This window comes from Zosterops lateralis (assembly GCF_965231275.1).
Source record: "Zosterops lateralis genome assembly, chromosome: 18".
NCBI classification, from domain to species: domain Eukaryota; kingdom Metazoa; phylum Chordata; class Aves; order Passeriformes; family Zosteropidae; genus Zosterops; species Zosterops lateralis.
The window spans coordinates 4,925,015-4,996,239 of record NC_139778.1 but is presented as its reverse complement, the minus strand read 5'-3'; the positions used below and the strand labels follow the sequence as shown (position 1 = coordinate 4,996,239).

The 71,225-nt window shown below is 49.1% G+C and overlaps 1 protein-coding gene across 1 annotated transcript; it reads left to right on the top strand.

Annotated features, from left to right (window-relative positions):
* Positions 1 to 20,796: 20,796 nt before the first annotated feature.
* LOC310916897 (heparan sulfate glucosamine 3-O-sulfotransferase 3A1-like) lies at positions 20,797 to 52,101 on the top strand (the record flags this gene model as incomplete). Its single annotated transcript, XM_083874781.1, has 2 exons — positions 20,797 to 21,365; positions 51,019 to 52,101. 2 exons carry the CDS (start codon positions 20,797 to 20,799, stop codon positions 51,635 to 51,637), a joined length of 1,188 nt encoding a protein of 395 aa, XP_083730907.1. The 3' UTR covers positions 51,638 to 52,101.
* Between the last annotated feature and the right edge of the window lie 19,124 nt (positions 52,102 to 71,225).

Below are 71,225 nucleotides of genomic sequence, written 5' to 3'. Positions count from 1 at the left end.
GAAGATCCTGGGCTTTACATTGCCAGAGGAAATTGCCCTGGATGGTTCTGTGTGCCCTGGGTGTGCAGGGCTGCCCTCACTGAAGGTCTCCAGAGCTGTTCTCAGTCCTGGCTCTGACACCAACTCACCTGGTCGCCCTTGGCATGTCCCTGCTGTGCCACCCCCACCTCTACCTCATCCACCTCCATCATCCTGGGGTCTGCAGGGACCTGCAGGAAAGCATCTCCCCGAGATGTGGTGGTGACAGGGTTAACTGATGACAAGCCAACACCTCCCTCAGAGCCTCACCAGCACATCACTTCTGTCATTTATATACTGGCAGCTCCAGCAGGACCTCAGAGGAGGTTTGAGGTTTGCTGGAAGATCGAAGGGTGTGGATGGGGGGTCAGGAGAAGGTGCTCTGGGGAATGGGCTGCCCTCACACCCATGATATCATATAAATGTAATGACTCTGATGTTCCTGTGCCAACTGCAGCTTCAGCCCAGCCTCTGTTTCCTCCTCACAGAGGGAAGGGTGGAATTTGGGGGATTTGCCAGGGTTTCACCCATCCATGTGCCCAGCCATCCTCCCTGCTGGGCAGCCCTTTAGTCCTGTGAGCTCTTGGAGAACTCATCCTGCTCCTCCAGCCTCCTCACTGCCCTCCTTCCCTCCCTGAAGCACAGCTGAGGTCGGGGCAGGGCTGTGGGGGGATCCTTCCAGCACAGCTCTGGCCCAAACTGGGCACCAGCCACATATCCCCTGCTGGACAGGCCACCAAAGCCTGTGGGGAACCTTTGAACTGACATCAAGTCTCTAACATCAACAGATTATTTGGATCCTGTTACAGTTTTGGTTTCTTTTTTCTCTGTCAAGGTCAGGATTAAGACACAGGAAATGTAGATGTTGAGTTCAGGCTTGGTTGTTTATTATTTCTTATCTATTTACAGACTCAAACTTATTTACTCTTATCTATTTACTTGCTAGTTAGAGCTGTGAGCTCTAACTAACAAGATAGAGAAATGAGGTAAAATGGAGAGCTTCTAGCTCTTTCCAAGGTTATTTAAGTGCTAATTACCCAATAATGAGGTGACACCTCTATTATTTATATTTCTGACCCAATAATGAGCACCCAAAGCCCACAATGGGACCTTTTTCACCCAATTACGGAAAACTGCCTAAACCTATGAAGAAGAAGGACAAGAAGAAGGACTCAGACAATGCCCAAAGCTCTCTATCCTCATTTACATGTATTACTACATACTAAAACCCCAAAATCTAAGTTTCCAGAGTTTTGACAGGATCGTGCTCAGCATTGCTGGGGTTTGTGGTGCCCTGGGAATGTTTTTGGGAAGCACATCTCCCCAGAGAGGAACAGACATATCTAAAATGTACACCCTGTCTCAGGCACACTGTTAGCAAATGAGCAAATTGCAAATTGCTCAGTGCAGGCAGCAGAGGAAGGCCAGGACCGTGAATGCCTATTTAGGGACCTCAGTTGAGTGCTTAAAACAAGGTGAGCTGAATCCTCTGTGACTGATAGTTCTCAGACCACCACGATGACATTTTGGGGACACTGGAGGATTTCAAGGCATTTTGTGATTTGCTGTGGAGTCTTTCACTCTGTGGCCAGTCCAGTGACGTGGCTGAGCTCAGTAGAGGGGTCCTGTCCTCTCCACAGCCCCCTTTGCACAGCCTGTGCTGTTCCAGACCCAGCAATGGGTCCAGCTCGTACAGTCACAGGATCCAAACACCCCTGCCCTTCCCAGGTCACCATCCATGGGAGCATGGGGCACATATTTGTGCCAGCAGCAAAACTCTCTCCTGCCACAAAAAACTTCAGTGCTTGGCCATAATATTTCACTGTTTTACCCAAGCCTCATGTAGCTCATCCTTCCAATATTTGCCTCTTGGGTACAGTTCCCCCTCCTCCTGGGACCATCTGATGAAGAGAGCCAGTACAAAGCAGGTTTTTGTGAAGGAAACCAGCCCCAGGTTCAGCTGAAACCTTGGCAAACCCAGTACTGGGACCATCTGATGAAGAGGGACAGTATAAAACAGGTTTCTGGGAAGGAAACCAGCCCAGGTTCACCTGAAACTTTGGCAAACCCAGTGCTGCTTCCTTAGCCTCAGACTCCTCATCCTGGGTGATGCTTCTCATGTGTCTGGACCAGTCCAGGGCCACAGCTGGGACTTGCTCGAGGATGGGGCAGGTTTTTTTTATTTTCCTGCTTTGTTTTCTTTTCTTGCTGACCCACGCAGTGAGTGCTCCCGTGATGCTCCCACCACCAGCATGTGCTCCCCAGGTCAGCCACTCACTGGGAACATCAGCAGCAAAATAGCAAACAGATGTCATCCAAGATCATTCATAAATATTTTATAGCAGCCTGTGAGCCCTTTGGTGAAAGACAGAGACCTCAGCCCTGCTCCAAGCTAATTACTGAATGCCGACAAATGCTTCTAATTGGGTCGGTGGCAGCGACATTGTTATTGACAGCAACAGAGAGAGCAGCCTGCTGGTGTTTGTTTGCTTTGCTGTGGATACCCGTGGTAATAAAATGGAAATTGAGGGTGATGCATAAGACTTGGTGGAGAGCTTCTGTTCTGTCTTATTGAATTAACACAGAGACCTAAGGGAAGAGGGAGAGGTGAGGGCATGCAAGGGAGCTGCTGAGAGGACACAGGCAGTGACAGAGTCACTTTGCATTTGGTGTTTTCAGCCAGCTGAACCCAAGCAGGAGCCATGGAGTGAGGAAAGGGATCTTTTCCAGGGATCTAACCTGTTTGCTGTCAGATTGAACACCCTGGAACCACCATGCTGCACATGGACACTGCAAACAGGCCATTTTCCAAAAAAAAAAAGGATCCTGCTGCAATCAGAGTAAAAATCCTATTTTCTCAACTCTTTCCCAGTGACAGAGATGTCAGCAAATAAGAGATATGGAATGAAGGGGGAGAGGGTTCAGGATTCAAAGAGGCTTCTGTTGCTGGGCTGCCATGTATTTGCCACACACCACTCATTTCTCAGAGGCTGCAGCGCTGTCCCCATGTCACCAGGGATGATGTGACACTCGATTTGTTGCTGTTTCCAGAGCATTTTGAGGTCTTTGTTTGAAAGGAGCTTTTATTAAACTTCCTGCTTGCTAAGAACTGCCTGGAACTAATAAACAGGGTTTAAGGAAAGTGATTTGGGGACATGACAGGAGCTTGGTCCTGTGTGCTCTTGGGTGTGTAATCATGTGTATGTGTCTGTACAAGTGCCTGTAGCTCACAAATTCTCTTGAGAACCCCCTCCTTTTGGAAGCAAAAGACTCCCACAGGAACATAAGTCTTGAAATGGCAATATTTTATATGCCGGCATTAATCCCCTCTTGGAGCAGCCCGTTTATTAAAGCTCGGCAAGTTTGGGTTTTGAAGCCAGTTTCTCAAGATGTCATTATCCTCCTGCTGCAGCAGATTAGCGGATTGCTGGGAGGATGCAATTTGAGCTCAATTAATTCTGCTTCAAGTCCCAATTCAGTGTTGCTAAATAGCTCTCAAGCCCTCTCATCAGACTCTCCAGCACTCCAGTGCTTCAGGAATGCTGCCTTGGGACTGGGTTTCTACCCCATGCCAGGCACTGGTGCTGTTTGCACCATCACTCCCTCTTTTCTAGAGGACTTCTGCAGGATTTTCTGCTTAGTTTCTCAACCTTGCATCCAGGGAGCAAACACTGAGCTGGTCTTGCAAAATACCAGCCTCAGCATTCAGTTTTTCCTTTTTTTTTTTTTTTTTTTTTTTGTATCACTTCCCTTAAGTCAGTTAAACTGTTGGCTCAGTCATTTCCATGTCTGCTCGGATACAGAGGTGAGAGGGAATGGCAGAGCTAAGCAGATAAACTATAAAGCAGTGAAGTAAAAATAAAAGTAGTCACTTCACAAGCAGGGTTTGGTTTGGTTTTCATCCCTTGGGTAAGACTTTTCGTGACTGACATAAGGAGGATTAAACCAGAGCGTTGACTTAACCTGCCGTGCGCAGAGCCTGTGAATCCTGTTGGTTTTGTGAGAGTAGAAACTGGGGTGAAGACTGTGTAAATCACAGCTCATTCTTCCAGGCAGGAATTGTCATTTCTTCTTTTCAAAACCTGTAAAACTGGGCCTGGAGCCAAGACTACCCAAACCATTATTAATCTTGACCTAGTTTACAAACAGGTATCAAGTCCATTTCCTTTGCTCCTGACCTTCCTCTCTCCCCCTTCCTTGCTCTCCCTCTTGTGCTCACAAATACATACTGCACATCCTCTCTGCTGCTTCCAGCCAGCAGCTCTCACAATGAGCCCACCTTATTTATTTGTTTAATATGAATTCAGACCTTACCAGGATATCCAGCAGCCTCCCAGTCTGACCTATCTATTTTCACTGGATACTTGAGGGAGGAGAGTTTGGGTACCAGAAGACCATTTAAAGCATCACCATCAGCATGAATATGGAGTAGGTGACTCTTGTAGCTGCTTTATTTTTGAACAGGGAGGATTTCTGTCATGCAGGCCATCCAAAGGGGAAAGGACTGGGGCAGGTGGGGTGGATGGAGCTGTTTTCAGACATGCAGTGCACAGGGTGTTTCCAGCAGTTGTGCAGAGAGAGGTGAGGACCCGTGGCAGCTGCAGACTCATCACCCTCAGCCTCCTCTCTCCAAATGCCCTAAGTGCATCGTGACAAACTCAGAGTGGCAAAACACTGGCATTGAACGCCTGGAGAAGCAGTGGCTGCCCCATTGCTGGAAGTGTCCAAGGCCAGGTTGGACTTAGAGCAACCTGGTGTAAAGGACGGTGTCCCTGCCCATGGCAGGGGGTGGCACTGGATGATCTTTAAAAGTTCTCTTTCAATTCAGACTGTTCTGTGATTGGATAAACTCTGAATTGTCATGTGGGACCACACAGCCCAAACAACAAAAGTACTTGCCTTGAGCTCAAAGGCAGCAGTTGAAATGCCTGTGTTGCTCTCTTCTCCCTTGCAGTCTTCTGGGTGTCTCAGGGCTTTGCTTCTCTGCTCCCACACACCTGCCATGTCCAGTGACATCACAAAATCCTGTGGCAGGCACAAAGATGCAGATGCTGACACTTCCATGCCCTGAGCTTGATGCTGTCATTGAGGACTGTGCCCACAAACCTTTAGAGCTGGTAACATTTTGCACATGAGCCAAGGACTGTTATTAACAAGATTAGATATCAAATGTTTTCACACAGAGCGTGGTCAGGGACTGGGACAGGCTCCTCAGGGCAGTAGTCACAACACCATGCCTGACAGAGTTCAGAAACATTTGGACAACAATCTCGGGCACATGGTGTGTCCTGCATAGGGCCAGGAGTTTGATTTGGTTCCAGCTCAGCATTTTCTGTGAATCTGTGATTCTGTGCCTGTTCAAAGCACTGGTGCTGCACATGAGCCTTTCTGAACACCTCTCCAGTGAAAGGGAGAAAATGCAGCTCAATGAGAAAGTCAGCTTCAAAGGGATTCCCCTGGCACATTCCAGACCTTTAGCCTACCAGACAGCAGCCTGAAAAAATATTTGGTCCCTAAAGGTCAGCACTTGTCACAGCAGTGGCCCAGCTGGAGAGTGAAGGGCACAGCTGAGGGATGTGACAGTAGTCACAGGTGCCACAAACCAGCAGTCTCCCAAAACACCTCTGCTGCCTCATTGTCTTCTGTTTTCACTCCCCTTTCACAGAATTCACAGAATTCACAGAATCACCAGGTTGGAAGAGACCTTCAAGATCATCAAGTCCAACCCAGCCCTGACACCTCAACTAAACCCTGGCACCCAGTGCCACATCCAGTCTTGTTTAAACGCATCCAGGGATGGTGACTCCACCACCTACCCAGGCAGATCATTCCAGTACTTTTATTATTCTTTCTGTGAAAAACTTTTTCCTAATACCCAACCTGTATTTCCCTTGGTGCAGCTTGAGGCTGTGTCCTCTCCTTCTGTCAGTGCTGCCTGAAGAAAGAGACCAACCCCACCTGAGCAGAGCCACCTTTCAGGGGGTTGTAAAGAGTGAAAAGGTCACCCTGAGGTGTGACCCTGGGGTTGTGCTTGAGCTGGGACAGAAAGCCTTGTCCTTGTCCCTGCTGCACATCCACATCTGCCAGTGAGACCCAGCCTGTGGAGCAGAGTGAGGGAGTGCTGGTGGCAGTGGGACCTTGGTCCCTGTGAGGCACAGGGTGACCCTGGGGGAGATGCCACTGCCTTCGTGGTGGGTGTCTGGGTGTCATGGACCTGCTGTCCTGGACCTTGAGGACCACAGCCAAGCACTGTCTACACTCGATGTGCCCTGGCTGTGACAGGGAGGTGACCCTGAGCTGTCCCCTCTCACTTGCACAGCCAGCAGCACATCCTCTCTCCTGGAATTTTCTCATTCCCTACATCAAACTTTGTGCAGTCAGTGCCAATTGCCAATTGCCTGTCCTACATCCTGCAGCTGAGCACACATGAGGATTGCTTGGCTTTCCCCATGCTGTCTCTCCGGCATGGGGTGTTAAAGGGTGTCAGTGCTCACAGAGATGTGCTCTCACTCCCCAGGGGTTTGCTCTGACCCATTTTTTGCACTGTGCCCTATGGAGGTGATATCAAGCAGGAAATCTGCACCACCCGTGTCCTGCAGCACATCCTGGGTGGGTCTGTGCAGTGCTGGGCTGGGCAGCTCTGCCTGATGGCAGGAAAGCTGAGCTTGTGTTCCATCTTCTCTGCCCAGCCCCAGCTCTGCTGGTGGAGACACTCCAGGGGTGCTGAGGGCACCCCTCTCTGCTGCCAGCTCCCCTAAGCTGGCAGGGACTAGGGCTGTGCTCTGTTCACTGCCCTGCCTCAGGGCATCACCCAGGACTGCAGGTGAGGGCAGAGCTGGGGGAGCAGCACAAGGCCAGCCCTTCAGCTGCTCTTTGTTCTGTCCCTGGAGTGCAGAGGGGACAAACAAGGCTGAGGTGTGTTGTGGTGCATTTTGGGCTTACCAAATTTCTGTGTGCTTCTGTTTTTTGTTTTATAATGGTTTGTCCCATACCCCCATGTTAAACTCCTTTTTGGTTATTTCCAGATCATGGGTCCTGTTCATCACTCTGCAGCCCTGCCCAAAAGCCTGGAAGATTCTTGGAAGGCTGTGAGTTATTTGGCAGGTTCTCGATCCCCCAGTCCCCTTTTTATGCATGGAATTGTTCTGCTGTCTGTCCCTTGTGTTCTGGGACACCCCCCACCCTGGGATTGGTTCTAGGCTGTCCCTTAACCCTTTCCCCACCCCTGGACTTAAAGTGAGACCCAGAGGGAAAAACTCACTTTTCATGGGCTAACCTCTGGGTGAAATAAAACCCAGCTGAAACCCACTGAAGTCCTCCTTTCTTCCTCGCCATTGCCATGCTTCTGCCTGAGGCCAAGACCCACAGGATCAGAAAGGTACCAAGCTGTAGCCTCAAATGCAAGCTTAGTGCCAGAGCCAGCCAGAAAATGGGATGTTAGTTCCCTGAAAGCAGCACAGAACCCCTGCAGAGGTGGGCACAGAGTGGGCTCAGCCAGGCCAGCTGCACTCAGGCCACCCTGGTGGGGTGAATTACCACCCAGCTTGTGGCTCACGGTGTCTCCTGGGGCTTTGCTGCCTCTCTAAGGCAGCTGCAGCCCAGCCCAGCTCCTTTCCATGCCACTGATCAGTCCCCTCTGCCTGCAAGGCTCTGGCCATGGCTGGGCTGGTTTGTGGCCATCAACTGAAGGGGCTGGATCAATACACAATCTGTCTCGCCTTTGTGGCTGGGAATCCTTCAAAAAATCAGTTAAATGCTTGGACAGGCCCAAAGGAGGATGTTGCAGCTGGGGTTCATGACCCTGGCAGATGCCTGCTCCTGTGAGGCCATCCTGCCTTTCCCGAATAACCCCACGGGGTGATTCCCAGCTCGTGGGAAGGATTGAAGGGCACAGGAGGGGCTGGGATGCCAGCACAGGGATATCAGCTTTCCTTCCTGAGGCAAGACAGCCCTGTGTACAGAGCCAGCAGCTACCACCTGGAATAACCTTCATTTTGCAGTGCAATCCCAACCTCAGGCCTTCCAGGTGCACCCAGGAGAGATGAAAGAACCAAGGTATCCAACATCCTCCATGCCAGGCTGCTTGGAGGTCAGAACCATAGCCTCTAATCCGAGAGGCTCTGTGGTCCATGATGCTTTTTAAAATGTTTCTTTATAGATTAATCTTCCTAGGAGTACCCTGTGGCCTGGAAAGTTCATAAGAGCATCCACTAAACAGGGAGGTGAATGGCACAGATGGGTTTCAGTACTTCCTGCTGGAATTTCCAAGGCATTTTGGTCAGCTTATGTTCGACAGCTTAAGTCTTTCAGCCATTCCTGTGTGTCAGTCAACCTGCAGCTCATAATGTCCAGCCTGAATGGAAAGAGAAGAAGCAAGTTCCAAAAATTGCAGCTCTGAGTCTCACTGCCAGCTAGGTGCAAAGGCAGGAGCTGAAGAGACTCAGAGAAAAGGCAGGGTGTAGGATACAGGGGAAGAGCAGCTGGGGAGGAAGATGTTTTTGGCAAGGGGAAAAAGAGCAGAATCATGGCATTTTTTCCATGGTTATCTGAGGTTTTGTGTTTTTTTCAAATGGGAACTCCCTGTGAAACATGGGCACAACTCCTCCAGGATCTTTCCCAGTTGTGCCAATATCACTGGGGATGCTCTACCATTAGAATGATCCATTATTGATCTTCTAAACAAAACACAGCCTTGCCTCAAGCCTGGCTGGTGCACCAACCTTCCCTTCATGATGCTGATGCTGGAAAAGCAAAACACCATCAAACCCCTTAAATGGGAGGTTCCAAAGTCTTGACCCAAGGGTGAGGATCAGCTGCACAGCACCATCCAGAAAGAAAAATTACCTGCCATACCTCTAGACCCCAAAAAGGAAGTGGTTTCCTGATGCTGTGGGCCTGTCTGTTTTGTGCAGAGCTCAGACATCTGGCAGAAGCCTGAGGGGCCAGTGGTGGCCAGCTCTGTCCCCATTGCTGGCCAGTGAGCTGTGCTCATTGAAACACTGGCCATGATTCTCATGCAAATGCCCGGGCTGAGAGAACAGATGTGAAACGTTTGTTTCTCTTCTTGCTGGCTTGTAAAGAAATAATGCAACTGGAATGGGGTTAAAAAGGGGGCCAAGCAGGGTGTGGGGGAGAAAGTTTATAACAATGGCTCTCCCTTGGTGGCCCAAAGTGATGGAGTTTATGTCAGGCTGTGCCAAATTCCCATCTCTAAGTGAATTGGACCAGCCCAGTCAGGCTTTGAGGTAGGGGCAACACACAAATATTATAAATATAGGGAAGTGTAGAAGCTGTGTCATGTCCAGTGTGGAGGCATCAATCACCCCCTTCCCGTCCTCAGTTTATAAAGTGGTTTTTGATGGTGCTCAGGCAGTTTACGCCGGCTGTGTGGACGGGCTGGAAAAGCTGACTGCATGCTCCAAGTATGTTCGTGTCTGCTCTTGGGGAGCAGCAGTGATGAGGTGCCCTGGCAGGTTTTGTTGATCTTAGCAGTCAGAAAGGAGTAAAACCTATTGGAGCAAAGGGACAGGGAAGTGGAAAGCACAGCTGACCTGATGGCACGGGGTGCCCATCACCTCCCTCTCCACTGCATTGTTCAGTGCAGGGGATGGGGAAACCAGGATGGCAGGGGAAAAAATCCCAGAGTGACACAGTGTGTGATGATGCTCCGTCTTCTCTGAGACATTCTTCATCATGGCTCTGGAGCTGCAGTCACTGGGATGCCCATTCAGATATAAGTGTGTTTTAAATGAGTGTGAGGCCCTTTTTCTGGGAACATCCATGCAGAGAAACCCTTGAAGGAACAGAGCCCTCAGTGAGAACATGCCTGACGTGCAGCTGCTCAGAGCTTACACAGTACAGCCACGTGGGTGTCCCCCACAGCAAAACACACACCCACACCTCTGCCTGTGCTCCTGAGTGCACTGGAACACAAATATTTACACACAGACAGGAGCATCCCTTGGCAGCACACACATGGGATCCTGGGCTTCACTTTTCCCTTCTGTGTCTGTGTGGATCCCTGTGAGCTGAGACACAAGCTCAGACTGTGAAGGGGGACCTCAAAGCTGAGGTTTTCCCACCCTCAGTAGTGCCTGAGCCCTCCCACCATACTTCTGCAGGTGCCTCTGACAGCTCCCAGGAGGGAGAGAAGGGCTCCTGGGTAAATGTAGAGGGCAGGAAGGGAATAAAGAGAGTGGGAAGGGGAAGCCTGTGACTGGGGGTGGGGCAAAGAGGGCACTTCTAATTAGTGCATGGCAGATGCCAAGCCCCTGAATCACAGAATTCACAGGATGAACTAGGTTGGAACAGATCTTTGAGATCATCAAGTTCAAGCTATGACCTAACCTAACACCTCCTCATCAGCTAAACCACAGCACTCAGTGCCATGTCCAGTCTTTTCTTTAAACATGTCCAGGGAGGGTGACTCCAGCACCTCCCTGGGCAGATTCCAGTGCCCAACCACTCTTTCAGTGAAGAATTTTTTTCTGACAGCTTAACCTAAACTTCCCCTGGCGCAGCCCAAGACTGTGTCCTCTGGAGAGACACCTCTGGATAACAACAGGTCTGAGCTAACCTGTGCTCAGTCTCACAGACTGTGACTTCTGGCTAACAAAGTAAAGAATGGCCTCTATCTCTTTCTCTACAAGGCTTTTTAAGCATAAACTGTCCAATTATGAAATGACACCTAAATTATTTTTACTTTTAACCCAATAACCAAACACCCATGGTCTGCAATGAGGATTTTTTTATTCAGTTACAAAATACCACCCAGACCCATGAAGAGGAAGGACTGAACTACACCCTAAACCCTCCATCTTGCTTTATATATATTCCTATATTCTAAACCCTTAAACTCTAAATTTTCCACCGTGTGATATCACACACTTCTATTCAAACTACACACCCACAATCCCAGTGATGTTACTCTATTTTGGGAGCCTCTGGTCGAATGGAGTGTTTTCTTGGAGGTCAGCGCCTGTCAGCACAGAAAGTCTGAAATTCTCAATTCCCAGGGTTCCAACACTCTTCCCCCAGTGGAGGAGGTGACCACATCTCCCTGGGTTTGTCCAGCTGAGGCTGCTTGGGAGGACCTGTGCAACCTCCCCCCAGCTCCACTGCTTCCCTCATCCAAAGCCCAGCTGTGCTGAGGAGACACATCTGCTGGTGCCCCGTGCAGCACTAAAGATGATGTTTGGAAACAGCCGAGCTGAGCTGACTGCTGCTGGTGCAGCTCAGTAATTACACACCCAGTGCCGTGCTGAACATGCAAATCAGGCCTCAATGAACACAGCCAGGATGTTGTGTCCCTAAGCTGAGAAATGCTCAGTCCCAGGACTGCCTCCAGCACCTGGGACAAGCTGAAATTGGCTCACAGGATCACGAGTTGCACCTTGCTCTGTGTGGTTTAGTTTAAGTGTAGGTTAAGTATTGCTCTTTCAAGTGATGTTATTTTAAGTTCTGTTAAATTTGGGTCCTGTTACTTTTAAATTTTGATAAGTTTTATAAAGTTTATATGATATTAAGTCCATATCCTATTAATTTAAGGTTTTAGTGCACGTAAGTTTTATTAAGTTTGTATAATTTAAAAATTCTTTCATATAATTTAAAATGCTTTCTGCCAAAATTTGTTCATATTAAGTATTGTTTGATTTTAAAATTACCCTAAGTTTTGTTAAAATATCTTAACTAAAATGCTTAACTAACATGCTTATCTAACCTGCAAAATTTCTTAGAAATCTTATTTCTAAGGAAAAATAACCTAGATAACATAGAAATTAATCTTAATATTGACAGAATACTAAAATGTAACAACTCAGATGTAAATATAGTAAATGACTCGTATGCAGACCCATCCTGGTGGGGCTCACACACTCATTGGTGTGCAGGAGTCAATCCCCAGCAGATGGATGAGGACACACTGCCAAGCACACAGCAGGGCAGTTTTCCCCTCCCTGGGGTTTTTTAGGTGTGTTGAGCATGGCCCTTGCCACTGTTCAGCCGGGTTCAGCCTCAGTGAGTTCTCCAGGTGTGATTTCCCCTCTGCTGAAGCCCAAGCAGGGCAGACAGTGGCTTTTGGCCTTGCCCCACTGGGCTGTCTGAGGGTGGGGTGCACACAGGATCCAGCCCAAACCCTCAGGGTGATGCAAGAAGTCCAAATTTCCCATACAAGGCAGGGCTGTGCATCTCTTCTTCCCCCCTTCCAGCAAGAACTGTGCTGTGCTGCTGCTGCTTTGCTTCCTTTTAAAGTGCTCTGCTCAGCTCAGCAAAGCCCCTCAGCAGAGCTGTCACCAGCTCAGGGGGTGGAACAGAGGGAGCAGCAGTTCTGCAAAGAGGGGACACCCAGGGGTTTGCCAGCTCTGCTGCTGGGGGGGCATCACTGCCCCTCTCTCTGTGCTCACCCCACAGGGGCTTGGTGTTTGCTGGGGGTTTTCTGGGGTTTTGGGCTCCAGTTGTTTCCAGCTGTGGTTTCATCCTTCCTGAGGGGAGTGGGGTGTTCCAAAGGTATTGCAGGAGAAGAGCAAGGCTCTTTACATGTGTCTCCATGTTCAACCTCCACAGGTACCATTGCTGTAGAAAGGGCAAATTGTCCCTAAAACCTGCTGTGAAGGGTTTTACTCCCAGGCCCTCATCAGTGTGCCTCTGGCTGGTTTTTCCAGCCTTTTGGGAGGCTGACTGAGCCCTCAGTGCTCTCCAGGAATTGCCTGATACCCAGTTAAGCCCATTAAAACACTGCCCATAACCTCAGAGCTGCTTGGTTGAGCCCTCGCAGAGAGACAAGGCATTTTATGGGGGAGCAAAGTGAAGCTGGAAGTGGGCAGCTCTCACCCCCATGTAGGGCACACCTGGTCCCCAGTCCAGTTGTTGGCATCACTTTTTCCAGCTGGAGTGTCCATCCTGGACTGGGAAAACCTTACCAAGTATGTACATCTTCATCATAGCCAACCCTACTCCACAAAACACACCACTGTCCCCAGAAGCACATTTTTAACACAACCAAAACATTTTATCCACAGTTAGTAGCCAGCCTTCCCTGTGTGTTTAATGTAGAAACATAAATGCAGATTTAGGGTTTAATTTTCCCTGTATTGTTTCCATTGCCTGACTTGGTTTTTTTTCTATCTAATGGAGAATAATATTAAAAAGCACAAAAGGCCTGGAAGGTATTTATTGTTGTTCCAACCCATAGCCACTCTCAGCTGTACCAAACTCAGCACAAGGAAGCACGCAGCGCACAAATAAAACCAGACACAAACAAAGGTAATAAAAGAGACAAGTATCTGTTTCAAAAGCACTGGAAGAGCAGCAGGAGTGTAACTACTTCATGTTCCAGATAATATAGCTGTCTGGAGTGATCCTCAGGAAGCTATACCAGGGAGCAGTTTATAGGTTCCCCTTGGAGAGCTCGTGTAAATATTTGCCTGCAGCCGCTGAGGGCTGTTGGGAACATCCCAGGCTGCCAAGCCCAACAACAACCCCACAGCTTGGGGTGTCCAGAGGGCACCCTCAGCACCCTGTGGGCATGGATGTGGCACCACAGGCCATCTCAGGATGTGCTGATTTATTCCAGGATGTTGGAACCCTGGAGGCTGAAAATTTCAGGCTTTCTGTGTTAAAAGGCTCTGACCCTCCAGCAAGCATCACATTTGACTTAAGGCTGTGGAACAGCTCCTGAGATTGAGTGATGGCACTGGGGTTGTGGGTGTGTGGTTTGAACAGTATTGTGTGATCTCACAGGATGAAAAACTTAGATTTAAGATTTTAGTATACAGTAATATATGTGAGTCAAGATGGAGGATTTAGGGTGTTGTCTGTCCTTCTTCTTCACCTTCTTCTTTATGGGTTTGGGTGGTTTTCTGTAATTGGGTGAAAAAGGTCCCATTGCAGGCCTTGGATGGTCATTATTGGATCAGAAATATAAATAATACAGGTGTCACCTCGTTATTGGGTGATTATCACTTAAATAACCTTGGAAAGAGTTAGAGGTACTCCATTTTACTTCATTTCTCTACCTTGCTAGTTAGAGCTCACGGCTTGTGAGTCTGTAAAGAGATAAGAAATAATAACCAAGTGCAGAGACGAAACCCAAGTCCCATGTATTAATCCCAACCTTGGCAGAGAAAAAGAAGCCAGAACTGTAACACCAGGAGTGGGGTTTCCACAGATAAGAGCTGCTGATGCACAAGCACTGGGGTGTAACAGGGTGTTTCAGGTGTGAGGCTCCCCTGTGTGTGGCTTTGTGCTCAGCACAGTGTCCCCATCCCTGCTGCCTGTCCTGGCTCTCCAGCTGGTAATCCATTGTTTCCCACAGCCCAGGGAGGGGTGGATGTCATTCCAGACAACACAGGGTGCATTTCCCCATCCCATTTCCAAAACAGGAAATTGAGGTGTTTCCATTAGAGGTCCAGCAAGGCCTCCTTAGGCACAGAACCTGCTCAGAGTGCTCAGGGCAGCAGCAGAGCCATGAGGGCACTGGGAATAGGAGCTGCATCCCCATGGAGCATCAAGAGTCCAAGCAGATGAGACAGGTGATGGAGACCTGATCATCAACTCCAGTCCTGGTAGTTTTGTTGAAAATGTAAAAGCCAAGATGAATCACAGAATCACCAGGTTGGAAGAGACCGTCAAGTTCATCGAGTCCAACCCAGCCCCAACACCTCAACTAAACCCTGGCACCAAGTGCCACATCCAGTCTTGTTTAAACATATCCAGGAATGGTGACTCCACCACCTCCCCTGACAGACCATTCAAGTACTTTATCACTCTTTCTGTGAAAAACTTTTTCCTAATATCCAACCTGTATTTTCCTTGGTGCAGCCTGAGGCTGTGTCCTCTCCTTCTGTCAGTGCTGTCTGGAGAAAGAGACCAACCCCACCTGAGCACAGCCAGCTTTAAGGAAGAAGAGTTGGACTCAGATCCCACAGTGTGTTCTCCTTGACCTCTCAGTGTAGTTCTGAGCACAAGGACACCTCAGTGGATCACCCAGCTCCCATTCCCAGCAGCTCCAGATCTTCCCATGCAGTTGTTCTTCAGGCTTCCAACCCTTTGCAGCCAAGCAACTCCCAGCACTGCCTATGGAACCAGCTTGGAAAGTTCCTCACCTACTCCTGGGGTGCACAGGGGGACATTCATGGTGCAGAAAGCCTTTCCCAAGGGTGGGTGCTTGTTTGACTGTGGGATATGTTGAGCCAACTACCTTGTGTGTTTCAGCTGGGCTGAGGCGTCTCACAGATGTGGTGCCAGTCCCCTGAGGTCACTGCCTGCAGTAAGTGCCACTGCCTGAGGTCCATGGGCTGCTCTTCCTCTGGCCCTGCCTCTGACTGGGCACCAGTGTTGGGCTGGCTGCCCTGGAGAGGTCCCTGGTCACTCAGTGGGCTGCAGAAGGTCCCTGGTCACTCGGTGGGCTGCAGAAGGAGCTGGGCTGAGCAGGCACCAGCTGAGTATCACAGCCATGTACCAAGGCTGCCCTGCCTGGCTCTGCCACCTGCCAGCTTGTCCCACCATCACAGCAGCCTGAAGCAGTGATGGGCCACCAAAACCACAGCTGGGAACTGTGGCTTCAGTCAAGAGGGGAGAAGCAGCATCCTGCTGACCCACCAGGAGTCTGTAGCCCACTCCAGCCTTTGGGAAACACTACTGGCATGTCAGACTGAGCCATCAATGAGCTGACACCAGGCTGGGCCCTCCTGCATGGCAAAGACACCCCCTTGAATGAGAATCCCATCCCTCCCCCTTGGGAAGGGCAGGCCCAGGGGTCAGGACCACATTTACAGCAGCCAGGCACCGTGGCTGGCAGCATGGAGCTCCTGTCATGGCTCTGAGTCCAATTCATTCTCCTCCTCTTGCTGGTTCTTATTAATTCATGCTCCTGATCTGAGGCCTCCCAGATGTCCCCATGCCTTGTGCCAGCTCTGTCTAATCAAGCTGGCCCAATCCCAGCTGGGCAGGAGGTATCAGAAACAAGGTGTATTCACTCCGTGCCATGGCCAGGCATCAGGTACAGAGATCTGTGGCCTCCAGCCCCAGCCGAAGCAGGACTCACATTTCACCAGCTTTCTGCTCACAGCTCTGCTTGCTTTTGGGCACAGGCATTGGAAATTATACAGTCCAAGTAATTTTGTCAGGTTAAGAGAGTGCAGAGTGTAAATAGTCTCTCAAAACTTTTCTTTTTTCTTTTTTTGCCTGGTCTACATGGTATTTCCTGTGGATACTTTTGTCCTTCCAAAAAAAAAAAAAAAAAATTAAAAACCAAAGCAAAACTCCCATCCCTACATTTTTAGTGTCTCCAGCTCAATATTTCAAGACCTTTCAATACCTTTTCAATAGAACTATCAGGACTGGAGTTGATGATCAGATCTCCAACACCTCTCCATCACCTGTCTCATCTGCTTGGACTCTTGATGCTCCATGGGGATGCAGCTCCTATTCCCAGCGCCCTCATGGCTCTGCTGCTGCCCTGAGCACCCTGAGCAGGTTCTGTGCCTAAGGAGGCCTTGCTGGCCCCCTAATAAAAGACCACCTTTTTTTTTTTTTTTTTTTTTTTTTTTTTTTTTTTTTTTTTTTTTTTTTTTAAATAATTTAACAGCATTTGACTCTGCCAGGCTCTGGGCATCCACACATACTCTGCCCCAAAAATCTCAGTGGATTTAGAAGCCCTTTGGGAGGCAGTGAGTGCTGGGACAAGGGTGCTCCTGGCAGCACTGCCAGCCCAGGGCTGGGGACATGGCAGGGCACAGCGGCAGCTCATCCCTGCTCCCTCAGCCTGCTCCAGGGCACTTCCCATCAGCCTGCCCCTCCCCAGCACACCTCAGTGGCTCTTGAGAACAATGAGTGTTCCTACAATCCAAAGGCAAAAAGTCCTTGAACTTTCTGTCTGATTTCAAGGGGGGGAAAGCCCAGGAGATTATTGAGATCAATAGAGGATTTGGGCGGAACAGGAGCTGCCGCTGCCTCCTCCCTCTCCCCTGGCTCTCAGATCCTTGGCCACTGCTGGCCTGTCCCCATTAGCCATTGTTCCTATTCATTTTAGATGAAGGGGCTTTTGTTGTAGGAGCCGATGTGGGGTCACATCACCCCTCGGTTATCAATCTGTTTCACTCTGCTCTGTCCCATACTCCATCTCCCCAGTACAATGGGATGTTTTCTTCAGCAGCAGCTTCCTGACAGGCAGGGGTTCCCTTTCCCTTCAGACCTTATAATCACTTGTTAAGTTGTGCTAGCCTCGGGCTCCCGGTCCCTTTTCCACCATACTCCCAGTTTAACCCCTGATCCCATCTGTGCCACGGGTCACTGGGAAAGGGGAAAAAATACAACCAATGCCAGTGGGGCCAGCACGGGCTGTGCACTCACAAAACACCCGAGGTGAAGCCTTCCCCTTTCCCAGCTGTGTGAAAGCACCTGGGAATATCAGATGGTGGAAGCAAAGCCTTCAGCTCTTAGTTTTGCCAAGGGGGCAGAAGATTTTGGTTGCCCAGTTTCAGCTTCTGCAAACTCACATGCCAAAAGTCTCTCCAGGTAAGCAGGTCTGTTTCTTCAGTGCCCCCGTGAAGGACGTCCCAAATCAGCCCATGTGGAGCACAAAACCTTGCTCCTATTGCTGCTGCAGCTGAAAGGAGGATTTTGGCACCAGTGGAGCCCCACTCACCCTCAACACCCAAAATGAGCAGGGGAGCATTTCTGGGGGGAGGCAGGAGTGCAGCCAGCAATAAAACCGTAAATAGATAAAAGGAGAAAGGAAGGGAGCAAAGTCAGGAGCAAGTGCAAACAGGAGCACAGAGCAGAGCCTGCCAGCACCATCCCAGGGCTGAGCCCACGCCAGCAGCAAGGCTGGTGCCAGGAAACTGAGTCACAGCCATGGTGCACAGCCCTGGGGGTGGCCATGCTCCCCTCCACCCTGCCAGCACAAAGGGACAGTGTCCATGGGCCCAGCACGATGTGCAGAGCTGCCCTGGGCCTCCAGGGATCCAAACACCCCTGGCAGGCTTTGGGAGAACCACGCTGGCTCTGTGATGGGTGTGCTGAAAGGCTCTGAGATGGGCACACAGAAATTTAAAGGGGAAAGAAAGAGGCTGCACTGAAAATGTTAAGTCAGTTGTGCAATAAGAGACTGAGTAAAATGAAAAGCAACTTTTTCTCCAAGCTCTAAGTCGTTAAAAACCCCTTTAGCTATCCCTGAGAAGGGTTATTTTTGCAGCAGGGCTAAAATAGATAAGACGAGTTAAGTTCTCAGCACTTGGTGTCATGATGTCAACCACAAAATTTTTCTGGCTTTATAATGCAGCTTTCATCAAATGGTCTCTGTAGCAAGAAAAACTCATCCAAAAATAAGGTCCAAGCCAGTCTGCTGCTAATAAAGAATCTCAGATTTGCAGCTGTACTAACAGAGTCCACAGAAATACGGGTGAAACGATTTCCCTGTATTGCCCTTTCTAAAGCATTAAGACACCTTCCTTCTTGAAGAGCTGCTCCTGGCTGCAGAATTACTGGTGCCTTCAGCCCCAGGAGGCAGAAACCATGAGTCAGGGTCTGTAAAAATATCACAAGTTTGCCTTAAATATCGTAGAGCTCTTTTAAATATAGATATATTTAGCTTATTGCTTTCTAGACACCGAAACTTTTTATACGGGCTCTGGTCATATTTTCCCTAGTCAGCTAGTGACTCTTTAAAGGCAAGGTGAGATTCACACAAATATTTCCAGGAAAAAATGCTGCAAACATAAGTCTTGCAATACAATCCCAGCAGATATACTCTCTATGCTCTTTCACACTGATTTCACTTTTCTGTTTTGCTCCATTTGAAATGAGCTTTTTTTTTTTTTTTTTTTTTTTCAAACAAAAAGTGTAGCACTGATCTAAGTGTCTAGGAAAAAAAGCATCATAATGAGAATAATAAGAAGTCAAACCACTTTTGCCCTTCTGCAGGGCCCAGTCCAAAGCCCATTGATGTCAGCAAAGTCTTTTCATTGACTTCAATGAGCTGGATCAGAGGACAGATTTATAAAGGCATTTGGGTTCCTAATGATGTAAGTAGTTGCCTAGAGGTGTTGGGGGCCTAACCTGCTTAGAGCATTTTGTAAATCTACTTATATGTTGGAGCATTGAAATACCTGAAAAGCTACAGTATCCTAAAGTCACCAAACACACCCAGATCTAGTAGAGTAACCCATTGCAAATAGCATTTGTTATTAATTTTGCTCTGTTTACTATTTGGAAACACATTTTTATTAGCCAGCCAGCTCTGCAGATGTCTGATTATAACTCAACACAATTTTTCTCCCCTCTTTTCATTGCATAATTTGTGGATACACCAGTTTTATTTCCAAGTCGTCGAAGTTCAAGTCCTCAGCTAGCTCCACACCAAATAGAAGGGGGAAAAAAAAATAAAAATCTAAGTCAAGTGTTTCATGTGCAAGTTTGTTTGAAAATTCTGTAATCTATGACAAACATTTCAAATTAAGAGGGCATTCCCACAGGCAATGAAATAACGAAGCCCATCGAATGAGGCAGCCGAGCCATGAAGCTGAGAGCTATTTCCACATTTTATGTGCTCTCAAAGGAGAAGAGCAAATTCCAAGAGCAATACCGTGTTGTGTTTGTAGATATTTCATTTACCAACGGCGGGCCAGATCCTTCAGCCAGCCGAGGGGCAGCCTGTGCAAGTTAGAGGGGAAAAATTCTGATTTCGGGTGTTTCTGTGCTGTGTTCAGCTCAGTGGAACTGCTGCTTGTGACACTGTGAGTGTGTTCTACACCCCTGCCAGCGGCTCCGCTGGGCTTGAGGGGAGCTCCTCTTCCATGCAAAGGGATTTGTGTCTGGGTTATTGGGCATGTCAGGAATTTGATCTCAGGTCCGCAGGGATGCGGGGTGGTGAGTTCAAAAAACCTGAGTGGACGGACAGAGCGGTCAGACAGACACCAGGGGCTCATCTCACAGAACGTGCCGGACAGGAAAGTCCTGCGGAGTTCGGCTGCCAAAAGAGGCTGCCCGCGGGCTGCAGGATGTCCCACTGGGGCTGGAGAGCTCTCAGCACCCAGAGAAAAGCCAGAAAAGTGTTCCCAGATCTCCTCCCTACCCTACGGGATAGACTCAGGGCATCCCTGCAGCCTCCGCCACAGCTTCTGGGGCACCCCGGCACCTCCCGGCACAGCCTCCGGGGCATTCCTGCATCCGTCTGCCTCCGGAACAACCTCCTGGTCACCCACCCACGCATCCCCCGGGGGCTTCCCGCACCCCTCGAGCATCCCCGGGGTGTTCCCGCATCCCCCGAGCATCCCCGGGGTGTTCCCGCATCCCCCGAGCATCCCCGGGGTGTTCCCGCATCCCCCCGAGCATCCCCGCGCGCCCCGGCACATCCCGCGGCGCATCCCCGCATCCTCCGGGACCCCTTCCCGGACAGCCCGGCTCCCCCCGATAGGGCTCCCAGCGCCTTCCCGGCGGGGTCCGCCCGCTCCGGGGGCGGCTTTGCCCCCCGCCCCCGCCGCGCCATTGGCCCCGCCGCCGGCAGCGCTCCGCCCCGCGCCCGGTGATGCCTCGGCCGAAGTTTTCCGCGGCGGGTTCCGCACGTGGGAGCCCCGCGTCGAGCCCCGGCACCGCATCCCCGCCGAGCCCGGGGCGGCTCCGCGCTGCCCCCGAAGCCTCCCGCGCCGTGCCCCGCGGGGGACGCCCCGCTGATGCGGCGGCGCGCAGCCCCCCGGCCCCGCGGAGCGCAGCGCGGAGGGGCCGCGCCGGGGGGCGGCCGCGGAGCATGGCCAGGGCCCCCGGCCGCCCTCTCGGGGTAGCATGGCCGTGAGCGCGGCGGCCGCCCCCGCCGCCGAGCCGCTGCCCCGCAGCATCTTCAAGAAGTTCCTGGTGATGCTCTGCTCCCTCCTCATGTCCCTCTACGTCTTTTACTGCCTGGCCGACCGCTGCCAGACGCTGCCCGGACCCATCATCGCCGCCGGCGCCGCATCCGAGGAGGACGAGGGCGGCGGCGGGGAGTTCCTGGGCGGCTCTGCCGAGCTGCCCCCCTGGCAGGCGGCGGCGGCGCGGCGCAAGCGGCTCCTGCAGCGGCTCAAGCAGCGGCGGCGGCGGCAGGAGGCGGCGCCGGGCGCGGAGGTGCCGGCCGGGGGCGGCGGGAGCCGGGCCGGCGGCTCGGGCGGCGGGGGCGGCTCGGCGGGCACGGCCGGCACCCTGGCTCTGCTGCTGGGCGAGGGCACCAAGAGGCTGCCGCAGGCCATCATCATCGGCGTGAAGAAAGGGGGGACGCGGGCGCTGCTGGAGTTCCTGCGGGTGCACCCCGACGTGCGCGCCGTCGGCGCCGAGCCCCACTTCTTCGACCGTAACTACGAGCGGGGACTCGCCTGGTACAGGTACGGGACGGGCGGCGGGACGCAGCCGGGGATGGGGATGATGGGGATGGGGATGGAGCGGTGGCCGAGCCGCCAGTGCCCCCCGCTGGCCGCAGCTCCCGGCAGCCCCGTCCTCGCTCCCCAAACCACCCGGGGATCCTTTTCTCACCCGCCTCGCCAGCCCGCCAGCCCCTGCCTTCGTTCCTCCGTTCATCCAGCGCTCTTCCTTCTCCCCAGTCCCTCGCTCCACCCGTTCTTCCGTCCCTGCTCGCAAATCCTCCGGCCCTCTCTCCCTATTGCTGGGTCCCTCCCGTCCCCCGGCGCTGCCGGGTCCCCCCGCCGGCCCCGCTGCCGCCCGGGTGTCGCCTGCGGGGCGGGTGACACACACAAAGGGAGAAGCGGTGGGTGCCCCGCTGGCCTGAGGACTGAGGCAGAGCTCAACCCTGCCATGAGAAGCAGAGGCCCCCCAAATCTTCATACTCCCCCAGCTCTTTGCAAAACCTGTGGCTTGGCCGCTGACTCTCAGCAGAGCCGCCCCGCAGCCCCGGCTGCCTCCCCACGGCACCATCGCCTCCCGCAGCTCCCAGCCCGGCGCTGCAGCCGCTTTTCCCGTAGTCAGCGTGGACAAAACCCCCCGATTTCCTACGGAAATGTTTCAGCATCCCGGTAACGACTAACCAAAAATGTCACTTGCAGGAGCATACCCCACATGGTCACCTTGCCCAAGAAACACCACAAAAGGTTGATCGGGTGGTTCTTTCAATTAATTTATGTTTTGTTAAGCCAGAAAACGTTAAAGCCGAGAGGGTTCTCACTGAAGTTGTTCAGGTCTTTTTTTGTGGTGTGTTTTAAAGTTAGCAGAGGAACGTTTTTCGGGCAGATTCCTATGGGAGGGTGAGAGTGAAACTGCTGTCTCCTGTTTGTGGCTTTCTTGAATGAACAAGCAAACAGGAGAGGGTTTGGGGGACCCCTGGAGCTTGTTTTACTTTCACCTATTAGCAGACAGAAGAGGGTTTTGGCTCAGCTTGTGGTGACTGTATTGAAATGTGGAGTAGGGTAGTACTGACGGTCCGAGTGTTTGTGTAAAAGTCTTAACACGTGGAAGGGATGAGCTTCCCTGTGTATCTGCCAGTGTCAGAAACACGCTGGGTTTCTGCAGGCTGCAAACTGTGGGTTCTCTTGAGAAGGAAGATTTCCTTTTGTGTGGGCTGAAGCTGTCTACAAAATGATATTTTTAGTCTGCGCTTATCCAATTTCCACATGCTGACCCTGTAGCAGAAAGGAAACGTTAAAAATGAATCTGAAAAACCTCAAGAACTCTAATCAAGTCTTGACTTTGAAAAATAAACACGCGGCTGCGGGGTGGCACCTACTGAAATTTATGGTGGATATGCAGAAAAGCTCATTTATCAAAGATGCTCTCGGAGCTTTGAGGAGCAGATGGCAGTGGGATAGACCTGCTTCTGGAAGCAGTCCCTAAGCGAGGAGTGCAGACCTAGACAGAGGAGGAGCCACAGGCATTTAGGGCATAGTGCAGTCCTCGGTGTCAGGGATATAATTTTCCAGAGGTTTGGTCTTGATCTTGCAGCTCTTATTCCTCGGCCGTGCTGCCCCGTGCGCTGTTTGTGTAATCGCTCTGTTTTAGCAGTTGGCACATGAGCTCTCCTATTAATTGCTGCAGTTTGTTTACTCTGGTATTTGATGTACTGAGTCAAGTTTCAATTTTTTTTATTTCCTCTTCTTTTTTTTTTTTTTTTTTTTTTTTTTAATTTTTATTAGCCCTGTGGAGGCTGAGGTACAGTGAATTCTTTGTATGGGATTATTCCTTTGAGACCTAATCTTGCTGGCTTTGCTTGTGTGAGTAATCTTTGCTAACACACGGAGTCCCGGCGCGATGGCAGAGCTCACCAGCTACCAGCCCGCTACAAATACTCATTTAAAAAAAAAAAAAAAAACAAAAAAACAAAAAAACAACAAAAAAAAAACAACCCTACCTGTCTCTCTGCACGCTTTGTTGTAGTTCTTTGATGAGGGTTCAGTGCCGGGGAAATGGCCAGATGTTTGCCAGAGGTCCCCATTCCTTATCTTTGGCATCAGAGGCTTAGGTTTCATGCACGCTGCTGTTTCCCAGCAGTCAGACTAAACAGCGTCATTACAAGGTATAAACACTTGGGTTTGTTTTCAGCAGGAAGCCGGCACAGGCAGCCGGTGCCCTGGCCCGGGGAACAAAAAAAGCTGGTGGCTGTTGCAGAATTGAAGAGCCAGCCAGCCTTTGTAGCTGATGCTGCCGTCACTGGAGCACGGAGGTGGGGCTGTCACAGGGACAGGGTGACTGTGGGCTTTGGGGCATGAGGAGAACCCTGGTTCCCCCTGGAAACAAAAGAGCTGCTCTCCTGTGAGCATGGGGGGTCCAGCTGAGCTGTGGCTGCAGCAGTGGGGTGATGCTCCTGGAGCAACCACTCGGGTGTACCTGTGGAGCGCAGGCTTGGGGACACGCAGGTCACCTGCTGGGGTGGCACACAGTGCATGGGAACGTCATCCAGGAGATCAGATGGAGTAAGGGTGGAGCTGTTGCAGCCCCTGGATAAGGCACAGCTGTCCCTCTGAGAACGAGCTGACTTTGTAAAACCCGCCGGTGGGATTTAATTTGGTGAGTGTGACACCTCCGCCCGTGTGTGGGTTGAATGTCAAGGGGAGTTGTGTGCCCTTTTTCTGTTTTGGGTTCGAGTCCCCTCATGCAGCAGGGACAAAAGGAGGGAGGGGGCAGCCCACAATGCTCGCATTGACTTCAGAGCTGAGATTGCTGCTCCAGCCCTGAACAAGGCTATTGAGCTAACAGAGTTCAATAGCAGGTGAGCATGGGCTTTAATAGAGTTCAACTGCCAACCCCCACCCGAAAACGGCTGTACAGCCTGGGGAAAACTCCCAAGAACAGGGGCTGAGCCAGTCATGTAAAAAAAAAAAAAAAAAAAAAAAAAAAAAAAAGCCTGGATTAAAAGCAAATATCTGTTTGCGGGTGATACGGCGAATGTGGCTCTTTCCCTCTGATCTTTTGTTAGTCTCACACTGATTGAGCTGCCTGTTGGAATGCCATTATACTGTCAGTCACCTCAGGAACATTTATTTCATATGTTTTAATCTCCCTGCCTCTGCAGCACCAGTGCCACTCTCACTAGAGGGAAGCCAAGTTAATGTCATTGGATTACATCTGATCCAGGGGGAGATGAAAGATAATTCAAAGTTACTCCATCAGGTTGGGAGTTTAAATGTTGCTCCTCCTCGATGCTTCCAGAGCTGGGAAGTTCTGACTCCTAATTAATGTCCTCTTGGGATTTTTTTCCAAGTTTTTTTTTTGGGTGGTTTTTTTTTTTTTTTTTTGTTTTTTTTTTTTTGTTTTTTTTTTTTTTTTGTTTTTTTTTTTTTCTGGGTTTGTTTGTTGTTGTGGTGGTTCTTTGGTGTGGTTTTTTGTTTGTTTGTTTGTTTTATTTTGTTTTGTTTGTTTTTTGGTTTTTGGGGTTTTTTTTGCTTTTTTGTAATCTAGGCAACCACTGATATTTCTGAAGGGAGCAGAGAATATTTCAGATGCTGAGGAGGTCTGGGATGGAGGAAAAGGAGGATTGTTGGGAGGGGACATGCTCCCAGCAGCTGTGAGCAGCTGCATCCCACCTCGAGCTGTGTCCCATCCTCTGTGCCTCCAACCAGGGTAAAATCAGAGTCCTGGGGATGGAGGGGTCAGGCTGCTCCTGCAGCAGGGGGTGTGAGGGCTTTGCCATCCAGCAGAGCATTCAGTGAGTGAGTGAGTGAGTGAGTGGGAAGGTGGGAATGCTGGTGTGAGGGGCAGGAGTGTGTGGGTGATGTCAGGGAGACATCAGGACAGTGAATACAGTTTATAGAGGGTGGAGCAGGTCCGGGTGGCCTTCAGAAGGAGAGACTTTGTTGCAAACCCCCTGTGTGAGGGAGATGCTGTAGCAGTAGTTGCCCTGAACTGATCATCTCCCCACCTTTCTTCAGCCATCCCTGCTGCTTCTGCAAGAAACACCAGCTCTTTGACTGTGTTCAGGGTGTGCCCAACACAGAACGTGGCTTGTGTTATTAGACCTTGAGTTTAAACCACTTTGGGTTTTTTCCACTCCCTGCTGCATGTAGGAAGGTCTGGTTTAGCAGCACCTTCTCCTTGTCCTGGGAACATCTCGTCTCCCAAACACATTTGAATCACTAATAGCATCCAGCACAGCCTGCAGCAGTTTGTCTGGAAATTGCAGCCTTGGACAGCCACATGCTGAAGAGGATCAAGGTCCTTGTTTATTTATTAGCTGTGTAATCAAACACCTCCTGTACTGAGCTTGCAGGGCCAGGTACTGCATAAAAAGGGAGCAAAAGGTGGTCTTGGCCCCAAAGTGCAGCTAATTCACTGTAAACAGCAGGTGGAGATGGGCTGAGCCTGGCACAGGCAGTGGAGAGTGCCTGTGTTGGTTCCTGGGCAAGGAGTCCCTGCAGGTGGAGGATGAGGTGAGTCTGTGGGTGGCTGAAGAGACCTTTCTTTGCTGGGGAAAAGGACTTGGAAATGCTGGGGAAATGAGAGCTGGAGTCATTGAGTCTGTATGAGACAGTAACTGGTTCTGGTGCTCACATGTTTTGCCACTGCCTGGACTTGGATACTCCAAAGAATTTCAGGAGAGATGTGAAACAGTTTGGAAGTTGGCACCTGATGGTTGGGGAGATGCTGTGGTGTGCCTCAGTTTGCCCACGTGTAAAGGGGAAGTCACTGCCTGTTGCAGACAGGTAAAAAATGTTATAAAAGAAGGGTTTAAAATATGAAAGTAAGCATTGCTCTTCTAAATTAATAGCTAGGCTGTAATTTCTTCTAAGTGCAGTTAAGTAGTTTGCAAGTTCCCGTGCAAAAACAATCTTGGGTATGAAGAGTTGGTTAACACAACAACCTATTCTTGGGGAGAGAAACAAGTGCACCTGCATAAATATTGGATTAGATTAGTTCCATGAGAACCCACAAAGAAAAAATGTAAACAACCTGAATCTTAGCACGTACACACACATCACCTTCTGACCAATAAATGAAGTAGGAAGAAAACTACCAGCCAATTGGTATTGAACTTGAGGTCCGTGAGAACTGGATAAAGTAAGTGATGTGGATAAAGAATTGGCTTTTCCTGAATGAAGAAAATGGAGTCCTGGCTGTCTTATTACAACAAGTGCCCTGTGCTGCAGGGATGGAACCAGTGGGGCTGTGGTGTGACACCTCTCTCCAGCACAAACACGAGGAATTATATGGAGTCTGATGGGTTAAATAACACCCAAAGCAGGTGAACCCCACCAGAGCTGCTGGCAGAGCAGCTGTAGCCTTGACACAGCTTTGACTGGCTGTCCTCTTGCACCTGGATGGACTGTCCAGGGCTGGCACTGTACAGACACTCCTGATGAGATCTCCCTGCAGAGAACTGGGGCTGGGCTATTTCCCCTCTTACTCCTTAAATGGACCCCAAAGGGTTATTATTTTTTGATGGATTTTTCATACCCCTTCTGCTTTCTGTTAATGGAGAAGTTCATATCCAGGGTTTGTGTCTGTTCCTGGTGATGGAGTGAGCTCCTGAGTTGACTATTAGGAGAACTCCACCACATTCCTATCAGAAAGCATCAAAATAAATATTTAAGATCTTACTGGAGTCTTCTTTCCAGATGCTGGGGTCTGCACAGGGGTAAACTGGGGAGGTTCAGAAGTCTATAGATCCCATCCTCCTCTTCAGTACTGCTTCACACCCCAATCCTGGAGAGAACAGCACCATTTTCCCCTCACCTTGTGGCTCTTGATGCTTGGAAAAATCTTGACTCAAGATGCTTGGAACTAGAGCTCCCCTGGCCCTGTCTGCTGGTGCTGAGCAATTGGGAAAATATGGCCTTGGCTGTCCAAGATGTTGTCAGTAAAATTCTCAGAGCCAGCTCTCATGGAGAGCAGCACAGAGCTGCAGCTGGCTGGGGACAGAGCTTGTTTATGGCAAAAATTGGGATAAACTTTAGAGAAGCAGCAGATTCACCTGCTTTAACCACTCTGGTTGGATTTTGTGAGCCTCCATCTATGCAGGGAGCCTGTCCTGCTGCCTTGGCTCTGCTGCCTTGGCTCTGCTTGCCTTCGGGGGGGGGCGCTCCTGGGGGGCATCCCATTGAGTCTGGGGTCCAGACCATCACCACCAGGATGTCTTTACCCCAGCCCAGCTTGGATTTCACCCTGACCTTTTGAAGTTTATAATAGGAGCAGTGAAGTCTGGGGAGGGGGAAGGGAGCTGGTACCTTTCCAAAGAGTTCAGAGCAAACAACCAGCGATCAGAAAACCTGGGAATAACCCCCCCATGAGCCCCCTGTGTGACACAGGCATTGAAACTCCTGAGCTGCTAATTATGCTTTTTTTTTTTTTTCCCCTGGAGAATTCTGAGGTAACCCAAACTGCTTTCACAGGGAAACAGCAGATGCTGGTGAGGGGCAGCAGGGGCGGGTGTTGTGGCCATAAATCTTTGCAAATTCTCATTACATGCAGGTATTATGGGAGAGAAGTGAATTAGGTCGCAGTTAAATTTGTGTTATTTGGTTTGGATACTGGGGTCTTACCTCATTACCAAGCCCCAAGTGGGGCAGTGAGGGTGTTCATGAAAAATCTGGGGTCATCCTAGGGATTGTGACAGTGGCTGGTGTTTCTGCCTTTCTCCCCCTCCCAGGAAATTCACTTTTTCATGCTTTGAGATGAGACACATTCAGCTCCAAACCTGAGCCCTGTGCCAGGAGCTGCGTGAGCAGGACGGTGCCCGCAGCAGCAGAGAGTATAAATAGAGTTGCTCGAGGAAGTGAATTATTCCTGGCATTTCTTCCATTGAATAATGTGATTCTGCAGGAGGAAATCTTTCAGCAGAAGAAATCGCTGGCTCCCTTCATGCGTGGCGAGACCATCCTTCTTCCTTCCTGGAAGTGAGGAGACTCGTTACGTGCTCCTTCTCTTGCAACACCATCTGTTGCAGGATATGAAGATCCCTGCTCAGACTCCCCCAGGCTGCTGGGTATGTCTCTGGTGGGAGATAGAGGAGAAATTCTCGTTGCTGCCCCAGGGGAGCTTTGGGAGCCTCCTGTGGTTATTTTCCCCGTGGCTGAGCAGCTATGCCCAAGTGTTGTGTAAGAAAATCTCACCAGGGCAATTCCAGGTGTCTGGGGACTTTTCCTGCACCAAACTCCTGCAGCTTCAGTGGGATCCTGCCTGGCTCCCAACTCTACCCTTTGACTCTGGTTCCTGAGCACAGCTGGTGGCTGCAAGCTGGGACATTAACAGTTGGATCATTTCTTTCCACAACCACCCTTCTCACGTCAGCCCCTGGGGAGAGATGTTCAGGTTCAAGTGCAACATCATGATGGGAAGTTGGCTATTTATTGATTTAATAATTTATTTCTCTCTCCATTGGGGTCTTTTTTTGTTAAAATTTTGTAAAAAGCCATTCTGATTTGTTCTGCCATTGCCTGTTGGAAGAGGGCTCCCTCCCATAAACCAAACTGTCTGGGGAAGCCTTTTATGGAAAATCACCAGATCAAGAGTTTTGCCTTCTGTGTTTTTCCATGTGTGGCTCTGTGTGTTTGTATCTGCAGCTTTCAGCTCTCAGTGTTGCCATTACCATTTCACTTCTGCCTTCATGGTTTTGTGTTGTGAGCATCTTTTGACATTACTTAAATAACTTTTGCACAGTCTGAACTGGACTGTTTGGGAAGCCTAATTATGGGGAGAAATCCCAAGCACTGGCTCAGTAGAACAAGTGAGGAAACATCTGGATTTCCCACCTGGGTGATGCTCTGTGTCCTGACTTCCCCAGCACAGAGTTAGCGAGTGAAAGGCTGGAGATGTGATGCCAGGAGAGATGTTGTGCCAAGGAGGTGCCTGGCTCTGCTGAGACACCCAAAACTCCCTGCAGACCAGTGATCCCACAGTGCTGACGTGCTTCAAGCCCCTTGTAGCCAGCAGGACTTGTTGCTTTTCCCATTTTGCAGCTGCACCTTGGCTCCTTGTTACCTCAGCTGGAAACTTGCTCCTTAAATCCCTTTGGTTTCCAGCATTGCTGGACTCCAGGTTGTACCTTGCCAAGGTTTTTTTTGGGCCTCAATAAGAAGCTTTCCCCTGCTCCTGGGGGACCTGCACCAGGCCTGGATGGGGGAAGCAATCAGTGGGTGCAATTAGTGTTGTGCCATTAACATGGTGTGGTTTGCACAGGTAAAGCTGGTGATGGCAGGAGGAGCCTGGGTGATGGGCCAGAGCCTCAAGTGAGGGACATCTCCTTTCTGTGAGACACAGATGCTGGGTCGGTGGCCTCACCTGGGGTGTTCCTCACTTCCCCAAACCCTGCTGGTAGAAGATGCTGGCAAAGTCACAGCATGGCTCATCCCATCCCTGTGTTGGGTGCCATGCCATGGCCATCAGCAGCACTGCTGGAATGGAGGATGCTCCACTCTGCTAATGGGGAAAGAGGCAGAAAAACACCCAGAGCCCCTGGCAGGGTAACACTGAGCACATGGGGCCTCTTGGCACACGTTCAGCCAGTGCTGATCTCCCCTGACTGAGGTGCGAGAGGAGGTTGGCTGGTACAAGCATCAGCCATGGGTATCCAAAATGTGCTGAGCATCCCTTGGCACCACCCAAATCCTCCAGGCTGTTCCTCAACCAGCTGCTTGTGCTGAAGGTCAGGAAAAGATCCCCTGATGTGTCTCAGAAGGGTTGAGGGTGCTAATCCCCACGTCTGGGCTAGCTTCCATCTCAGATAATTCTGATCTCTGCCCCTAAAAATGAACTCTGCCATTTCATTTGGCTCCAGTTGCCTTTGTTCCCTGTCCACAGAGCTGACCCACCACAGGGCTTGGGGTGCTCAGCTTTTGATTGCTGTGAGCTGGTTGTTCTGAAAGACAGTTTGGGGGTTTTCTGCATGCAAGAGCTGCGTGTCTCAGCAAGGCAGAAAGTGAATATTGCACAATAATCCCATCCTCCTGCACTGCTGAACTCTGCTCTGTGAATTTTGAATATTTGTAGATGTTTGCCCTGGTATTCAGCGTTCTTGTACGTGTGTGGCAAAGGTGGTTGTAGCCTTCATCACCTCTAAAAGAGGATAAAAAACACAAAAGGAAAATCTCATTGCCTGCAGCAAGCAGAGCACAGGCAGTAACATGCACAACTGGGCCAGAGAAGCGTAGTTTGGGGTTGACAGCTGGCACAGCCACCTCCTGTGCAGGGCTTGGGGAGCCCTGGCTTGTGCATGTTCATTCCACAGGCCCAGAGACCTCTGGGAGGAGATTTCATGGGGTGGTTACTGACTGAGGCAGTGGCTGTCCCTCCTGCCCCTCTCATGTCTCCATCTGTACCATCAGCAACAGGTTGGAAAGAAGCAGAATTAGAGGCCTTTCTCAAACAGTAGGAGATTAAGCTGTGAAATTGGCTGCCACGGGAGGTGTTTTAGCTAAAAGAGTCTGAAAAGCACTCTGGAAGTGATTGGCAAAGAACAATGCACCAGGAGCTGCTAAACATGATGGACCAGAAATGAAGTGCAGCTGAGGGAGTTGCCAGGTCTCATCTGGGAGGGACCCAGGGGTCTGCTCCTGCTGCTGACACAGGAATTATCTTGTGGACCATGGGGTGACCGAGGGAGGTTCATCTCCTCATAACTGTTACTGGAGGGGAGTTATGGTTGGTGTTGTGTGGTTAAAAATCCAGCTGGTGTGCAGGGATGGATTTCCCAGTTGGCATGATGTGGCTGGTAGCAAAGAAGGGACCACTTTGCACCGTGGTCTGGAGTAATTTGGGTAGAAATGACCATCAAACCCCTGCTCCCTGTCAGCCCTTGTGCTGCCTGGAGGTCATTAGCCCAACTCCTCTGCCCTGTGCAAACCTGCCTGGGTTTAAAGGGCTGCCAGAGGTTTCTGAGCAAGCACAAAAAACCCCAAAACACTCCATGGGTGAGTGTGAAGGGCTGACAGTCAATGTGTGTCCTGCAGAGCACCAAATATTTCTTGTCCAGCTGCTCAGTTGGCCCCTCTTTAGGGCCAGAGATGGGATTTTGTTGGGCTCCTGCAGAGAGAGAGGTCCAGGGGCCAGCATGGACATTGCTGTGGCCTGGCCAGCATGTTCTGTATCATGTCCAGAGCAGCTGAGGAGGCTTTGGGACACACTCAGCTGGCTGGTGGTGAGCAAGGGCCTGATGAACTCACAGAACACTGAGCTCATTGCTAAAGGTGCAGCTGGGAGGGCTGGGACTGGGTTTCCTTCAGCCAGTGAACACCATAATTGTCCCTCCAGCTCTGCACTCCCCGGCCTGTGCTTGCTCTGACCACAGGCAGACACAGAAGGTGCCCAGAGGCTTGAACACAGGAGTCACATTGAGCTGAAATCTTGTTTTCACATGGCCAGGGTGTGATCCCTGATCAGCCCAGCACAGGCAACTGGATCTGCCTTTATCACAAGTCACTTTGTCACAAGTGATGCTGCCCTGGCTGCTCCTGGCCTCGCCACCCTTCCTCCCAGCACCTCTGGAACAGAAGGAGAATTTAGCAGGACGTGCCAGCAGTCAGAGAGGCCGGGGCAGGGGAAGGAGTCCCCAGGCTGACCCAGATGCAGCACAGAGCAGTTAATTGAGTTTGACCATCGGCAGTGCCCCGGGTCGGGGTCAGCCCTGAGCAGCACCGCCCACCCCGGCCCCGGGGCTGCTTTGTTTGGTGTTGGACAGGTTGAGCTCTGCCCTGCCTGTGCAGAGGGTGCTGGCCCCCTGTCACATCCTGGGGACCCCCATCCCCACGGTGTGATGTGGCAGGGTCAGTGAGCTGTGCCTTTTGAGGGGGCTGTGCCTTTTGAGGGGCTGCACTGTGGAGTTTACAGGTTTGTCTGCTGCAGGCTTCCTAATTGCGCTGGAGTTGTTTGACAGCAAACCACTGGGTCACAGCTGATGCCTGGGTGTGTCTCTGCTCTCGGTGCTCCCATCCCTGCAGTCAGGCTGTGGGGGATGCATTTAGGAGTTGTTTGACCCCTCAGCTTCCAAAAGATGCATCAACCAAGGTGTCCAGAGGAAGCGCTGTCCTGGCTGATCTCCCGAGCCAGGCATTAAGCACATGGCACACACTGGGAAAGAAAGTGCACTGTGCACTGAGAGCCATCCCATTCCCTTGCTGTCCTGACCTCCACATGCAGGAGTGGAGCCCTGAAATGATCTCACTCCTGCCCTGTCCAACCTTTTCCAGCCCACTCCCCGCGCAGAGCTGTAAAATAGATTCCAGCAGGATCCTGGAGATGAGAAGCAGGGAGAGATCCAGGCACTGTCCTGCTCTCCTCCCCTTGCAGCACCAGTGGTGGGCAGTGCCAGAGGCTCCAGCCACATCCCTGGCTGGGAGCCAAAAGCCATGGTACTCCAGGGGGAAAGGAGTCAGGAGGGAGTTTTGGGGAGTGATTACCAGCCTCAGCTGAGGCAGGCTCAGAGTTAGTGGGTCAGAGAGGCCCAGTTATTTCCTGGTAATATTCCTGCTGGAGGGGACTGTTGGCTGGATAAGCCAACATCGCAGATTCACAGAATTTACGGAATCACAGAATCACCAGGTTGGAATAGACCTTCAAGATCATCGAGTCCAACCCAGCCTCAACACCTCAACTAAACCATGACACCAAGTGCCACATCCAGTCTTGTTTTAAACACATCCAGGGATGGTGACTCCACCACCTCCCTAGACAGACCATTCCAGTACTTTATCACTCTTTCCATAAAAAACCTTTTTTTAATATCAACCTATATTTCCCTTGGTGCAGCTTGAGGCTGTGTCCTCTCCTTCTGTCAGTGCTGCCTGGAGAAAGAGACCAACCCCACCTGAGCACAGCCACCTTTCAGGGGGTTGTGGAGAGTGATAAGGTCACCTCTGAGTCTCCTTTTCTCCTGGTGAAACAACCCCAGCTCCCTCAGTCGTTCCAGATACAGATCTACCTTTGAGCTTTGGTGCAAGATAAGGGCTGGGACAGTGGGGACATCTCCTGAGCCCTGCTCTACAGAAGGACTTTCAGGCACAAGCCCATGGGTCACCCTGACATTGCTGGCTGAGCCACGGGCCCTTCCCTCAGCAGAGATTTCCAGGAATGCCATCTCCCACTAGGCAAATCATAGCCAGCATATGGATAGGGAGAAATTGGATTTACCCTGTAATCTAATCAATGTTAAATAACAGTACTTCTAACTCCGAGCTCCGTGTTTAAAGTGCTGTTGGTCTCTGGGGTTCATTGGAGTTATTTAATCTAATGAAATCCCATTATTGTCTCATGAGGGTGCACCATGGGGGATGTCTTTCCTAGGAATAAAAGCAATGGTTAAAGAATTGGCAGCCAGGGACAAATATCCAGTAGGGGAAAGGGGCTGAGTGTGCAGTAAGTTGAGGTTTTCACCTGGCAGGAACTCAGAACACTTTGGCTGCATCATTCCAGTGGTGACTGTCACTGCTCAGGACAGTGTGGTGGGGAGCACATGCCCAGATTCCTCCTGTTTGTCACCTCCCTGGACAGGCTGTCCCACATGGTGCCACCTTTTCCCTTCTCCTGGCCCAAATAGGAGTTATGTTTCTTAACCCATCTCAACACCCAGCATCACACTTGCTGTGTTTCCTGCAGTGGGTTGTTCTCAGCACTGCTCCTGGCTGTGTTCACTGCTGGGCTTTCACAGAATCAGGCAATCACCAGTGGTTTGGCTTGGTGATTACAGACCAGCTCATCCCAAGCCCCTTGCTGTAGGCAGGGACACCTTCCACTAGCCCAGGTTCCTCCAAACCCCATCCAACCTGACCTTGAGCACTTCCATGGATTTAAAATGGTTTCCCCCAGACCTGGTGTACTTTTTCCATTTGCATGGAAGCAATTATTCCTAACCTGCTTTATAGACAAGGTCTCTTCCAGGTCACATTTCCCACGCTGGCTTTGTGATAATTTCTGAGCCTTCCATCAATTCCATCACAACAGAGTCAAGCCAAGCCTATTGCACCAGTTGCTTTCCTACATGCTGAGCTTATTGTATTCAAATATCTTGGAATTCTGTCGGCAGAAGGCAGGCACTCTGCTGCTGTCAAATACCAGCAGGGCAGCATCCTGTGTGCTGGGGGAGTGTTCCTTCCCCTGTAGTGTGTGCTCCACTTTCCCATTATTACTTCTTTAATAAGACTGATACTTACTCTGCACTGCTCATTTGCTGCTAAAATTGGAACCATTCGAGCAGTAAGTGACAATTACCTTTTGAGCAGGGTGGGGTAGGAGCCCAGTGTGGTGCTGCCCCAAAGGAGAGGGATCAAACCTACCTTTCGGGTGTAAATTCCTGTCTGACACTGGTCCAGCTTTGTAGGGATGACTGTTGGGGATGCCCAGCATCCTCTAGAGGAAAAATTGCACCCATAGGTGCTGGGAGAGGACACATCTGGCTCGATGTTAGTGGATGTGATGGGAATGAGGGGTTGTGGCTCTGTGCTGCAGAGTTATCTTGGGACATCCTCTGAGCTGCCCATCCCCGAGGAGCAGCTTCTTTCCTCAAAAACCATCTCTGTGCTGGAAAAAAAAAAAAAAAAAAAAAAAAAAAAAAGAACATGTCTGGTAATTTAATCACATTAAGTGCTCCTAAAATCACATCTGCACCGCACAGCAGCATGCCAGAGCAGAGCTCTCTGGGGGAGCAGCTGAGGCAGGGTGAGGTGCAGAGAGACAGGGCAAAGCGGGGATTTCTGCAGGAGGGAGGGTGAGACATCCCTGTGTGCTTTGTGAGCACAGCAGTGCAGGACCACCCTTGTCCCCGAGGGGTGGCACCATGTCCTGGGAGCTTCAGGGTGGTGTGGCAGAGTCCCCTGGGGCAGCGTGGGAGCTGGTTGTGCTAACGAGGAGCCCAAAATCCCCAGGGCAGAGCCGGCTGCTGTGTCTGTGCTCATTATGCACGTCCCTTTCACACCGCCTTCATTATTCCCCTGCTATCTAGTGTCATTAAGATATCAAGTTCATTTAGGTACATCCACATTGGCAGTTTAATTATGTCTGGGTACTACTCTGTATTTTATTCATGGACTATCTGGGGGCGGTTGTCAAACACAAGGCCGGGAGATAAAGGTTGGGTGGCTGCAGAATGCTAATGTCCTGCTGGTTCCCTTTTGACAAATACACATGCCAGTTATTACCAAACTGATTATTTCATTCATTAACACCACATACATCAGCTCCCTTCAGCTGGTATTATTGTGTACATTCATCTTTTCATAAACAATTACCTGACAAAGTTGAGAGAGGCAAGTGTTGGGGAATTAATGCTCTGCTGGGAAGTTCCTGGTGTGGGTTGGGAACAAGGTGCTGGGGGTGTGCAGGATGCTCTGTCAGCGTGATGGCTTCATTAATCAAATTAGGGACAATGGCATGTCACATGTGTGCCCTGGCTCCCAACAAACCCGTCTGTGTCTGCGGGTGGGGCTCCCTGAGCAGTTTGTGGTGATGAGGTGGGTGAAATCCTGTGGGAAGGCTTGGAAAGCAGCTGACCATGATCTGCTTTTCTCATTATTATTATTTTTAGTAGTATTATTATCATTATCATGATGAGGAATATTTGCGTGAAAACAGCCTCTTTGCTTTTTTTTTCCCAGCTCCCTCATATTGCTTTTCCCAAGTTGGAGCCCTGTGCAGTAGGATTAGAAGTGAGGGTAGGTATTATTAGGATTTCACGAGTATGTAACCAGCTGGGGAACAAAGCCCCCACTGTGTCTTCTTTCTACAGTTTTTGGTGATGGAGAATAAAAAAATAGCAGGGAGATATAAGCAGTGAAGAGTAACCAAAGTCATGAAATAAGTGATTCCTGCAGCTTTCTCAGAGATGGTGGTGGGACCCACCAGGAAGGGCTGGGGACGCTGCTTGTCCAGATGGAGATCATTCTCCAGCTCTTCATGTCCAGCACAAACCCCTGGGGAAGGGATTGATGCCTGAAGTTTGAGCTTTCATGTATTTCAGGTTCTGTGCTGCCCAGGGCTGCAGTTCTGAGCTCACAGTCAGTGTCACTCAGCTCTGCACAGAGCAGGGACACAAAACAAATCCTTTTCCTGCTGCACACCAAGGACAATTTTCAGGCCCAAAAGCACAAACAAGGGTGGCTGAAGGGAGGAACAAGAAGGATGGGACTTCATCACCTGAAGCTGTAATTGGACAATTAAACCCCAAGATGCAAATGGACCAAAACTTATCAAAGTGTGAGACCTGGTGACTGTTTGTCCATTTTGTGACCATTTTGGGTCCACCTTGGGTGTAGTCCTGGCCAGGCTCTTGTCCTGCCCAAGATGTGTCCTTAAGGGCCTTTTAATAAATATCTACTTTATTCTCTTATCTCTGTCCAGTCTCTATTCCAGGTTGGCCTTCCCAAGGCATCAGGATCAGACCTGGAGCTGCTCCCAGTAGTCCCCTTGAACACACAGCCCACATGGTTTCACTGTGGTGTTTTATTTTATTTCTTCACATACTTTGTACCCTCAACTGTTTCCCCAGGCAGACTGGCTCCCTGGGATGGTGAGGAGCAGCTGCAGGAGGCCACCAATACAGCCAGAATCAATTCAGCTTTTCACTCAAGCAGGCACGCTGGAAAAGTAATGCTTCAGGGGTCACACTGCTGCACTGCTGCAGCACAGGATTTGCAAACTAAATAAAGGATCTGAGTGAGTTTTAAGGGCCTAACTCCCTTAGGCCCCTTTGGAAAAAAAAAAACCCCACTGGAATAACTAAGAAGCTTTCACTGTGTGTTTGCAGAAACATTAATCCTCCTTGCTGTGTCAGGTCTCTTTGATCACACTTCAAAATCTTCATCTCCAGGGGTCCTGTCTGGGCTTTCCAAAGTGGCTTAAGAGCAGAAGACCTGGGCTCCCGAGGCTCAGAACACTTTTCCAAATCCCTCCTTGGCTCCCTGGGTTGGAATGGAGAGATCACACCTTGCCAGGGGTCCCCGTGGTCCCTGCAAGGTGGGACCCCACCCTGGGATGATGGGTGATGTTGTGGTGGGCTGTGGGATTTAAAATCCCTGCTGCTCTAAGGAGTGTCAGTGTGGGCTCGGTCAGTTCTCCCTGTGATTCCTGACATGTTCCCAGGGAAGTGTGGTGGAAGAGGAAGCACACACAGGCTGGGTTTTTTCTTTGGGCATGCTGAGAAATGGGTGGTGAAGGAAGGTTGATCTTGCTAAGCAGGGCAGCCCTGCAAAAGGAGAGGCTGGGAGTCATCTTCAGGAGCTGGTCTGAAGCCTCCAGCTCACTCTAGTTCAATGCTGAGTGAGGAAGAGCAGTGTTTATTGACCTGGATTCAAATGACTCAAGTTGACTTATGAACCTGAAGTCACTAACTGGGTTTTTTTCCATCCATCCATATTCTGGAGAACACTTCATCTTTCTTTCTTTTTTTCTTTTCTTTTCACATTATTGAGCTGTATTCACTCTGAACAACCTCAGTGTCACACTAATACCAAACCTCAGCCTCCACCTCCATTCCCTGTGACATGAAGGTGAGCATGATACAAACCTACAGAGCAGCCAGAGCTGAGGTGGCTGCTGTGTCATTTACCCATGAAATTTAGATATCTGCTGGTAACTAAAACCCCCTGAAATATGTCAGATGGCTCTGATACTGGAATAGACAGTAATGCATTCCCTGGGAGAAGCTGGAATTGCTGAGTGCATCTGTGTGCAGCTTTCCCAGAATGGCCCTTGCCTTGCCCAGAACTTGCAAATTAGGCCAGGAAGAATCTCCTTCAGCTTTCTGCTTTCTGGAGACTTTTGCACTCAGCTGCTTTGCTCTGGGAATGAAAGTACTGAGCCCTTTCCCAGCCATTAAAGTTTCATTTAGCAAAAGGACAAAGAATTGGCACAGGAAGGATGGAGAACCACTGCAAGAGTAAACTTGTGTGATTCCATGTATTTTAGATCGTAGCCTGAGGTCAGGCTCCCTTTTTTTTTGTAACACAGATAGAGAGTTTTTTGGCCATGCAGCAGGAGGAGATGTGTAGTGATACATTAAAAAGTCACTTCTCAGCATAATTTAAGGAACAACCTCTTTTCTCAGCAGTGAGGTCCTTTGAGGTGTCTGGGTCTTTCACAAAACCCTCTGCACGCACAGAGATGTGCACACACCCTCTCCAGCAGTGCAGGGCATGCCACAGGAATTTCCAAAACTTTGTAATAATCTCTTGAACTGTTTAGGACTCCACAGCAATATCTTGGCAGAGAGATCCTTTTACCTCTGCAGATAAGGGAGAAAATCCATCTCCTTGCCCCCCAAACCCCAGCAGCCAGTTCACAATCTCCAGAGACACAAGGGTGTCCAGAGCTCCCCAGGTGTGGCTCTATATCCCAGTGGCTCCCAGCCTGCTGCATCCACTGCCCATTTCCGATATTATTTCCCTACCTCCAGCATCAGCTGCCTTAATTTTGCTAGTTTAGCCCCTGAAATCACTAGGTCTTGATTTTTGGTCTTTGAGATTTAGTGGCATTTCTTCAGAGGGAAGGAGAACGGAGGAACACTGGGGTTTATTGTTGGGTTTTTTTTCACAAATCACCTCCATTTAGTGGAGTTTTTTGTGTCCTTCCAATTTTCAGACAACATTTTATTCCCCTTTACATTGTCTGCAGCTTGTGGACCACCACCCCTCTCTCCAGCTCCAGTTCTCATCCTAATTCCTCTCCCATCCTTCTCTTCTTCCATGGGAGGAGCATAGGCACTGCAGGGAGTGTGCACGGCCTGCACTTGCACCAGGCAAAAAGGAAAGGAGCGGACAAGGAAAGGGAGCAAATTGCATTATGTACTGCAGGCAATAATGTAGCTCCCAGGGGACAGAGATAGTGTCGTGAGAGACAAAGGAACAATAGTTTGTGCTGGCCTGAGCACTCACTGGATTGTGGATTCCTTTCTGGAATTATTCCTGACTTCTTCTGCGTGATTGTTTGTGTCCCTCTTTTGGCTTTTCACTTTTGTCTGGCTTCTTCTGAACTGAGCCCCAGGGCTGATAAACGATCAGGATGTGGGCAGAGGCATCTCTCAGCACCAGGGATGGGGATTATTTTCAAGCTGGCTGTGAGGGAGTTTGTCTTTCTGGGGGGACTTTTTCTGCAGAACTGATGGTTTGGGTTCCCATTTTCTGGCGGGGCAGGCAGATGTGCCGGTGGGAGGGAAACAGTGCAGATTCTCTGAGTTTCCCTGGCTGCAGAAAGAGGCATGAGGATTTAACCTCTGGCATCAGCCACACAGTGTCCCCAGGCCACATTTGAGGTTCTTGCAGGACACAGTGGGGCTGGTGACCCATGGGTTTGAAGGACACTGAACTGTCCCTGTGATGGGGATGGGTTTCCTCAGCAGCCTGGGTGGTGAGAAGCTTCCCAAATCAAAGCTCCACCAGCTTTGGAAAAAATCCCATCCGTGTTTGTCTGGGGGCTTCCCAAGGTCCCTCTACAGAGACAGCCAAGCCTCTAACATGTGCTTTGGACCTCTCCTCTCCTCTCCTCTCCTCTCCTCTCCTCTCCTCTCCTCTCCTCTCCTCTCCTCTCCTCTCCTCTCCTCTCCTCTCCTCTCCTCTCCTCTCCTCTCCTCTCCTCTCCTCTCCTCTCCTCTCCTCTCCTCTCCTCTCCTCTCCTCTCCTCTCCTCTCCTCTCCTCTCCTCTCCTCTCCTCTCCTCTCCCTCTGTCTCATCTTTCTTTCTCTCTTCTGCCTTTTCTCTCTGTCTTGTCTTTCCACCTTTCTGAGACGTAAGCAAATTCCAGGAAGGCATCAGTTGTCTTTAACACCCAAAGGAAAAATCGAAGGGAAGGGTTCAATTACTGGCATGAAAAATGAGTCTCCTAAAGGAGGTCTATCCATTTGCTAGTTGTGCTTGTTTTAAAACTGAATTATAGAGACTGCACATTTTTCCAGAGACGAATGCATTAATTTTTCTCCAAACGGACAAGAGAGAAGCAGAGGGAAAATAAGATAATAAGAGTTTCCACAGTGATTTATATGCCTTTGTGACAAATAATGGGGGCAGACAGCAGTGTGCTCCAGCAGCTGGGAGGAAGGGACAGGGGGGTGGCAGGGACGACTGCAAGGAAAACTGCCAGAAGTCCAAGTCTGATTGTTGGTTTTAGATGATATAAGATCACTTTATGTCTCTGACTGGCTTGAAAAATCTCTCTTTCTCTCTCTCTCCCTATATATACACATATAAAATATAGACCATATGATGCACTTAAAACCAGCACAGACTATGGTGTTTATACAGGAAAGGATTGTGTTTCTGGTCGACCTCTCCCCAGCCCTCCTTCTTCTGACGAAGGATAAACTGGGACCTTTAGAAAACAAAGTGGTGGCTGCAGTTTTTAACAGATTTGCTCTTGTATATATTTATACAGGGCAGGAGAGCCCTTCCCCAGGGTAGTCTGCTTGTGCCTGTGGGCAGAAATCAGGGGGGTTGAGTTTATTTTTTTTTTCATCTGTTCACTTCGGTTTGATTTATATGGTAAAAGAGATATTTTTATTATAGTGCCTAGTAAATTGGGTTTCTTTATTGCTCATGAGAGCTGTTTCCCAAAATTGGACTATTTATATAGTACACTGATTGCAGTGTATTTCTGATCTTAGATGTCTAACTGTAGGGAATAAAAAAAATATTACAGAAAATTAGATGTTTTTTAAGAAAACCTGCAGCTTCTCTTGAAATAAGATGAAACGACTAACCTTTTCTTGATGTGGCACTCAGCAGCTCCCAGGAAATCATCTTGGTTTGGTGACTAAAGACTTTTGGTGGGAACTGGAGGCTCTGGGAGGTTTTGAAGCAGTTTTGTGGTTTGTCCATTGGTGTAATCCACAGGAAACACATCTGTGGGGCCAAAGGCCACCAGGGCTGTGGTACCTACACTGATGTTTCTCTCCAATTAGAGGAATGATTCAATGAATTAATTCCCAGCTGGTTTCCTAGCAGAAAATCCCGCAGCGTTCAGATGGATGTGAGAGTGGAGGGAGGCTGGAAGTGATGCTTCAAAGCAAAACTTAAATCTGTTCCAGGGCAGATGGTTAATTGTGCAGCTCAATTTATTTGCCTAATGGAAATCATGTCCCATTTGCCCGTGGCACCAGGAGAACCAGATTCCTGTTTGTTTTGCTAAAAGCTGATGTTTCAGGGAATATTCTGCAGCTCCCATTTGAAACCTCCCATTTGTGGTCCCAGAAGAGGATGACTTGCACACATGACAAACAGTGGTTCTCATGGAAGGGTGCTGGGATGAGGATAAACTGCCAACACCATGTTGGTTTGCAAGATTCAACCTCCCATGCTCATGGCTCCAGAGCTGAGGAGGTGCTTTAGCATTCTCTTTTTCCCATTTCCCATACCCAGGCACCAGGAAGTGTCTGTGGGGCTGAATTTCTGCCTTGGGCCAGGAGGATGTTTCTCAGGGAAACTTCCCAACTTCCCAAAAGGGCCCAGCTGAAGCCTGTAGAGATTTTTTCACAGATTCATGGCTTTTCAAAGGAGAAATTTGCATATTAATAAGAAGCTGTTCAGACTGATTGGCTTAATGTGTTTGGGGTAAGTATAATTAAATGTCAAGGGAAATATATCATGAAGTAATGAAGCTGGAGTTAATTCATCAAAAAACAAATCCTAAAGAGGGAGACAATTCAAATAACAAACAGTTCTTTAACCTTCCTCCTTAAGATGATTTGCTTAGTCAGGGCTGAAATGTGTGGTCTTGGACATCCTTGAGTGACAGAGACATGAGGTGGTGGTTGGCTTGGGGATGGAGGTTTTTCAATATTCTCTCTATTATAGAGCCTTCAGTCCCAGATTATTGTAGAGTCTTCTGTCCTGGATTATTGTGGAGCCTTCAGTCCTGGCTGAGCCCATCAAGAGGGTTCCCCCAGAGCCAGGTGGGGAAAGGTGCAGCCCTGGTCCCTCCAAGAAGAGCAGCAGCTCCCGTGGGGATGTCTGGGAAGATGTACCCGTGTAAGACTTCAGGGATGCCCTTAGGGAGGAAGAATGAGATGGAGATTTATTTATATCAGGTGCTGGGCCATTTGTACTCAATTTTTTTTTCCTCATGGCTCAGTCTTTACTCTTGGAACTTTTCAGAACATGTGTCATCTCCTGCTCTGCTCACATCCCAGCTGGGCATAAACCCCAGCCCACAAAGGCACATCTTTAAAATGAACAAAAATTGCAATGCAGGTGCCAAAACTGGATTGTTTAAGGTCATAATTGAGGAAGGTGAGGTCCAGGCTGAATGCTGTACTGATCCCTGTCAAGGCTGTGGCTCCTGGCATCCTTCTGTGTGATGGAAAGAGGCTGGGAGCTCCCTCTCCATGGTGCAGACATGCAGTGGACAAACAGGCAAGGACCTCCCAGCAAAACTCTGCTTTAGGTGAGTTCATGGGATTTGTGTCCAGCCATGTCCTCTGCTGTCCTTTTCCAGCAGTGACTGACCCTCGTGTGTGGTGGGATGGAAAAAGGGAGCTCTTGATATGCACAGGGAGAAGGGCAGGGTGCAAGGATGTAAAAGGATCATGTCCATTACTTCAGCTGGAAAATCCTCCTTTGGCATAACATGACATAGAGGGAAATCAGCAGGTTGTCATAAAAAATCACTTTTTGTTTGGGAACTATGTTGGAAATATGGTGAAATCACTGTGAGCCTGATTTTCCCCCTTGTAAGAGTCAGCTGATGCTGCAAGAATTTGGCAAATAGCTCAAACAACTTGTGTATGGAGCTCTGCCCACTGCTGGGGTTAAGCTGTCACTGGGAGAGGTACATGGTGCTGGAGAGACCAGAGGTAATAAGTGTTGGGTCCAGGTCTGATGGGGACAGGAGGAGTTTGTCCTTCTCACTCACTGTAGCTGTTGGGAGTGCTGGGAGAGGGGCTCTAGGCTGGGTTGAAGAGCTCATGGCCAGCCCAAGGGGGAAGCACTGCTGATGAACCCCAACCCTAGCACAGAAAGATCCTTTAGAAGATGCCTAGTGGTGTCTCCATTCCCATACAAAGGATGGACATGGCCAGGCCAAGGAGGAAGCACTGCTGATGAACCCACCCCCACCCCCAGCCCTGGCACAGAAAGGTCCTTTAGAAGATGCCTGGTGGTGTCTCCATTCCCATACAAAGGATGGACACATGTTGAAGCCCTGGGGCTCTTCATCTGTTCCTGGTGGGCAGAGGGCTGGGATTTACCAGCAGTTAGCAATTGGAAAGAAAACCACTCTGAAACGCCCCTTTCCCAAACCCCAGCTGGACAGCCCAGAGGAGGTGGCAGTGCCACCTGTGATTGCCTCAGCTCCAATGAGTTTCTTGTTCCAGCAGAGAAAATCAATGGCTTGCAGGGCTAATGACATCAGGGAGTTTCTGCTTGTCAATAGCACTTAGGCACTGGTGGTCTCCAGATGCGCTTTTCCAGCACAGTGGATTTTTGGGAACCTCTTTGCACAGCCTCCTCTTCCAGGCTGGTCACAGGATGCTGGGACATTGGGGTCACTCCTGAGCACAAGGAGGCCCTGAGCACTGTGCAAAGCAGCAGCTCAGCCCGTCAATAATTAATCAGAGCAATTAGACAGAGGGTTTGCGTGCTGTAATTAGCTCTGATCCACACAACCTTCATCCCCAGGGGAGCAGCGGGGCAGGAGCTGAGCACGGGAAGCGCAGCAGGGGCACGGGGCTGGTGAGCAGAGCCTCCTCTTTGCATGCAGATCCTGCCCCTGAATCCTCAGCCCCGTGGCTCTGCAGCCAGGACAGCTGACATGAAGAGGGGCTGACATGAAGGGGACTGTGCTGCTCTGATGGGCTCTCCTGGGGGTGTGAGACCCCCTTATCTTGGGGACACGGCTGCTTCCTGCCCGGTGGCCTTGGCTGCCCTGCCCTCAGCCCAGGATTGCTGCTGCTCCTCCTGAGCAAGGTCACAGCCGGAGGTCCAGGAAGGATCTTCACCTCTGGAGTTATCAGCAAACAAGCTGCATTCTCCACAGCATTCCTTAGATGGATTTCCCAGCTCCTCAGGAAGGGATGAGGCTTCCTGGCTGTGACCTGGGGACAGGGTGGTACCAGCTGTTTCCTCCTTCAGTGCTGCACGGGGAGCTTGGTGTCCCAGCCCATTTTGGAGACAGTGAGATTCCTGGAGTGCTGCAGCAGCCCTCTTGTTAGAGGGCAGAAATGAGTTAGGACACAGACTTTTTGTTATTACAGCATGAAAAGGGTCTTGGTTTATTTTTCTTTACAGTTTAGTTATTGACTCTAACTAGTCACTGACTCTGGCTGCAGCAAACTCTTACTGTAGGTTTCCCTTGCAGTTTCTGATCGTTGGTTATTTCCTGCTAAACTGTGACTGCAGGGATTAGTTTGCAGACTCTGACTGCAGGCTTTTACCCAGCCAGACTGTGGCTGCAGGTTCTAACAACAGGTTCTAACTGCAGACCCAGACTGACCTCAGAATAGTGATTTTTTTCTCTTCAGAATTTTTCTTCTCATTCTCTCTTCCTCAAAGTTCTTTTTCTTTTATGATCCCCTTTTCACCAGATAACTCACTCCTTTTTATCACACCTCTATTGGATATATTTGTGACTTATCAGGGGCGAGGCTGTATTGGGTAATTAACACATCTCTTACTTATTAGGGGCAAGGTCACTTGTATGCCCTTCTCCTACACTGGAGTAGGGTTTTTTAACTGCTGAGGTGATTAAACACAGCGGTGGAGGGAATGGAGGTGCCCTTGAAACCTGGGGTACAGCTGAGAGGGTCAGCTGAGGACACAGCCCTTGGGTGGACACAGGGACACCTCTGCTGGGGTGTGAGATGGGCACAGCATGGATGGCTGGGTGGGTATGGCTGCCTGCCCTGCCCCACTGTCACCCCTGCCCTGCACAGGCTGGGTTTGGGGGTTTGGGGCTGGCACCACTGGCTGTGCTCAATGCTGGGGCTTTGGCTGGAGCCAGAGAAGACACCTCATGGGGGCTGCATTTTAGGTGCAGGTTTGCACCCGTGTCAGTCAGACTTAAACTTCAGAGGGAAGCTTAACTGGAAGGAGAGAAGGGAGAGGCAGGAAGGCAGCTCTGCTGAGATGCTGCCTGACAGGCACAGTGTGGAAACAGCTGCTGCTGGCTGCAGATGTAATGAGAGACATAAATACTGAGACTTGCTCACATAAATGCTGGCATGCGCCGTGAGGAGAGCCTGGGAGCTCCCAGGGCTGCTTGCTGTGTGCCAGCACAGAGAGAGAGCAGATTTGGGGGCTGGGGGCAGGAGAAGCTCTTGGAGAGAGCTGTTTGGGAAGGTGGCATATAAATGGTGTGCTGTGTGTGTCCCTGTCCCCAGCAGCAGTGGCTGTGACCAGGGCAGTGACCCAGCAGTGACTGTCCCTGCAGCCTGGGCTCTTACAGGTGTAGGTGGCTGCCTGCCACCAGCTCTGGGTTTTGGGGTACTGTGGTGAGTTCCTGAAAGTGTCAACATGCCCCAGGTGCTCTTAACTGTCCCTTTGATCCCAGCACAGCTCAGTGCCCTGTATTCCCAGAACCCCAGAGTGGTTTGGGTGGGAAGGGGCACTAAAGCTCATCTCATTCCAAGCCCCCTCTGGCATGGGCAGGGACACCTTTCACTAGCCCAGGCTACTCCAAGCCCTGTCCAACCTGGCTTTAAACCATTCCCTGGGCAACCTGTGACAGGATCTCTTAGGAAAGAATTTCTTCTTGATATCCAATCTGCTTTCTTCATACTTCAAGTTCTCTGGAATACTGGAGATGGTAAAAACCTGTGTGCTGGGAGGGACTGTTGGATTATGCCCCTTTCCTGACCCAAAGATGGGGCTCCTGAGAGGCATTTTAAAGACTTTTATTCCATTTTCAGTCTTATGAGAAGGCTGAGACAGTACAGATGTTACAGTTCACGCCATCACAATCAGAAGCCAAACTATTTCCTAATTACAATACATTATAAACATTTTTGGGCCTATCAGCTTTTGCCACACAATGCTGTAAATGCTTTTAAGCCAATCATCTAAAAATACCCCATATGGGTCTTGCTACAATACATCTTTCATAGTTCTATTTCTCCTAAGTATCTGGTCTTATTTGCAAGGCCATCCTTTGAAACTTGTTTCCAGTCCCATTTCTCTCTCAACGATGTCTGTCCTATCCCATGGTCTTTCTAAGTCAGTATATTTTATCTCAGAGTTTGCACATAGATCCACACTATGTGAGCCTCCTGTCAGGCTTTGAGAGTTCTCTAGAAATCCATTTCCCACAAGGGATCTCACTGCTCTGGGAACAGGGACCATGCCATGGTGGCAGGACAACCACCTCAGCCCATCCTGTGGAAGCAAAGAAAGCAGGGATCCTTTCCTGCTGGTGGAAATGGAGCAGTCCTGCTTCCTTTCTAACCACAGCCAAGGGAGAGAACCATGAGTATTTTGGCAGTATTTATTTCACTCATCCTGCATGGTTTGCAATGCTCCTGTGGGGAGGGAAGAGCAGAGACCAAGGAAATTCCAAGGCCCCTGACTTGTTTTGTGAGGGTACAGCATCCTCTGGGAGATGACAGTTGTATCACAGATCCCTCCAGTAACACCAGAATTTCCCTGAGCATTATCCTTATGTAGAGAGAATGCCTCTACAGCAGGATGGGTAAGGAGGGGAGAGACCCAGGGCTCCTTGTCCTCTCCCAGGACTATTCCTGCCTCTTATTTTGCTCCATGCTCAGCTTAATCCATCCTCATTAAAACCAGTGGCAAGGGTGTCCTTTTGCTATTAATGCCAGTTGGATTTGATTTTACATCCAATAACACAAGTGATTTTCTTTTTTCCTTGCAGACCTCTCTGATCTCTTGCCCCTCTCCTTTCTGCTTCCTCAGTCTCACAGCTTTTCTTGGAGGGTGTTTTTTTTTTTTTTTTTTTTTTCCCTCAGTTTCCTGAAATGCATCTTTCCATGTATTGATTTCAGCTGAGATCTAAAGGAAGGCAGAGCAGGAGGCTCAGCTCACTCCCATGTACAGTCACAGCTCATCAAAGCAAATACAGAGCCTCGTGAGAGCTGCTGGGCTGGCACAGCCCCTGGGCTTAGCAGCTGGCCTCATGGGAGGGAGGAATTAATCTCTTTAGGCAGCATTTTTGAATTTATATATCCATACATGCTCCTGGTTACATCAAGTTATCACTCTTGCTAGAGCATCTTTCTTTTCAATCATCCCCTGACCATGCTGTAATGGTGCTCCTGGGAGCATGGGCTGGGGCTGGGGGAAGGGGAGTGCTTCTCAGAGCGAGTTTTGGGGTTTTTTATAAATTCCTGTTGCAGAGTCACTGCTTCAAATGATTTGGAAGAAAAAGAGAGATGGTGGGGGAAGAAGAGGACAAGTTGCTGGTGGCAGCAGTGGCCCAGGGAGCAGCACACACCCCTCTGGGGGTGTGAGGTTGCACCAAGACACGATGCTGGCTGTGCCTCAGTTTCTCTGTCCTGCTTGTTTGATAGCTCCGTGATGGAGAAGGCTCTGTGTTTCCCCCAGGGCTGGCAGCTCTGTCACACCTGTCACCACAGTGTCTGGCTCCTTCCTGGAGCCAGAAATTCTGGCTCTGTTTCTGTGGTGAAGTCAGAGATGAAATAAGCCCCCTCAGACACTTCATTTTCCCTCTCTGCCCTGCCCTCCACCCTGTCTAGGGGGTCCTATCCGCCCTGTGACTGTGTTGCAGCTCTAGGGGCAGACTTGGCCCTTCCTTACCCTTTTCCACAGGACCCAAAGGTCCCACAGCTGATTGCAGAGCTGTGGGACTCTTGCAGAAAGAGCAGCATTTCTTTCATAACACTTTTCCCTGCAGTGACCCCTTCAGTGGCACTTCCTTAAAAACAGCACTTGCCACCAAAACAGACTTCTTTTCCCACCACTGCCTCAGGCTGGGCTGCTCCAAATCCCAGCCAGACCCTGGACATTTCTCAGGAGGAAAATCAAGCTGCAGCAAAGCTGCTGAGCAGGGAAAAGCTAACAGAGGGCAGATTTCCCTTTTTGCAGTTTGCTTTAAGGTGTTTGGTATCACATCCATGCCATGGACAGCAGGGAGCGTCCTTGGATGCTCTAACACCTACCCAGGGGTTTTTCTGTGGAACTTCTTTATCCCACAGGTGTAAATACCTGGGCACCCATTTGAGGCTGCAGCCAGGGCAGGGGGAATGCAGCCAAAGATAAGGGTGAACATCCAGCTCTCTCCAGAACACAACCAGAAGTCTGTGCCATTCTGCTGCCCCTCTCCTGGCTGTTCAGTGTCTCCTGCTCTTGCTCAACATCAACTCTGAGCTGTGGAAGGTTGGGACAGGGACCAGTGGGGGTGTGATGCCTTGGGAAGGCTGAGCTGGAACAGAGACTGGACAGAGCTAAGAGAATAAAGTAGATATTTATTAAAAGGCCTTTAGGACACACCTTGGGCAGGACAAGAGCCTGGCCAGGGCTACACCCAAGGTGGACCCAAAATCTCATAAAATGGACAAATGGTCACCAGGTCTCACACTTTGATAAGTTTTGGTCCATTTGCATATTGGGGTTTAATTGTCCAATTCCAGCTCCAGGCTGTGAGGTCCCATCCTTTTTGCTTTCTCTTTGGGAAAATCATGGTAAATTCCACTGCAGAATTATGTGCCTGCTCAGCAAATGCCACACTTACTGTCAGCAGTGATTCCCTTCATCTTCACATCCTTCAGGATGCACAAGAGGTCTTTCATACTGCTCAGCTTGCTTATTCCCCGCCCTGAATGTCCCAAATTCTCGGAGTTTCCCCATTCAGAAACCCTCAGCAAAGGTTTGACTTCTCTGGGACCATATCTTTGCTCAGACTCTGTGTAACATGGTTGCAAAGGGAGTTGCTGTAGGAAGGGCCATTCCTTGCTCTCTCCTTTGTAACGCAACAGCCTGGGGTTTGGTTATTATTGCAGTTTTTAGCTGCTGTTGGCTTTCCATTGTTGCTTTTTTGATAGATGAGTTCAATTTTTGCTGGCATATTGCACAGGTTTGCAAACCAGATGTTGCTGCTGCTGCAGGATGGTCGCAGTGGGACAGGCAGGGAGGTTCAGCTCACACTCGGGGTCACGGCCAAGGGGTCGGGGTGTGGGGGGCTGCAGCTGCCACCAGAACTGCTGGGGCATGGTGGTGAACCCCACTGGGCTTCACTGCAGCCACCCCACATCTGTGATTGTTTTTGGCTTCTTTATTTCCCTGCTAAGGTTGGGATTGGTACACGGGAAATGTAGGTTCATGTTTGGACTTGGATGTTTATTAATTCTTATTTCCAGTACAGTCTCAGTGGTTGTGAGTTTTAGCTAACAAGGTAGGAAAGGGCAATGAAATGGCTGCTTCTAATTCATTCTAAGGTTATTTAAGCGATAATTACCCAATAATAGGGTGACAGCTGTATTATTTATATTTCTGACCCAATAATGACCACCACCCAAGGCCCACAATGTGGACCTTTTTAACCCAATTACAGAAAACCACCCAAACCCATGAAAAAGAAGGAAGAAGGACCCAGACAATGCCCAAAGTCCTCCATCTTAACTCACACTAAAATGCCAAAATCCAAGTTTTCAGAATTCCAGCACCATCCATCCCCCATTCCCCCTGGGAAGGATGGGACTGTGGGGAGAGGAAGTGCTGAGGGCCTGGGAGGCAGGATGGATTTGTGTGTGAGCAGATGATGGGGGTGGGAATCTGGCATTGTGTAGGTGCTCCTGTCTGGGTGTGGTGCTGTAGGGATGGGATGTGTGTGACATGCAGGTGGGATGAGGAGAGGGAGAGGAGCTGGGAGTCACCTGCTCCCATGGCTCCTACACCTTCCTGGCTTGCCTTGTTTAACATGAAGGAGCTCAGGGTATCCAGCCACCAAATCCTGGAGCTCTTTAGCAAATCACACCCAATCCTGGCCCAGGAGGGCTCTGAACTCTCAAGGGGACCATGGAGCAGGATGGACCCTGGCCCGAGCCCCAAGCCCCTTCCCACTTCAGTCTAGGAGAGCTTCCCAAAGCAGCCTGTGTGTGGGATGTTTTTGGGTGAAAGAAGGAAATTGCTGAGGTCAGGAGGCTGATGTTGCACATTTTTGTTGCACATTTTTAAGTGGCATCAACTTGCTGCCTCCTTGGAAATGCCAAAAAATAAACACTTGCACCCCAACCCTTCAAAATTCCTCTGTCCTACAGGAAGGGAGTGTTGTTCCTCCAGGAATTCACTGTTATTCCAGGAAATTCAAGCCTCTGTGCAGGAAATCCCAGTTTGGGCAGAGAGGAATTTAAATGGATGGGGCATTTAGGATGGTTGAAGTGTGTTGTGTTCCTACCATTGCAAGACGGGAGGTGGGATCCCATCCAGAGGGCAGGGCTTGAGCATTGACACAAATGAATTCAGGTCTAATTCCAGGTAAATGGGCAGTGAAAGGAAGTGGGAAATCAAGGGCGAGTTCAGGTGTTTGCAGAATCAGAGCATTATGGGCCTCCTGACAATAAATGTAAGGAGGAAAGGGCTGGGCCAGGGGCTCAGGACCACCCTGCCCTTGATCCCCAGGACATCTCCAGAGCCCTGCCCACATCCAGGGGATGATCCACATCCAGACCCTGCCCAGGGGACTTTGGCACTAACATGTCCCTCGTTCCCCCTCTGGCAGGGACCTGATGCCCAGGACACTGGAGGGGCAGATCACCATGGAGAAGACCCCCAGCTACTTTGTCACCAAGGAGGCCCCAGCCCGCATCTCCTCCATGTCCAAGGGCACCAAGCTGATCGTGGTGGTGCGGGACCCTGTGACCAGAGCTATCTCGGACTACACCCAGACCCTCTCCAAGAAGCCTGACATCCCCACCTTTGAGAGCCTGACCTTCAAAAACAGGACTACGGGTCTGATCGACACCTCGTGGAGCGCCATCCAGATTGGCATCTATGCCAAGCACCTGGAGAACTGGCTCCTCTACTTCCCCATCGGGCAGATCCTCTTTGTCAGCGGGGAGAGGATGATCAGTGATCCTGCAGGGGAGCTGGGCAGGGTCCAGGACTTTCTGGGCCTCAAGAGGATCATCACAGACAAACATTTCTATTTCAACAAGACCAAGGGCTTCCCGTGCCTGAAGAAGGCGGAGGGCAGCAGCAAACCCCACTGCCTGGGGAAGACAAAAGGCAGGACCCACCCTGATATCGACCAGGAGGTGGTGCAGAGGCTGCGGGACTTCTACCGCCCCTTCAACATGAAGTTCTACCAGATGACAGGGCAGGACTTTGGCTGGGACTGAGGCTGAGAGAAATAATTTAAGAAAAGGAAAATATAATATAATATATATATTTTTTTTACGTATCAGTAGAGAGGGGGGAAATACAGGGGAAAAAAATAATAGCTGTGCTGAAACATGGTTTGCTCTGGTTTGGTTTATTTTTTTTTTTTTCTTTTTTTTCACACTGTTTTGTTTCCTTTCTTCTCTCAGAGAAGAGGTGCTGTGGACATCCAGGAAAGGAGGCTGTGAACAGCAGTCTGGTCCTGATGATATGAGCAGCTTCCCTCAGTGGGCCCAAGGTTTAGCGTTGCCTCTATAAAAAAACACAGGTGCAAAGTTCTTAGAAGTGACAGGGGTGCTTGGGGTAGCTCAGAGTCTTCCTGAAAGTTGAGCCAGGTTTTGGCTTGCAAGTGCCATTTTGGCCAGACCTCACCACTTTTGACAATAAAACAAAAGTGGCTTAATACCTAATTTGGCTTTCCAAATGTTACCTTAGGGGATTTTTTTATTGCATGAAACATTTGGTGAATTTTGCTTCCACTTATCCAATTTTTTGTTTTACTTTTACCCCCCTTAAATCAAGCTCTTTTCATCAGCCAAAATTATTTTTCCTCTTAAGGGAGCCAAAACCAATAATCCTTTGTTTTGTTTTGAGACAAAATAATTTTGGTAGCCAAAAGGGAAAGAATACAAATGATTCTTTTGACTCTGTAATGAAAATTGCCAGGTAGTCAAAAGGCCTCATTCACAGGAGCTGGCTCTAAACCAGTGTTCCCTACTGCACCCCTTTTGCTACTCTGACAGCAAAATGGTTTTCTAAGTTTTTTTGTTGTTTTTTTTTTTTTTCCTAAGGGGGGACCCATCTAAGGGGATTTTGGGGGTGGGAAGAAAGGTCCACACTGAGGTGATGCTCATGGCACACTCTGAAGGTGTTGGGAGGACCCACCAGGCACATGCAGGAGACTTCTCAGTGTCCAGTGGACATTATTAGAGCCATAATGTTGAAGGTTTTGTGTTGGACCAGTCTTAAAAAGACTGGAGGAAGGATTGGTTGGGAAAAAGTGAACAACAATCAACTCCAGAAAGAGGAATGAGAAAACAATAATTTTTTCCTAAGGGAGAACTCAGGGGGAAGCTGGAAAGTTGTGAAGGGTTTAAAAACTGTCAGGCAAAACTAATCTCCTTTACCAAATTGTTTTAGCTGGTGGAAATGTTTCAGTGACAGAAATCTGTTAGTGAAGCAGAGTCTTTTATTACCATGGGCTCATTAATCTGCTGGCTCTTGATCTTCAGCATTTCTGAGCTGTAGGAGCACCCACTTATACCTTGGTGCTGTATAAACAACATGATAGTACTCCCTCTCCTGAGCCCGGCTTTGAAAAGTAGCTGCAGGGGTAAAATAAACCAAGTGGGGATCCCCCAGGAATGTGGTTAAGAAGGAGCCTGGGGATGAAGTTCACTGGCTGCCTGCATACCAGCCAAGATCTTAATAAAATCCCAGCAGAGCAGAGATTTCAAATACACCAAAGAGAATTATACCAGAGGTTACAATTTCACCTGAGAGGGAGGCATTTCCACCTGGCCAAGTTAAGAGAAGAGTTTGGTGACTCACTCAGCCCCATGGCACTGAGTTCCTCTGCATGTGTTGAGCCACATCTTTTCCTGGCTGCCCTAAACTACCTTCTACTCAGCCCAGCACACCTCCTTTTGTTCCCAAAGATACTGAGTCCTGGAACCTTTTCATCTCCTGAAGACACAAACCCACAGGGTTTTGCATGCCAGGCCCATTTCCCAAGGGAATGAGAACAGCTTAATTCAATTCATGAGGCCGCAGGAGCTTCTCCCACAGCTGTCATTGCAAAGCTCCACCTGAGCCCAGGTTGCCATGCCCAAGCTGGTAGAGAAGTGGTGATGGGTTGGTGGCACCAAAGGCAGACTGTGCTCAGCACTGTGTCCTGCTGTGGCACAGCTCAGTGCCACCTTCACTGCCTCCACTGATGCTTCTCCCATTTATGTCCAGAAAGGAGGATGAGGCACCACACGAACCCCCAACAGTCCCTTCTCTTGCCTGCTTCCCTTCGGCCCCCCAATATCCCCACAAGATGTGACATGAGAAGATCAGAGATGGTCACAGAGCTTTGGCTCCATGAGACCACAATCCCTCCTAGCATCTGCAGCTCAAATCAGAAGCTGGGAGAACATTGGACTCTTGATGATTGACTTTTCAGTGTGTCACAGGAGGTGAGGGGAGCAGTCTGCCTGTGCTGGTCAGAATGGGCATAAGGCGTAAGGATGGTGGGTAATTATTGGGAAAAAATTCTAATTGCAAGGCTTTTTGTGGCAGGAATAGAGGATGGAAACCCTCCCATGCTGTGCTCTTTCATCCAAATGGAAAAACCAAGGTGGTGTTGAGGACGAGGCATCAGTCACTCACAGGCACAGCCAAACGGTGCCAACACCAGCAAGGCACAAAATCTAAGGTGTTCCCAGCTGAAAAGAAGAGTTAAGTGTGCCATTCCTTTGGTATTTCAAGGAGAATTAAGGTTGGGATAATATGGACATGCCTTTGACAAATTATTGTGGTCTAAGCCCAGCTGGCATTTCAGCCCCCCTCACTCACTCTGCAGGTGGGATGGGGGAGAGAATTGGAAGAGTAAATCTAAGGGAACCTCTGGGTTGAAATAAAGACGGTTTAACTGGTAAAGCAAAAGCTACACACACAAGCAAAGCAAACCAAGAAATTAATTCCAGACTTCCCATGGGTGCTCAGATGCTCCCTAGGACAGCAGGGCTGCCTCACATTTGGAATGGTGACTTGAGAAGATGAACACCATCACTCCAAAAATTTCCTGCTTCCTTCTTTCCCCACTTTTATAGGCTGAGAATGACTCCATATGGTCTGGAATATCCCTTGCATCAGTTGGGGTCAGCTTTCCTGGCTGTGTCTCTTCCCAGCTCCTTGTGCATCTCCAACCTCCTCACTGGAGGAGCAGGAAAAGCCTTGATACTGTGTGAGAACTGCTCAGCTACAATGAAAACATCCCTGGGTTATCAATATTTGTGCTTTCCCAGCACAAATCCAAACCACAGTCCTGTGAACACAACGAACTCTACCCCAGCCAAAAACCAGCAGACAAATATAAACATCACTTACGAGTACGATGTAAAAAAATCAATATAGTTATATTGCTATTTTCTCACATTCAGTGGCATTTGCACTACCATAAAGCAGCTTTATAGGGCCACAGACTGGTCTCCCCATATTGGACAAACTGCAGCAATACCAAACATTTCTTACAGCTGAGTATCTGCACCTGCCACCAAATCCCTTTCATTAAACTGAGCAGAGCCTTGATGTGTACACAAGCCCATCAAATGTGCCTTTAAAAACTCTTCCCAGCACATCAAGCTCAGCCACCTAGGAATACTTTCCCCTAAATACTTCAGTGTTTTACTCCCCCTCATTTCCAAGGGTTTGAATACCTTGTTGCACACCTTGTAAAGCTATTTAGGGATCTGAGGCTGTGATTGATTGGTTTTGATCTGGGCCAAAAGTAGTTTTGAAAATCCCCCCATATATGAACAATGGCTTTTAAAAAGAGGTCATGCAACCAAATTGCTTTGAACTCTAATAGCATTTAAGCCTCTAAACTCTTCAGGCTTATTTGAAAATCCAGCCATGAAGTTTAGATTATTTTAACCTAAGAAGAATTGGAAGTAAACTATTGAAAACCGCATCCCTCCTGGGCCTGCAGTGCTGAGCACGTATATTGGAGGGGAAAACAAAAGTAGCTATGAATAAAAAGTGACCTGTATAGTGCTTTTCTTTAAAAACAAATAAGCAGAAAAATCAAAACATTAACTATGAGAAAATAATTCAGTTATTAAAATGCTTCTGGTCTCAATAATCAAATCTGCCATTAGGCACTGATGAAGCCTAGGCTTATAGGCAATCCAACATTTGGATTTTAGAACAAATTTAAATTTTGGATTTGTTTCAAGAAAAAAAACCCACAAAACTCACCAACCTTTAAAAGCCTCCTATCAGCATCAAGTGCCCAACTGATGATAAGGAAGTTTTATACAAAGAGGGTGGTGAGCCCTGGGTTGCCCAGAGTGGTGGTGGATTCCCCATCTCTGGAAGTGTCCAAGGCCAGACTGGACCTGCAGCAATCTGGGATGGTGGGAGGTGTCCCTGCTCAGGGCAGGGAATGGAATGAGATGAGCTTTAGGGTCCTTTCCAATCCAAACCATTCCATGATTCCATGATCTTTGAGGAGACAGACACAGCCACAAATGGCACCACACACCAGGAGTGTGGGCTCAGGAGTGCTGAGCACAAGGATTGCCCCAAAGTCTTCACTAATCTTTTTTTCCCCTACTGCTGTTGGGGAAAATGTTTTGGCACAGGCTCGTAGAGCCCATTTTCAGAAAGGTCATTGAAGGTGAGACCTCCCTTTCACCCACTGCAGCAACAGCTTTCAGCCAAACCTGCAGTGTGGGGAAGCTCTTTGCTCTCTGTTTCAACTGAAAAATTCAGAGAAATGGGGTTTTCTTTACCAGTGCAGTTTGGCAAGGCAATACCAGGTCTGTCTGCTGCTGTGAAATCCATCTCTGCCATTCCTGGAAGGGCAAGGATGGGGCTGCTGTGCCCATGGTGGTGATTTTGTGCCATGGGGAATTTTATCAGCTCCTGTGGAAATGCTGCCACTCAATGATCCACTCGGTTAAAAGGAGTTTATACACCAAGGTGACACGGAGATCAGTGTGGGAGACTCCTCTGCCTGATGCCAGGGTGGCCTTTGGGTGAAGCACTGAGAAGTCAAATTTCCAGCAATAATTTAGCCTTTCCTACCCCTGCACAGAGTGATTTCTACTTGCACTGATCCTCAGTTCTCCCACATACACATTTCACACACAGCATCGAGTCTCCAGATGAAGGGAAAAAATTGCCCATTTTCCTAGTCATTAAAAAATTCCTTGATTGTGAACAACAGTTTCTGGGCTTTCTCTCCTCCCTCCCCTTCACTTGGTGATACTGTGATCCTTCTCCCTTTGGTGCTATTTCAGTATGAAAAAAACCTGATTTTAATTTAATTTAAGAATGAAAAAGCACACATTTAATAAAGTTTACGGGTACTGAGAGGCTGTGCTCTCTTTTTGCTGGTGGCAGGAAGCTGGAAAGAGGGGGACAGGTTTATGAAAAAAGGGGGAAAACCACAAAATTACCACATTTGTGTCTGATTTTAGTCTCCTAAACCTAACTCACCCCATGGCTCTGCCTTCTGTGAACTTCCCACTGGCATCACTGGCATTGTTCCCATGACCTCCTGCCTTCCACCACATCAACATCAATGCCACACTTTTTTTAAATTGCAAAAATCCTCAAAGAGTCCCGTCTCCTTGCCATCTCCATGGCATTTCTCCCCTGAGACGGATGAATTCCTGCTTCCCCTGACCTGGGTAGCTCAGGAATGGTCCCAGTTCACAGTGTGAAACCCGAGGGGAAAGGAATTCCTCAAGAAATATATACAGTGGAGAAGCCCCCCCTGTATCAGGTTTGCTGTGTGGTCAAGTAAAGTGATATTCTATTTACTTTTTTAGATGTATAAACAGATTAAGTCCCAGGGAAAATACGCTCCCAAACTTCATAATATTTTATTAAACCACTGAAGTTTAATGTAATCTTCTGGTTTCCACAGAAAAATTTTCCATTTCTTTTCTAAGCACCTTTGATTTTATTTTCTTTTAATTACCGTTATCCGGAGTTAACAATCTGGGGTTTGCACTCCACCCAGAAAGGACTATCCAGATTAGAAATGAGGAATTTTGCTGAAATACAGAAATATCGACGTGGTGGTAAGAAGTCAACCACACCTGGGAAGAAAACTCTGGAGAAGCCAATGTGCAGAATTAATTCTGCTCAGCCAGAACTGAGGCTGCATTCCTCAGTTCACAGCATTTATTACCTAAGACGTTGGCCAGCCATGGCTTTTGTAGAGTTTTACCTCCTTCATCTTATGCCTGTCCATGCGGCCGTGCTGGAGGCAGCTCCGTGGGTGTCTTGGTTTGGGAAGACAGGTGTCTGCCAGGGAAAGCTGGAGCCTCCCTTGGAATGGAGAACCCAACACCCCTGCCTCCAAATTATTATCATTTTGAAATTAAGGGGACTTTCAGGCAAAGAGATGGGAATAGGAATAACAGTTTTTTACTAGGAAAATTAATATAGTAGTAGTAGAAAAAAGCAATCAAACAAAAAAAGAAGAAAAATGCAGTCAGAATACAACCTGACATCCTGATGGTCAGAGTGGTGGGAGCAGCCCAATCAAGTCCTCCTGCAGTGACAGATGCGGTTCTGTTGGAGCAGAGATGATCCTGTAGAAGGGTCCAGTGGTGTTGAGATGGGTCTGGTCTCCCTCTGGGAATCCAGTGCAAACAGGCTGTGCTGCTGTTCTCAATGCCAGGTTTGATCCAGGTGGGAATGCTGGGCTCCTCTCCCTGGGTGGAGCATCTCCCCATGGGATGATGGAATTGTCTCAGCCCTGCAGTGAGCCTGGATGGGCCATGGACAGCAGAGATCCCCTGGAGAGAGGATGGGGCCTGGGAGGGATAAGAACACTGTCCCACCTGGTTTAACAGCTGGTTATAGAATACACACTGCTGGTTACATCTTGCATTGCAACCCAAGTCCGTGGGGAAAGCTCTCCTTAGCCCAGGTCCAGCACTGCCCTTGGGCTCAGCGCTGCACCACAGACACGGCTCTGGATCATCATCCATCGGGGTGTGAAGCTGCAGGAGAAAGCCAACCTCACCGAGCCCAAGCACAAGACTTGGCCCCTGCCCTTCCAGTCCTGCTGGCTGAGGAATGCCCTACAGGCAGTCTGGCTCCAGGGGAAAGCTGCTAGGAGCCAAGCAAAGCCCCTCAAGAAAGACCCAGCACCTGCATTCCAGCACCGTTAATTAGGAATAATAATGGCCATCATGGTGTCATGGCTTCTAAGGCAGCTCTGTGACTTCTGGCAGCCAAATTCACTGGTCTCAGTGCAGCAGGCAGCAGGGGAACTTCAAATGTTGCTTATTATTGCTACCTGCAACTCAGATCAGTCCTGGAAATGCAAGGTCGTTCTTCACAGACACACCAGCCTGAGTGTCTCTATTCATGCCGAGGCAATGGTGAGGTTATGTAGGTTAGGCTTGCTTGGCCAGAATTTCTCCAGCTCATTTCTTTTGTTCTTCCATCAACCACTGTGATTTAGGGCATGTGAGCAACAACCTAAAGGAAATGACAGAGGTATTGGCTGGGGAGCACTTATCTTCCCTTGTACAGGGCTCATGGAAGAAAATCAATAGATTTTCTATCCAGCTCACTGCTGGGGACCCCCATGGCTGGGCACAGAAGAGATGGCAATGGAGTGAAAACATTTCCTTGAGAAGGACAGCTTTAGGAGCACAGAGGAAAGAGGCCAAATGCATCCCGTCGACAAGGGAAACACAGTCGCCAATCTAATTACTCACCTTTCTGCACACTGACAGCTCTCCAGGGCTCTGCCAGTGCAAAATGACCATCAGTGGTTTTGTGGGATCCATGGATTTGAGATGTGCGGTGCTCTCTGTACCCTGAGCACAGCCCCACTGCAGTTTGGGCAAGCTCCAGAGAGGAGCAGGGCTGGTGGAGGCAGACAGCGCATCCCACTAGGGCCCCCAGCACGACACCAGCCCAGCAGCAGCACCACCAGATCTGATGGAATGCCAGGGGCCCATTCCCTGCTGGGTTTTAATCAGCTCTGTTAAGTTCAGACAGGGTCTGTTGGCCAAAGTGAAGCTGCAGGCCAAGGGCTGCAATTTAGGGGCATATCCTATCCCACAGGAACATCTCTACCCACCTGCCACGGGAATTATAAAGACAAAAGCAGTGGCAAAGATACACCACTACTTAAAACCCCCCTCACTGTTACCCTTTCCTTTGACTCAAACCCAGCATTGTCCTGAGACCAAACTCCTCCATTTTCCACAATGGGAAAATTCAAGGTTAAATGGAGAAATTATTTGTATGACTTCCCCTGGGAGCTGCTGGGGCTCAGGGTATGGCCAGCTCTGCCTGTATAAATTGGATATTAACCCTGTACATCTGAGTGAGCAAGATGTGAGCTCTCCCTGACCTGCAGTAACCCTGGTGTCTGGAAGATGCTGCTGATGTAGTAAAGGACTGCACATACACATCTGGGATCATATCTGGGCTTTCACCAGCTTAGAAAAGCTTGTAAATGGCAGAATTGATCTTTTTCCAGCAGAGCCTGGTCCTGGATGCAGAATTCCACACCAGATCCCAGAAATGGTTTGGGTTGGAAGAGACCTTATTGATCATCTCATTCCACCCTCCTGCCACGGGCAGTGACACCTCCCACTATCCCAGGTTGCTTGAAGTCCTATCCAGCCTGGTCTTGGACATTTCCAGGGATGAAGCAACCACAGCTTCTCTGGGATCCCAAGGAATGAGCACCCAAAGTCAGAGTTTTATGTCTGAACAACCTAAACCCCTCTCAGACATGATGCGCCCTGGATGGGGAGGCCATGGGGACAGGGAGGGGCTGGTGGTGCACGTTGGACCCTGGGCATTGTCACTGCAGAGGGCAATGCCACCGAGGAGCCTGCACAGCCTGGACAGCCAAACTATCTCACTAGCCTGGGAAATTCATCCTGTCTTGACACCTCATATTTTATCATCTTTACTGAAGGGAAAATTGTCATATGCTTCCACTTTTCGAGAAGCTGAGCTGTCCTTTTGATAGCAGCTGCCAGCATAAATATACATGAGAAACAGGTTTTCAGTTCCTGAAAAATGTCTAAAAATTGTAAACAATCCTCAAGTCATATGGGGATAAACAGTCAGAATTTCAATATTGTTTATAGTTTAAAAAAGCAACAGTTGTCTGAGCCGAGTCAAGCCAAGTCCTTTTGAATAGATAATTTTCAAACATTTGGTTTCAATTCTCCCAAACCTTTAGTAGAGAAGTCCCATTCATGGAATATTTAGCTTACAATTCAAAATGAAAAGTACTATGGAGTAGAAAACTGGATCTTTCTTTTTCAAAAAATAAATGGCCTCAGATACTGAACCACCTTGAAAACCTGTTTTAGGAAAAAAGAAGAAACAAACCCACTCAGCCAAGAAGTTTATCCAGGCTGTTCTTCTCCTGCTGAAGACTCCAGTTTTGCTGAGTTAGTTGTTTGTTTCACTTAACAAAGAAGAATATTCCATCAAAAATACAGCCCTGCTTGTCAGGCTGAATCCCTCACCGTCCACCCTCTCCAGCCCCTCAGCCTTCCCCCCACTCCAGCACAGAGGGGAGAGTGGAAAAGAGAGTTCTTTAATTTCCTCTTTGCATTAAAGTTCATTAGGAAAAATCCAGAGGCCCCTCATTGTGCCTGCATTTGCATGTCTTCTGTGGATGTTTATATTATATTTTCCTGTGGTTTTGGTTTTTCTTTCCTTTTTTTGATGTGTCTTACCTGTATTATATCACTGACACTGGATTGCTGCCCTGCTCACAATTAATTCCTGAAATAATTTATTTCACTTCTGTCACTGTTTCTCAGCTGGATGGCTCACAACAAACAGAATTTGCTAGTTTTGGTGGTAGGAAATTATTTATTTAAGCTATTTGTTGATATTAGGGAATAATCAGTCAAGTTACATGGCAGGACTCCTTTTCCCAGGCTGGATCAGGGATCTCTCAGGAAGGAAGGAAAAGTTACTAAAAAGCTTTACTGGATCCATTTTGGATGCTTCACTTCACCTCCTAAAATCATGGAATATTTAAGTTTGGAAAAGCCCTCTAAGACCATCAAATCCAATCATTAACCCAGAACTCCCAGGTTCACCATTAAACCATGTCCCCAAGGGCCACATTTGCACATTTTTTAAACACTTCCAGGGATGGCGATTCTACCTCTTCCCTGGGCAAAAAAAATGCACCAGATCTGATTTTTTTTGAACCAGAATTTAGTTCTTCACTCAGAGGGTGGTGAGGCCCTGGCACAGATTCCCAGAGAAGCTGTGGCTGCCCCTGGATCCCTGGAAGTGTCCAAGGCCAGGTTGGACATCAGGGCTTGGAGCAACCTGGGACAGTGGAGGGTGTCCCTGCCCATGGCAGAGGCTGGAACTGGAACCATGTTTTCCATGGTTGGAAAGGTCCCTTTCAACAAAAAACATTCTGTGATTCTAATAAATCACTTGACATTTTGGTTTGGATTATTGTTGCTGTCCTCTGATCCAGATTTCCTAGAGGGACAGGGGTGTGGGGTTTATGCACACAAAGGGCTGTTGGTGTGGGAGACTGAAGCATTTAATCCTCTGTGCAGAAGATCAGAGAGTTCCTGCCCTGAAACACAGTGGAGGCAGCAGGAAAAAAAAAAAAAATTCAAAAAGGGCTCCCAGATGTTTCACTTGACTTTCTATCAGGCTCTTTGCTACCTGTGTGGGCTTGGCAGAGCACTGGGGTTTCTGGGATATGAGCTCCCATGCTCCTGTTGGATCCATCCCAAGGTAGAGAGCTGGCTGGTGCTCAGGGAGGAGAAGCCAAGCTGCAGCTATTTCCTCCTTCCTCTCCCAACCCGTAGGCTGTGCTCCAGTATCTCTGCTGAAAGAATAAGTGGTTTTTTTGTTCATCACATGAAATAAAGATTTGGAGGGATGAAAGGGAAGGTTGGAGGGAGCTGCAGGTGAGGATGGCCCATGTAACTGGAGTGCAGCAGCTGTCTCTGTAGGGCTCAGTCTTGCAGAAGTGTCATTTGTGCTTCACCCCCCTCCTCTATTCCATCTCCAGCCTGGCCTTGGAGCAGTGAGGTTTTTCCACCTTCTCCCTTTCACACACACAGACACTCACTGTGGTTTTGGGCATGGGGTAACAGCAGCCACCACCCTGGGCACACTGCTCACCCAGAGCTGCCACACACTGACTGGAGAAAACAGGCACTAATCCTGTCAGATACAGGGCTTGGGGATTTCCATGCCCAGCCCTTGGCCCTCATCCTTTCATGTGCCAACCACCCAAACCCACAATGAAGAAGATGAATGAGCTCTAGGGCATAAAAACTACTCTCTGCCTTAGTAATCTCAGTTCCAATTTATTGGCATATAAACTACCAGTTTCCTTTGGTTACTCCCTGTTGGAAACTCCTTTTCCAAGCTCTCCTTCCTTTCCAGCACCACCACACCCATGTCCAACCAGACATGACACCAAGGGTGTAGCTCCGTCCTCGGGCTTAGATTCGGGCACTTTGCCCCATGGTCAATTGGAAGCAGAGACACTCAATCATCCTCCAGGTCTTTTTATACAACATCCTGCAAGCACTGAAATTCAGCCAGGCTTGGGAGGTATTGGTAGATGGGTGGACAGCTGATCTCTGCAAAGTGATCTGTGAGCCAGCTCAGGAGGATTTTGTGCTCCAAGACAACTGGAGAAAATTTCTGTTTTTACATCAAATTCCTGGCTACCTTTTGGCAAGAGGTTCCCACACATAAGGAGCCTGTCCATAAAGTCTTGTTTGAAAATTTCCTGCACTTGGCATCCTTGCACTCAGGTTAGGTACTGCATAACTCCTTGTACAATCCTGTCTTGGTTTGGGAAGACAGGTGTCTGCCAGGGAAAGTTGGAGCTTCCCATGGAATGGAGAATCCAAACCCTCTCCCTCCGAATTATTATAATGTTGAAATTAAGGGGCTTTCAGGCAAAGAGATGGGAATAGGAATAACAGTTCTTTAATAGGAGTATTAAAAAATACAAATGTAGTAGTAAATAAACCCCAAGCAAACAAACAAGCAAAAATCCTAGAAACCCTGACAGAGTCAGAACACAACCTGACCCCCTGTTGGTCAGGGTGTTGGGAGCAGTCCAATTAAATCCTCCTGCAGTGACAGATGTGGTTCTGTAGGAGCAGAGATGATCCTGTAGAAGGGTGCAGTTTTCCTCTGAAGGTCCAGTGGTGCTAAGATGGGTCTAGTCTCCCTCTGGGAATCCAGTGCAAACAGGCTGTGCTGCTGTTCTCAATGCCGGGTTTGATCCAGGTGGGAATGCTGGGCTCCTCCCCCTGGGTGGAGCATCTCCCCATGGGCTGATGGAATTGTCTCAGGCCTGCAGTGAGCCTGGATGGCCCATGGACAGCAGAGATCCCCTGGAGGGAGGATGGGGCCTAGAAGGGATAGAGAAAACACCTCTCCGAACAGTTTCAACAGCTGGTTATAGAATACACACTGCTGGTTACATCTTGCAACCCAGGACACGTCCACATCAACTCACATCCAGCCCAGCCAGGTCCTGGTCCTTCTGACTCCCTCTCCAAGCTGCCAGTCAAGAGTTGAGCTGGTGCTCTGCAGCTGGTGGGTCCAGCAGTCACTGCAGTGGCTCAAGCTGCAAGGTTCAGTCTCCAAGGAACCAGAAGAGGCTGTGGATGGAGCTGACTGGGACTTGGAGGCAAGGAACCTCTCCTGCCAGGGCCCTGCACTGTGTTTCCACATTGACTCAGCTCTAATGGGAAATGACAGCTCGTGAAAGCTGCTATTCATGGCCCTCTAAAGAGCTCATTACCCCCCTGCCTCTCCCAGCCTTTCTGTAAGATTCACTCTGGCTTGGCCCCAAGCCCAGAGACAGAAGTGTCTGGAGAATCCGTGGCAGCCCCAGGAGCTGCTGCTGCACCAGGGTTTTCCATCGGGGCATCCCAGCTGCCCATGGAGCACAGCCACAAGCTGTGTCCTGCCCCACTGCAAGAGCCCAGACCCATCCCAGCTCTCCTGTCCAGCTCATGTTGTGCTTTTGGTGAGACTTCGATGGTCACCAAGGCCTGTCTGTGCACGTTTCTTCAGTATTTCAGAACCTCCACAAATCACTCCAGATGTGTTCATGTCTTGGGACACACACAGAACAGGCACAACATTCATGATTCTTCTGCTTATCTCTATCTGGGCACTTTTGTCCCTCCAAACCCTAAATGCCTCTCCAGGCCCAGGCACTCCTAGACATCCCTCTTTTCTCAACTTTGCCAGCTCCAAAAAAACTTTTCTTCAAAAGACTTTTCATTTAAAAGAATTTCAGTTTTCACCACTAACCACTGGGGTGGCTGCCTGCACAAGGGATCTGGAATTCAGGTAGGATCCTGTCTGTAAGGTCCTGGGCAGCTGCACACCTTGAGGTGTAGGTTGAGCAGCTGGAAAAGGATTCAGAGAAGACCCATGAGAATGGGTGAAGCTCTGGAAAATTCTGGAAATCCTGCCCTGATTGAAGGAGCCAAGAAAAATCTCTCTTGCTTAAGAGTAACCTTTTCTCAGTCTGTAAGAGAAGAGAAGAGATCCAAGACCTACAACAACCTGAGCTTGGACCAGGGACTTTGGCCACCCATTTTGGTGCTAAGTTTGATCATGTAGGTCTGGGTTTAATTGTCCTCTGTTGCAAGCTGACCAGCTGTGCTATGGAGTGGGAATTAATTCTTCTATTTATACCTCACAGTTCTGAGACTTAATGGATGTAAATTACTTTACTCTGCAGAAACACACCACGTAACTATCAGGAAAATAATTCCTACCCACAGGCCCTAAGACTGCGAGACGGGCAGGCAAATGAAAGGGTAAATACAGCTTTTTGAAAAGAAACCTCAAGGAAATCAACTCTTACCTTCAAAAGCCTGACTGTGGCTTCATTTTACAAGGAAGAGGCTCCTGCACAGGATACTGAAGCCTTCCCAAGGCATCACTGTCACAGTGGAAACCTTCAGGTCCAGAGGAGCTTGGTGTTCAGCTTTCCCATGAGAGTGGGACACTGTGGTTGGGATTTTGAGAGGGGCTGGTGGGACCTTGAGCTGCTGCTACTAACTCTGAAGAGGAAGGACCAAGGGATCTGTGTCTCCCTGGAAGGATTTCCATTTCCACACCAGGCTTTCAACAGCATTAACGGCCAAAGCCTAAGAAGCAAAATGTCTCTTTGTGGGTAATAAAGGTAGACAGATGCCCCCTGCATACAAACTGCCAGTGCCTCTGAGACAAAAGTCTCTAAATAAATAATACCAAATCCTAGAGCTGAAGGCACAGTTGCTATTTGCATCATAAATAAATGAGGAGGCTTTTATTTACTCGTTCTGGGGGCAGAGCACAAACCAGAGGAAATCCTCAGAGCTCCCACACCAGAGATTGTCATTAGCTCAGCACATCTGCTCAGTCCCCTCCAGCTGTTTGCCCCAAGAGATGTTCCTCATGGAGAGGGGGAATCCACCCACACAAGGTCTCCATCATAATGGGGAGCTCAGCTCCCTGCTGGAAAGCAGGGCTGTGGGAAATGACTTGCCTGTCCTGGCCAGGGGAACGGTGGACATGAGCCAGCAATGCCTTGGCAGTCAGGAGGGCAAACCTTGCCCTGAGGGCATCAGGCCCAGCATTGCTGGCCAGGCAAGGGAGGGGATTGTCCCACTCTGCTCTGCTCCGGAGCAGCCTCACCTCCAGTCCTGTGTGCAGTTTTGGGCACCATGATAAAATAAAGACATTAAACGAATTAGAAGCATCCAACTGAGGCCATGAAGATGCTGAAGGGCCTTCAGGAGAAGCCATGTGAGGAGCAGCTGAGGGCACTTGGTCTTTTTAGCTGGAGAAGACGGAAGGAAAACCTCAGGCAGTTGCTACTTCCTGAAGAACATCTGCCACAAGGATGGGTGACAGCTCAGACAAAGCAAACTGGTTTGGTTTTCCAGTCAAACTTTTTTTTAGCTCAAAGAAAGGTTGGTTTGCCTTCTGGGACATGCACATTAGTGTATGGCCTCTTGCTTTAGAAGGAGGGTAGGTTTCCTATGGGACCTGGTAGTCATTTATTCATAGAATTGAGGAATGGTTTGGTTTGGAAGGGACCCCAAAGAAGAATTCCACTCCCCTGCCATGGGCAGGGACACACTCCATTATCCCTGGGTGCTCCAAGCCCCATCCAACCTGGCCTTGGACACTGCTAGGGGTGGGGCAGCCACAGCTTCTCTGGGCACCCTGTGCCAGGGCCTCACCACACTCAGAGTCAGGAATTTCTTCATAAAATTCTAAATCTGTCCTCCTTCTGCATAAATTCAGTCCCCCTTTTCCCCATCACTGCATACCATTGCCCAAAGTCCCTTTCCAGCACTCCTGGAGCCCCTTTAGGCACTGGAAGGGGCTCTAAGGTCTCCCTGGATCCTTCTCTTCCCCAGACTGGCACAAGGGTTGCTGAAGCAGGAGGGATTGAACTTCTCCAGGGCACAAGACTCCATTATTTGCTATTTTTAAACAGCTGGGGCTTAGGCAGTTTCCTAGGTCATAGAAAAATTAAGAAAAACAAAATTTCTCCTGTTGGCACAGCCTGTGCCATGGACAGCACATGGGTGATGCATTTCAACTGAAAAGATTAAAGTTTTGCTGTCCTATAAACAACTGCAAAGAAGCTCTGATAATAGGAAATGTGAGAATTCTTACTGAGAGCAGAATTAGTGCCTGCCTGTAGCACATCATGCTGCCTTCAGCCAGCTTTTTATATGTCATGTCAGCAGCTACAAACAAGCTGCAAATAGTTTCCTATCTCCTTCAGCTTCCAGTCTCCAGGAACTTGCCTGACTTCCTTAGAGCTGTTCTGGATTTACACAGGCTGTGCTGCAATCAGGATTGAGCAGCCAGGGTAGACTGAGGCGGGGCACTCTTGCTGCTCCAAAACCCAAGGAGTCAGGTTCTTTACACAACAGAGGAAATGCACTGTTGTCCTGGGTTGTAGTGTAGGATGTACACAAAGTATTTATTCTCTTACCATCTTCATGAGCTGTTGGAACCAGGTGGGGCAGTGTCTTCCCAGGCCCCCTTCCTTTGGGCTCTTCTGCTCATGGCCCATCAATGCCTTGCCCAGGACTCACAGGGAACTCCCTCCAGGAGTTATCTCTGTTTAATGGGCCATCAAGGACCCACTTCACAACTCATCATCCCATTGGGAGATGCTCTGCCCAGGGGGAGGAGCCAAGCATTCCCACCTGGAGAGAATCTGGGATTTGGGACAGGACAAGCAGCCCTGACCCACTGGATTCCCAGAGGACCAGAGCTACCAGACCTTTCTGTGGGATCACTGCTTCAGGAAGAGCATCTCACCTGGACTGCTTCCACCATCCTGCTCAGGTTGTATTCTGACTCTGTCGGTGGTCTTTTGTATTATTGCATTTATTTTATTTTATTTTACCTTTTTTCCTTTCTTCTTATAAAATTGTATTTCTGACTTGGAGCTTCTCACTCGTTTTGCTTTCAAACCATGACAGCTGTGGAGCTCTCCCTTCCCTTGGCAAAAATCTGCATCCCACTTTCAGCTGGAGTGGAGATTTTGGGCAGTGGGGCATTGAGTCCTCTGCCCTTGGTGGAGGTGAAGATGGTGAGAGCAGAGCCCTGTCCTGGTTCTGCCCCCAGCAGGAATTCATTGCTCAGTTCTAGAAAGCAGCACACAGGTGTCTTGGGTGCAGTGCAGAATGTAACCAGCAGTTTTATATTCTATGTAACCAGCAGTTTGTATTCTGTGTAACCAGCAGTATCTATTCTATTGCCAGCTGTTGAAACCGGCATGGCAGGGCTGAGACCATCCCCAGCAGGAAATTCCTCCCTTCCTTCCTCACCCTCAGCTTTTGCATGGCAAAGTAGGGAGAGGCTGTGAATGCAAAGGCATCCTCCATCCACTGCTCCTCCTTGTACCCAGCTACCCCCTTGAGCCCAGGTCTGAACCAACCAGGCTGGTGCTGTTTTACACCACAACAACACAGACTCTGAGCATCAGAAGGCTGAAAATTACTCCTTTGTTTTTGGGATGTGTCTCCCTTTTATACTATTCTCACAGACCAATTTGATTGGTGAAACAAAGGCAAACCTCTTCACTCACATTGGTCAGACCAGAGGGACATCAAGAAGTCCCTCCTAGGGAAAGGAATGAATAACATAGGTAGAGTTTACAAAAACATTTCTCCTGTTTACAGAAAATTCCCTGGGAAAGAATTTCAGAATACCAAAATATCTCAGGCACAAAACAAGGGCTGCACCAGGCAGTGGGGCAGGCTCATGCACATCCATTCCCAGTGCCCATGTTTCATCCCTGGGGGTGATGGCAGTGAGGAGACTCTCCAATGGCCAACACAAACACGCCTCTGGCAGCGTGGGCTGTGTTATATGAGTGTCAAGTTTTCAGCTTCAAAGGAAGAAAGCCAACACTGAGGAGAGTGGGAGAGCTCTTGGAGAAATCCCTTCAGCCTGGAGTTTCTTTTACTCTGCCAAGCACCAAAACAGCCCTGGGATTTTCCTTGTGAGCATTGATTTTGGAGGTTTCCCTCAGCTGAATCATTACTTGTTATGGCACTGAATGACTGTTCTGCCTGGCTCTGTGCCATCACCATGGCAGTGGCCACGTTCTGTAATGCTTTGGGTTTCCCCATTAGAGGAGAGCAAGCCTGGCCATGTTTCCTTGGCAGAAAAGCAGGCTATGACATGAGATCTGTGGCCAAAAATCACCATAAACCCAGAGCTATTTCATTTTAAATGACAGCTCCATTTGCACTGTGGTGGAAATGAAGAAAGGCCTTCCCCCAGAATCCTATTTGTTTATTTTTCCATGCTCATTACTAACAAGCACAACAGCAAGTTTTTAACACTGGGCATGTCAACCCATCCCATCACAATAAACTTCTTTATTGCATGAGCAGCTAGACACATTAATAATTTAACCATGGTTTAATCAACATTAAACTAAAAATTTAACTAAGATCAACTATGACATCTTTCCCTAAAAGAATTACAGACCAAGGCTCTGGCTCTGGTTTCACTGCACTAGAAGGACACACATATCCTCAGTGAGGTTTCAAACAAACCAGGGAACATCACCTGTCTGCAGCAAGAAGAGCCAGGCAGGAACTTGGTGCTCCTGTGCTGTGCTTGCTGCAAAGATGGAAGTACCATGGGAAATGCAAGGACAAGGGGGAGAGTAACTCAGCTAGTGGATACAAAAAGAGCATAAACACTTGGGCTAAGCTGAGACCACTGGAGGAGCAACCATATGCAGGAGGCAGGAAAAACACAGCCCTGGTGTAATCCCCTAGGTAGGGGGAGAGACATGGTGGGTCAAACTGTACAGAGAGGGTCATCCATGGACAAACACAGAGAGGGTCATCCATGGGCAGACACAGAGGATCATCCATGGACAAACACAGAGAGGGTCATCCATGAACACAAAGATGGTCATCCATGAAGAAAAAGGGTCATCCATGAACAAACAGAAAGAGTCATCCATGAACACAGAGAGGATCATCCATGATCAAAGACAGAGAGAGTCATCCATGAATACAGAAAACATAGAGAGAATAATCCATAAAAAAACACAGAGAGGAACATCCGTGAACAGACACAGAGACGATCATCCATGAACACAGAGAAGGTCATCCATGATCAAACACAGAGAGGGTCACCCATGAACACCTGCTGGTCTCCCAAAAGGACCAGAGAACCACATTCCTCTCATTCTGTGTGGCTGGCAGAGCTCTGGCAGAGCTCAGCCTATGAGAGCTGGATCTGGCGGTTTCAGGGGTGGGTCAACACCTGCTCTCTGAGGTGCTGCTGGGCATGAGAAGGTTATGATGCTCAGTTTCCACGCCCCAGGCACATATCTGGGGATCCAGGAAGGTCCTTTCATTGACAGGGAATATTTCTGGCCTCAGCCAGAACAACTGTGAAGCTGCAATATTTTGTGTTTCCATTTTCAGAAATTCACCACAGAAAACACTGATGAAAGCAGCATCTTTTACCACTGCACTTCCAACACTTGAGGTACAAAATACATGGCACACACTGGCACAATTCTGATGCCATCAACAACAGGGAAAGCAGATGTTGACATCCAGCTCCTCTCCAGCAGCACCAGCCTCTTCAGCATCCACTTTTCACCAGAGCTGTTTTCACCAGAGAATTTTGAAGGAGGAAAATTCACTAATTACAAGCTGAAGCTCAGTGGCAGCCAGGCAAATCCTCCCTCTCTGGACTTTTCAAAACACTTTCTGAAGCCTTTCTGCAGCCCAGGCCTCACTCTGCCCACGACCTCTGATTTATTAACTGTTTTAAAGGACTTTATGGCTGTTTCTGCAGTGGGAGATCACCACAAAGGCTCAGGCCACACTGCTGGCTCAGGACTGACGTTTGTTCCTCTCCAAAATTCACAGCCACGCTGATTTTATTCCAAGCAGCCAGGGCATCCTATGGTCCAAATGGTTCATTATCTCTGGCTTTCTTTAAAAGGTCAAGAAACACTCTCTGCTTGGCAGATAGACCAGGGTAGGAGCCGTGGAGTCTCAGGATTTGTAATGTAACAAGGTTATTAAATTGTGAACCCTGAGCAGAGGCAACACCAAAAATTTGCCTGAAGTTTTTAAAGAAAGAAAGAAAAAAAAGTGATATTTTAAGAAAAAAAAAAAAAAATCCCATTTTTATACAAAAAAAAAAAAAAAAAAAATCAGCTCTCAAAGCAAATAACTCTTCTTTCCAAGTAACTTTATTTCTCATTTTTTATTTATTTTTATGACCTGTTGCCTCCAGGCCCTTCTTCCC